General features: G+C 36.2%; 2 protein-coding genes and 2 long non-coding RNA genes across 5 annotated transcripts; 2 read left to right on the top strand and 2 right to left on the bottom strand.

The window, feature by feature from the left end:
• Positions 1–12,371: 12,371 nt before the first annotated feature.
• LOC140856494 (uncharacterized) lies at positions 12,372–24,187 on the bottom strand. Its single transcript, XR_012139747.1, has 3 exons — positions 24,050–24,187; positions 13,628–13,842; positions 12,372–12,668 (listed from the first exon to the last, which is right to left on the bottom strand). It is a non-coding gene; the product is annotated as an uncharacterized lncRNA (long non-coding RNA).
• LOC105041838 (uncharacterized) lies at positions 13,684–24,621 on the top strand. The gene is made up of 3 exons (XR_831430.3): positions 13,684–13,821; positions 22,322–22,557; positions 24,064–24,621. It is a non-coding gene; the product is annotated as an uncharacterized lncRNA (long non-coding RNA).
• Positions 24,622–40,363: 15,742 nt separating this feature from the next.
• Positions 40,364–48,907, top strand: LOC105041836 (O-fucosyltransferase 35). The gene is made up of 9 exons (XM_010918883.4): positions 40,364–41,018; positions 43,718–43,819; positions 43,909–43,981; positions 44,107–44,177; positions 44,264–44,352; positions 44,456–44,588; positions 44,681–44,913; positions 46,994–47,470; positions 48,184–48,907. Exons 1-9 carry the CDS (start codon positions 40,539–40,541, stop codon positions 48,386–48,388), a joined length of 1,863 nt encoding a protein of 620 aa, XP_010917185.2. The 5' UTR covers positions 40,364–40,538; the 3' UTR covers positions 48,389–48,907.
• A 794-nt stretch (positions 48,908–49,701) lies between these two features.
• Positions 49,702–59,162, bottom strand: LOC105041835 (MOB kinase activator-like 1A). Of its 2 annotated transcripts, none has more exons than XM_073253938.1 (7): positions 58,948–59,162; positions 58,586–58,634; positions 55,303–55,411; positions 55,028–55,121; positions 54,737–54,870; positions 54,536–54,636; positions 49,702–50,524 (listed from the first exon to the last, which is right to left on the bottom strand). In XM_073253938.1, the coding sequence occupies exons 1-7, from the start codon at positions 58,971–58,973 to the stop codon at positions 50,450–50,452; spliced, it is 588 nt and encodes a 195-aa protein (XP_073110039.1). In that variant the 5' UTR covers positions 58,974–59,162; the 3' UTR covers positions 49,702–50,449. The 2 variants fall into 2 exon arrangements, with proteins under 2 accessions (XP_073110039.1, XP_010917184.1); XM_010918882.3 differs by having other exon boundaries at positions 49,897–50,524; positions 54,473–54,636; positions 58,948–59,159.
• Between the last annotated feature and the right edge of the window lie 12,927 nt (positions 59,163–72,089).

The following is a 72,089-nucleotide window of genomic DNA, read 5'->3' as shown; positions in this document are numbered from 1 at the left end:
ATGGTGATTAGGTGTGGTTGGAAGACTGCTATTTTTTTTTTTTGGTAAAGGTTGGAAGACTGCTAATTGCGACGCTGGTATCCTACAAGCTTCATAATTTGGCAAATAGGAATGTTAATACTGATCATGGTGTAACATCATGGCCATTATAATGGTCTACGAGGCATCAGTTATGTTACACATATTAATCGTAAGTATTTTAAAAATAGTTATTTATTTGACTTTTTTATTTTATTGAAATGGCCGTTATTCATCATTTTTTTTGCTAAATAAAATAAAATTGTTTTTTTGGAGGTGGCAAGAAAGATAAAATAAATTGTGCTCATGAGGTTTTAAGCAAATAATGGCCATTATAATCATTATAACAGGCAGTGACTTGAATAAGTTTTTTTTTTTTTTTAAACCTTGGTGTTGTTTGACATACTTACTTGTGTAGACAATTTAAACTGTGGTGCCCAATCGATTCTTTGATATTATGTGTGGTGCTTATTTATCGGTGTATGTACATGGTTGGGGATAAGAATTTGGTAATATATTTATTTAGAGGGAACCAGGCTTGATCATGATATGGTTTGATTGGCTGTCTCTAGTGTTTGCACATGGGATGCATGTGAAGTGAGGTAGGAGTGATCGCCCATCCTTTTCGGCTAATAATGGTCATTATTCACTTGACTTAAGAAGTTTTTTATGACTTGTACAAGTTCATAAATGCCTTCCAACCTTTGGTCGATCTGTTTGCAATATTTGTCAAACTAATTGATGTTTTAATTATATATTTATGAAACATAGGATAGTGACCGAGTGATGGATAAAAAATATAGTTTTGATAAAAATAGTTGTTGTGGAGGTTATCCACCTTCCAACCTGACTTTTCCTTCTCATATTATGATTAGGCATTCATCAACGATTCATCAAGACTATTATGAAGAGCCAAAAAATCAAGGCCGAACGATCTTATGCCATTAGTTTCTGTCCGAACTTTGGCTTGGACGACTACTGACTCTAAGATCGAGATCCAACCGACAACAAAAAATGGGGCCCAATAATCTGCATAGGCACTGATACATCTAAGGCAAAACCTCAGGTTTGTACTGACTTTAAGTCACCAGCCTACTCAGCTACATAGGTGATTTTTGAAATCTCCCAACAACTTTCAGAATATGGGCATGATCCGCAATTGATATCCACGACTAACAATCTTGATTTACTGGTTAGTGGACAGATTTTCTATCCTAATGGTCTATCAGATTGAGGTCTAGCAACCTAGGGATTAGGGGTCAAACGGCCTATCGGACTCCGATATAAGAGCCTACGGCTCTATCTCTATATAAAGAGATAGCAAAGAGACTCTTATGGGAGCTAAACTCCAAAGAACGCCCTTGTGCTCTCACTCCCTCATACTTTCTTTTCTCTATTATTCTCAAGCTCCAATTGACTTATCATCAAACTGGAGTCTTGCAGTAATAGATTAGCGCTAAAGAAAGAATCAAGCCCACTAATAGAGAAAAGAGAAGATGATAAGAACAAGAGCACACAACTTTGCTGCCTCTCCCTGTTATGGTGGATCCACAACCATTTGATATTATGGTCCAACAGATATAGATGTTGGTCAACATCGTGCAGTGGCTCTAGCAGGCGATGGAGCAACATCCTCTTCAGAGCCGGCACCTCAGATGGCTCTTTCTTGGCATAGCCACCATCTCGTCTCAAAGCTTGGGATCAGCCCCCCATCGAGCCCTCTACTCTACTCCTGCTTCTGCCTCCCATCGATTACCTTCCCATCGAAGCCTGAGGAAAGAAGACCAACGACGGTGACCTCCTACCTCCTCTGGCGGAGGCTCGATTCTAGGCTATCCTACAGACTGAAAAGCCTCGTTGGGAAGAAGATCTTGAGCGAAAAGTTCATGACATCAAGTACCGCCTCAATAAGATTTAGAATGGGAGTCACCAGAACAATAAGGAGAACAACCGACCAACAGCTAGTGTCATCAATATGATCTCCAGCTTTACAAATGATAGAGGGCAAAAGACCGAGTATAAGAGGACAAGAGAGTGCACAAGGGACATTGTTGATCTTCGAGGAGCTCAGACCACTATAAGAAAATAGTGTAATAGCGACAGCTATTAGTGACGGCAAACAAGTCACCACTAATAATAATATTTATCGAGTAAAAATTTATTAGTGATGACTTTTTTTGTTATTAGCGATGGCATATAAATTTAGTTTTAAATAATTAGTATTAGCGACGGCTTTAGCAATGCAAGTTATTCGTCGCCAATACTTTGCCTTAAAAATCACCCCCATCCCGGACCACTTGGTTTCATTCTCCATTGCCTCCCCCTTCTTCCCTTGTCTTCGGTCCTCCTTCTTCCCCCACCGCATCGCCTGAGCCCCCATCCCCATGCCCTAGCCCCCGCATCATCGTCCCCTCCTTGAATTCGGCATCCTCACATTGGATCAGCTATCCCTAAGCCTGCACCCTCCCCCTTCTTCCCCGCCTCCCCCTTTCTTCCCCCGACACTGTAAGAAACTGGCCATAGCCCCCATCTTGGTGCCTTAGCCTCCCCCCTTCTTCCCCTGCCACCATCCCCATGCCAGATCGGCCTTCCCCTCATCAGATCCACCGTCCTCTATCTCCCCCCTTCTTCTCCAGCTGCACCACTGGAACACCACTCTACTGGACCCATGCCCTAGTGCCTATACCACCTCCTCTTCTTTCCTACGCTGCCTGGTGAGTATTAGTGACGGTGATGGCGATGTCACCATGGCCGTTACCGTCACCGTCACTGTTGCCGTCGCCACACGCCATTCCCTCCTCTTTAAATTTTTGATATTTAAATTTAAATTTATCAAATTTATTTAAATTTATAATATTTAAATTTAATTTATGCATGAAAAGTGCATTGTCGATCATCAACAAGATCCAGACGAGCACTGCTACCATACGAAACCTCACATTCGGTGGTACTCTCGGGAATTGGAACCACTCCGAGGAGCTCTCCAGTGAGGTAGCTCCACTATCTTTGATGATAGGGGTTCGAGGTCAGGCCACTATTGGATCGACTTTGGTCTGCTCATCTACTCTGACAGCTGCGGGAGCAACTCGACGAGTTCTCCAACGACCAATATGCTTTCGATGGAGAATATCTGTCTCTCAGGGATAATCGGCAAGACTCGAGCAGCAATACTGATGAGCTTGCTTTTGATCCATCACAAATGATATGGGCCTGTCCGATTGGATTTAGACTGGGCTCGGATCCCATATTTTCAAAGATTCTAGGGCGTAGGCCCGACCCGAAGCTCAAAAAAAATTTTGGATTGAGCTTAGGCAGGGGTGTGGCCTAGCCCAGCCCGACTCATTTTCAATCCTATTTGCAATGCTACTTGGTACGTTGGAGCCTCCAGGATGGAATTTGCCTAGATGACATGCTGGTGTGCTGGCGCAGCTTAGTCGTTTGGTGCGCCCCAAGTCTGCATGCACGGGACATGTATCTTCGCCGTCCCTATTTGCAATGCTATTTTGTACTTTGAAATCCCATAATTTAAAATTTTGAAAAATATTGCATTGCATAGAACTATAGATCCATCTTTTAATTAATGTACATATTCTACAGCATCTATGCATTTATATATTTTTGTACGGATGAAAGAATTATATACATTAATCAATCAATTATCTAATATGGACAGTTTAGAAAATATAATTAATTCTAAGTGGAAGGTGAAGAAGAGGAAGAAGAGGAAGAAGAAAAAGAAGTGGAAGAAGAGGAGAAAGAGAAAGAATCGAAAGAAGAATCCAAAGGATACTAAACATCTAAAGAGGCCGATAAGTAGTGGAGCTCAAGAAGGAAGGAGTCGATCTCAAGGACAAAGAAGTCAACTTTGGCTCATTAAAGAAGACTGGCACGCAGCAGGAGTCGACCCCAGAGCAGATGGAGTCGACTCTTAAATAATTGGAGTCGACCCTAGGGTAGATGGAGCCATTTTTATTTTTGTGGTGTGCTTGTTTTATTTGCTTTTCATATTTACCTTGCATCATTTCAATTATTATATTACTTGCTATAATTATATAATTAATTCATGAATCTATTTATTTTTATTTTTAAAGATTACATGATGACTACTTCTAGAGGATAGAGCCATGCTAGCCGAGGACAGAGCTCCAGAGGAGAAAACTCTTATGCGGCCAGCTCATATGGTTTTGTGGCACCACACTATGAGATAAACTCTAATACTTTAAAAAAAAATTATTAGGTTATTTTATCTTTTATTATCTAATATAATATTCTTCATGATCTTTTGCTACTCTTAATTTCGGATGATGTAGAGTCACCATTGACCCCATAGTCATACAGAGTAGCGAATAGCTCTCAAACTCGACGTCATGGTAGAAGACCTGCCCAGCTCATGGCACCTCCAACTTGATCAGAGGATAAAGAGCTCGTGCACATTTAGAGCCATTGGTAAGTATTAGATTTTTGAGAAATATATTTAAAAATTTTTAACCATTTTAGAATCAACATTTATTGTTCAAAATCAATTTTGCAGGATATTTAGGGAGCTTGGGGTGTCTCATGTGGTTATCAGGATCATCCGACGATGGATGCTGGGGTCGGTGAATGAGTTCTCCAGTTGGCCGTTGGAGACTTGTGATGCTGCGTGGGAGATATTTGTGGTAAGTCAAAGATGTTTAATTTTTAAATTCACAGTATATTTGTATTCTATTTATTAATACATGCCATCTTTTATTTATAATCATACTATCGATTCGAGACTCCTTAAAATGAGGAGATCGACTGTTAGACCTTTGAGGAGATCGCCATACGTAGGCTTCGAGATGGATTGTACCACCTCAAGCAGTCCGCCATTGAGTTCTTCAGTTTCAAGTGACCATTAGACTGAAAGTCTTTCACGGATCACTAGATACGGGGGGATATATGAAAAGCCCTCTATGATTAGTGGAGCAGCGAGGAGTACTCTGATAGACGGTACAGGACCCAACAGAATTGGATCGTCCAGTAGGATCCAATCAAGCACACCGACGGCTCCATTGGCATACATATTATATTAAAAATTTTAAACTTATATTAATCTCATATTTAGTTGATCATATATTTATTTTTATTAACTTAATTTTATTATTTATTGTAGACACGGTAGCTGGATCATATACCATGGCAGCTGCAGTTGTGGGAGGCTACACACCTGTCTAGGAGGATCAATGATTACTTAAATTTTAGATCCAGATGGATCGTCATAACTTAAAAGATTATTTATTAAATTTTTATATATACTGATATGTATAATAGCACTAATGAATTTTTAAACTGTATAGGTGGATTACGCATAGTACATTGTAGCGCGGCACGATGAGGATCCATCCTCTTAACCCTTTCTTAACCTAGAAGGATAGCTCCAGGCCATCGGAGGGATGAGTAGGAGCCAGATCATAGGGTTCGGATATAGTTTCGATCCTCTAACAGCTCATTGGTCTTCAACGTCCTCCTTTCAGACCTTGACGACCCAGACGTGGGGTGATGCGTATGTCGAGGAGGTTGTGCAAAGGCTTTTTAGCCAGTGACTTCAGAGCATTCAGGACGCCGTCCATGATACGATTGTTAAGATTCTCTGAAATCCACATCTATGTGATCAACTGAGCTCGTTGTCACAGCCATCATAGCAAATAAGTGAAACAGTATTAATAAATTCTTTTACTTATTTTAAATTTTTATATTTAGAAGCTTCACATTGTTAGATTTGAGTCGAAGGAAGGATATCTAAGGGTCAAAAGTCAATCTACCCATCCGATGGATGGGATGGAGGTGTAGATACGTCTGTATCATCGAATGGAATGTATAAAAATAATTCATTCAAGAATCGGAGGAGTATATCGAAATATACCCCTCCGTACCGATTTAGACTTAAGATGGGAGGGAGGGGTACCCAGAGGGTCAAAATTCAATCTAACTATCCAATAGACGAGCTGAGGGTGTCTATAGCTTTGTATTATCGAATAGAATGTATAAAAATAATTTATTCAAAAATTGAAGGAGCATATCGAAGTATATCCCTCTATACCAATTTAGGCTTCAAGTGGGAGGGAGTACCCAGGGGGTCAAAATTCAAGTTAACCATCCGATGAAGTACTAGCTGAGGATGTCTATAGCTCTGTATCATCAAATAAAATATAAAAAAATAATTTATTCAAAAATCAGAGTAGTATATCGAAATATATCCCTCCATGCTGGTTTAGGCTTGAGGCGCATCAATTACTTTAATTTTATAGTTTTAATAAATTTAGTTCTAAAGTTATTAATAATATTTTATTTTTTTTTCATTACAGAATGTTGGAACATCCAACTCTCGTCCATTTATTGCTACAAAGGACATACAGGAGTGGGAGGAGGATCTCCGTTGATTTTTTTTAGTTTTGATGTAATGTATTTGATATTTGAATGGTGTTATTTGTATAAGTTAATTTTGATGTAATATATAATATTAGTTTTTTTATTTATGATGGTGATAGTTAATTGTTAGTTATTATAATATTCGTAAATATATGTTACTTGTTAATTTAATTATAATAGATTTTAGTAAATATAATTACTTGTTAATTAAATTATAACAGGTCTTAATAAATATAATTATTGAATTTTTTTTTTACAAAAAATTTTTGATTAGTGACGGCTGTTGCGATGACAAAGCCATCGCCAAAGGAGACTATTAGCGACAGCTTATTAGAGATGGAGAAAATCATCGTTATTTTTTTTAATTTTTTAATATAAATTTAGAAAAATATTATAAGCGATGGATAGCCATCGCTAATTACCATTGCTACTACTTATTATTAGCAACAGTATTTTTTATCATTGCTAATATGCACCTTCAGTGTCAAGCTTTTTGTCGATGGCTGTTTAGTGATGACTTGTGTCACTAATACCATTAGCGATAGCATGGCTATTATTAGCGACAATATCTGATTGTCACTAATAATTAATTTTCTTATAGTGGACTTCTTATGATGATGCTGTCATTGTATCAATGACAAAAGTCAATTGAAGGCTTCGATGGAATCTCTATTCCTTAGACATGGAATGCCAAAAACTTGAGGATACCTTATCAGTAAATTATGTGTCCATTGATTACATCCACTAAAATTGAGCTTTTATATAGGTTTCTTATTAAAATGATCAAGCAAAAAGTCTAATTAAAGTCAGCCATATCTAACCATAAATAAAATTATTGAAAATAATCAAAAATATCTCAAAAAGACATCCAAAATATAAGCTCGAGACAATCGGTCAAGTCTCACCTCTCAATATGGCCAAATTGGTGCTCCTCATCCTCAGATAAGTCGAATGGAGGTTGATGATGATGATAATGAAATTAACCCTCTGAAGATCTCTCGACATGGCCAAACTAGAGCTCCTCATCCACAGACGAGTCGAGCAGAGGCTGATAATGACGATGATGGGGATAACCCTCAAGAAAGCCCTCGACATGGCTAAACTGGTGTTCTTCATTCTCGAACGAGTTAAGAGAAGGCCAATGTCAACGATGATGAGGCTAACCCTTTAGGAATCTCTCGATATGGCCAAATTGGTGCTCCTCATTCTCCAATGAGTCGAACGGAGGCCGATGACGATGACAACAGGGCTAACCATCTAGGGATCCTTTGACATGGCTATCTGATGCTCCTCATCCATGGATGAGTCGATTGAAGACCAACGACGACGATGACGATGGAGCTAACCCTCCGAAGATCCCTTGATATGGCCAAACTGGTATTCTTCATCTTCGAATAAGTCGAGCAAATGCTGTCGTCAATGACACAAGGCTAACCTTCTAAGGATCCCTTGATATGGCCAAACTGATGCTCTTTATCCTCGGACGAGTCAAGTGGAGGCCGATGATAATTATGGGGCTAAGCCTTCAGGGATCCCTCGACATGGCTATCAATGCTCCTGATCTATGGACGAGTCGAGTAGAGGCCATCATTGCTGACAATGCTGCTAACCCTCTAAGGACCACTCGATATGACCACTTGGTGCTCCTCATACTCGGATGAGTCAAGCAAAGATCGATAATGATGATGATGGGGCTAAGCCTCTGGGGATCACTCGACATGCCCGAACTAGCGCTCTTGATTTTCGGATGAGTCGAGCGAAGGCCGACGATGACGATGATGGGGCTAACCCTCCAGAGACCCCTTGATATGGCCAAACTAACGTTACTTGTTCATGGACAAGTCAAGTGGAGGCTATCGTCAATGATGATGGGGCTAACTCTCTGGAGACCCCTCAACATAGCCAACTAGTGCTCTTTATCCTCAGATGAGTCAAGCAGAGGTTGACGATGACAATAATGGAGCTAACCCTTCGAAGACCCCTTGACATATCCAAATTAGTGCTCCTCATCCTCGGACAAGTCGAGCGGAGGTCGACAATGATGATGATAAGGTTAATCTTTCAGAGATCCCTCAACATCACCAAACTGGTGCTCCTGATCTTCAAATGAGTCCAGTAGAGACCACCGCCATTGATGACGGAGCTGATCCTCTAGAGATCCCTCGATATAGCCAAACCAGTGCTTCTCATCCACGGATGAGTGGAGTGGAGACTGCTGTCGATGATGATGGAGCTAATGCTTCGGTGACCCCTCATGGCCAACTGATGTTCCTCATCTATGAATGAGTTGAGTGGAGGCCATCGCCACTGTCAACGATAGGGCTAACCCTCCGAGGATCACTCATAGCCACCTGATACTCCTCGTCTATGGTTGAGTCGAGCAAAGATCGAGGATGATGATGCAGGGGCTCACCATTTGGGGACCCCTCATGACCACCTGGTGCTTCTCGATGATGGGCGAGTCAAGTAGAGGCCTAGGATGATAATATTAACTTCGCAAGGCTTATTGCTAAGGATCAAACAGATATTTCGATTTTTGATCTACTTCGGATATTTCGACTTCGAATATTCTTTGAATATTTCACTTCTAATCCACTTTGGATATTTGGCTTCTAATCTAGTTTGGATATTTTGACTTTTGATCTACTTCAGATATTTCAATTTTTGACTGACTATTTTCTTTGTTCGAAGCAGTGAAATCACTTCAGACTCGAAAGTAGAGGACAAGTATTATGGAGGTTATCTACCTTTTGACTCAATTTTTTTTTCCTTAGGTTATGATCGAGCACTCACCAATGACTCATCAAGGCTGCTATGGAGAGCCAAGAAGCCAAGGCCGAATGGCCTCATGCTATCAGCTTCTGCCCAAACTTCAGTTCGGATGACTATCGACTTCAAGGTCAAGATCCAATCGATGATAGGAAACGAGGCCCAATGATCTATACGGGCACTGACACATCCAAGACAAAGCCTTAGCTTTACACTGACCTCAAGCCGTCAGTCTACTCAGCCATATGGATGATTCTTGGAATCTCCAAGTAGCTTTTAGAATATGGGCATGATTGTAGCTGACATCCAAGACCAACAATCCTGATTTATGGATTAGTGAGCAAATTCCCTATCCTAACGGTCTGTCAGATTGAGACCTAGCAATTTAGAGATTAGGTGCCAAACAGCCCATCCAAGTCTGGCATAACAGCTTATGGCTTCATCTCTTTATAAATAGGTAACAAAGAGACCTTAGGGGAGCTCAACTCTAGAGAATGTCCTGGTGCTCTCACTCCCTCACACTTTCTTTTCTTTACAGTTCTCAAGCTCCGATTGATTTAAGCATTGGAGGATCCTCGTCGGAGAAACTCCGTCGAGCATGAACTTCTCTTGCAGGTTCTTTCTTGATGTTCTGATTGTCGGACGGCATCCGACCTTAGCCACATCATCATTGAATCGGAGTCTTACAGCAACAGCAGTATACAATAGTTTGTTAGTATCTCTATTCAAGTTTCATTTCAAAAAAAAATTATTGAATTAATTTTAAAACATATTAATGGTGAAATTGCTATCAATCCACGTTTTTCACTCCCTCACAATTATAAAAACCCGATCATGGTTTTTAATCACACCATGTTTACAGACAAAGATGCTCTTATTTTATCAAAATGCATTGCCAAAACAAGTTAAATCCTTTCATAATTCTCTATATATCCACTAGATTTACAACTTTAGAGCAAATTGGTAAGCATGTTTTATGTAGTTTTGTTTCTCTTTCAACGAACATCAAAATCTTACTAAAAACTCCTGTACAGTGATGGCTGCTACGGTAAATTTCCCAACAAATCGCGTGAAGCCCCTGATCATTCTCCAACGAGTGGTGCAAAGGTAGCATTCTTCTAGTTTAATAATGTGTAAAAGAGTATTACATGCACATATTGTGGCCTCAATTACATTAAATACAAATTTGTATTTGTATATTAATAAACCACCACTTATCTTTAACAAAACTCTTATTAATAGACGTGAATGTGGGGACAACGGACACAAAATAATTCTTAAAAGTTGATACATACATACATACATACATATATATATATACATACATACATACATATATATATATATATATACATATATATATATATATACATATATATATATATATATATATATATATATATATATATACAGCTCATTGTATTATATTATACAATATCGTTCACCGCTTTTGTAGGTACAAGGGAGGTCACCAAACTACTTAGCTGGACTAATGCGGAGACATACCACTAGTTTGAACCGGAAAGGATGGGGAAAGTTTCTCCGAGAAACAGTGGTCCTATCATCTTAAATATTTAAGAATATTCACTGTCTCGTTACTGCTCTAAGAAATTAAGGTAAGGCAATAAAGGATGGTACGAAATAAAGAGTAAAAGACATACGAATATAGAATCTTACAATGATTTAGAAGACAAAAAGAGAATGTTGTCCATAGCTATAATTTTAACTTTATACGTGACCTTCTTAACCATTAGATACTAATTTTGAGCCCGTGCGTTGCGCATGGGTTCTCAATGTCAACCACATAATTTGATCATTTTTTTTTCAAAAACTTATTTATGAATAATAACATAATATCTATCCAAATTTTAATATTAATTCATATTCTAACTATATATATATAAGTGGATTTTAATCGTAAAAATACAATAATATCATATTTTTATAATAAAAATTACTGTATATAAGTAGGCTTCAATATAGTCTTTTAAAAACATAATACAAAGAATTTACTGCACCTAAGTAGACTTCAATGCAGTTCTTTAAGAGCATAATGCTATCATTCAATACTTGAAGGATTGTAAGATAGAATAGTCAAGACATGTGGTACATCGAAGATTGATTGTGATTTAGATGACATGTATAGGTGAGAAGTTGCTGCTTACGTGATCAGCTTCAATTGCTATTTGATTTTTTCTTAATTTCTGCTTTCATATATATATATTAGATATAGTCTAATTATTAATTTGCTACCTATATGTTAGCTCGTGCCATTCCATCCACTTTTTGATGGTTGCTACTCTTAGTTGAACTCTCATGAATTATCTCTACTCAACTTCCAATTTTTGGTAATTGTCCACCAACCACTCTATGAGTTATGTTTAATAGTTTGCCTCATGTCGACATTTCCATTCATTTAAATTGCATTAAGTATCTTCTTATATTTTTCTAGACATTTTATCTCTGGTCCATAGTCTTCACCATTTGGTTTAACAATTTTACGTGCGGCTTGTACTCCAATGTTCCTCTTAAAATTTGGCATGTTATCCAACATTTGGCTTCAACAAATAGTCTTCATGCTTAACCTTTGATGACAGACTTTGGCATTCAACCTTGCAGCATCTCCTATTATTACCCAACTTTTGATGTCATCACTTGGCGGTTATCTAATCGGTCTTCAAGCCTCCACTGTAAGTTAAGATATGATGTAAACATATATATTTATCATTTTTTATGGAAGAAGCCAGCACATATCTAGAATTTTGATCATGATTGGATAGCTAGATAATTATTATTTCATACACTCAAAAAAAAAAAATCACAAATTAACAGAAAAAGAGAACCTGAGATATTATTGATGGGGAATAGAGGACACCACCGCGCACATTGTGAGATATATGCGTGTGTAGCTATAATTGTACTTCAAAAGAAAGAGGAAAAAAAAGAGATTCAAGCAAAAATCCTAATGCTCCAGATTTCAAGCTCAAATCGTAATTCTATTTTTGAGAGATCTTCAGAATTGTGGGGTCTAATATTGATTCTCTGAAATCCCAATGCTTGGCTTCGAAACCATTATTTCTCATTTTTGAGAAATTCTTCAAAAATTGTGAGAGTACTCTTCAGGCAAATCTAAAAAAAAAAAAAAAAAAAAAAAAAAAACAACACGTACAATGCATGTACAAGAAACCCATATATGTGCGTGCGTATCGACAATCATCGTTACGCTTGTTAGCAGGTCATTAAACATAACCATACCTTGACACCTAATTTTTATTTCAATCTAATCAAAGCTAAGTTGGTCCAACTTTCGCATGCGCAGCATTAATTAATGCGTCATTCCATTTGGATGCTGTAGAGTAGTTCAATTAGGATTGAATGACCGCCTCTACATTGCTTCTTACAAAGCTCCGTTCCTCCCGTGACTGTGAAATCCTACCAGGCATCGTCCACCTCTGTTAGGTCGTGGATGGTTGACCTCTTAACCTCCACTCCTGAAATATACAGGGGTAATTTGGTATGGGATAATTCATCTAAGATTAAAGAAAATGTAAGTGAAAGTGATGAGATTATTCTGTTTGGTTATACTGTAACGATATTACATAGCAGTGATTTTAAATCGTTCTCACTTCTCAGATTATTTTCCAACCCAGTGATGAGATATCTATCATCGAGATCGAAAATTCAAGATCATTCCTAAACAGTGATTTTGAACTGAAATATAAAGACAAAAATATCCCTTAATCTAGTATAAAAAAATTAATATATCAATATATCGTTAATATATTATATCAATATTATATATATTATATTTGATATTATATATTATATTTATAATATATATTTCATGATAATATATTATTAATCATATTATTTTATATTTTTTTTATTAATAATTTATTATTTATTTATATCATAATATTTTATTTTATTTTTTTTTTCTAATCAAAATAAATATTATATTAATAAATAATATATTTAATAAATATTAATTTATAATAATAATTAATATATTTTTATAGATTAATAATTGATAGGACTAATAAATATATTTTTATAGAATCTATTAATATTAATTTTTATTATAATATATTATTATATATAATTAATAGTTATATTTTTATACAACATATTATAGATAGTTTTGTATTATATAATCAATGATCTTGCATTTTCATAAAATACGAATAGATTATTCGTGGATACTCGAGATTTTTAATCACAGTGACTAGACCATGACTACAAACACTGTGATCTTAGATCACTGATGATTAGATCATAATAAGATTTGGATCATCATGGTGATCTCATTTGATTATCAAATGTTATCGCAAGTTGTATACACGAAAGGATTCCGACTCCTAAGGATCCATGCTCTCCATCACCAAGCTTGAGATTCGTGCACTCTAAGGAAGACTAAAACGGATGGAAAGAGGGGCAATAGCAAGATTACCGTGGGGTGACGACAAGCCGATATATCCCGTCTTCTTTTCACCTGGCCTCTGCTCTGCTCACCGCCCGCAATTCCTCCCTCTTCCCCTCGCGGCGGCCGTCGCCGTTGCGTCTTATCGACGTGCGTTCGGAGCCCGTCGCGCTCCCTCCACCGTCCGATTTTCGTTCCAGGTACCGGTGCGGCCTCTTGAAGCGGTCAGCTCACTTCCCCATGCGCTGCAAAATTTGTTCTGTTAGATTTGGCTAAATCATGTTTATTCGCATTTTATGATTTTATTGTTAAATTTCATGATTCAATGGAGTAGAAGATCGTGTTAGAATTAATAGACTGGTAACTGGTAAAATGACCCTGCGACTTTAATGCTGAATTATAAAAAATGGATAAAGTCAAAATTTGAAATAAAAATGTACCACTGACATATAAAACATTATTGTTACACAAAAGTTTATTAAACAGCAGAAGTACTAATTGTTCTAGTAATTAAAAATGAGCCAGGCTAGAATGCTGTTGCGTATACTTGGTCTTGTATGCTTCCTGGTATACTTCTCAAAATGAAAACTTCATACCATTAATCATAATTTACAGTGTATGAAATATTTGGAGTTCATATATATATATATATATATATATATATATATATATATATATATATATATATATATATATTATGTATTATGTATTATTATGTATGTATGTATGTATGTATGTATTTGATATCTATTGCCTGTGTATCAAGAAATCACAAAATGAACAACAGCAATATAACGGTGCGTGAAGTAGATCATAGACTATATAGTTTACAGATCCAAAATATTAATTTAGATCTAAATATTTTAGGATATGTTGGGGGATGGTACTTCGGCCATACCGAAGACATGGGACAGAAGAGGTCTCAAGGCTATAACACCGACCCCCACCTCAATTGTTGATCTCAATTTTTGGACGAACAAATTTCTCACTTCTACTGCCTGATTTCGTCTATCAACCGGGGCTTCGGCAAACGACCACTAGCCCAGATGTGACACTCGGACATCAGGCATTGAGCCAGGGGGAGCCCCAGCTTTGGCATCTTCCTTGAAAATCTTTGGCTGATGCTTACTCCTAATCGACCCTAGAGCCACTTACTGTTACAACCCATACTCTTGGAAGAGCGATCCTCGCACGATCCCATCGAGTTGTATCCCATGCAGGCCACTTCAGCCATCTAGCATCGGCCACTTGGATTTCAACCGTCAGCCTCGACCTTAGTATTCACATCGAGCTTGCTGTCAGGCCCTGGGGCCTATTCCTCCTAATCCTTAGTTCAGTTGCCACTAGCCAAATCCTCCACGCAATCGTCAGGTCGAATCATGAAAGTCATGATGATCCTGAAAGGCCCCCTTGCGGCCCAGTCACATCATCCATTAAGTAAGGTAGGTGGCCCTTATCAGATGTTTCTTACCTTCAACAGTGGCAGCCCCACGTGCTATGAAGTGACAATACTCACCGACTCAAGAAAGTCAAAAGGCCAGACACAGCGTCGCTTAGAGACATAATGAGGAGCAAAAAGGTCTTTTACGGCCTCTTTTTTCTTCTCAAGGCTCCAACCTCACCTATAAAAGGTAATTTGGGGATCTCAAAAAAAGGATACCCTCCTCTCCTTCTCATAAGCGTGCGCTCTTTCCCATCTATTACGAAAAATCTGACTTGAGCGTTGGAGGTCTCTATCGGAGCCAACTTCGGTGGAGACTTTTCTTGTAGGTCTGACCGCCGTGACGCATCGGACGTCGCCTCGCTCCAGCGCCTCCAGTCCAGGACGGATTCTAGATGCAACAGATTGGTGTGTCAAGTAGAGGCCTTATCCATTTTGGGAAAGAGCGCACAACCCATTGTCGTGCTAACACGAAGAGCATCCTTGAGGCATTCTAACCCAAGAAATGCTTGCCGACAGTAGCTTTGGTCGGAGATTATATTTTGTGTTAGCTATCGGAGACGTCCCCACAACCCTCTTTATCAGTTTTCAGAAGAAATAAAATTGGAAGGCCAAGTGAGGCTCTCGAGGACATTCCATAGGGGTAGAAAATCCTGACGGGACAAGATGGGATGGTATGGCTAGAGCAGATTGGGATGGCCTCTCTTTGACACTCTGTTCATGGCTTCTTCCTTTGATGACAGCACCAAGTGGCCGATCTTTGGTCGGCTAATCCTTCATCAGGCATTCTTTCAGTCTTACAGCCAACTCGCGATTGGCCAACTATTGCTCCCTGAGTGCCATGATCTAAAATCAATGGTCTGCTCAGCGACAGCTGGTGCACGATAGTCCCACCTTTGATGGTCCCACCTCTGATGATACGCTACTGACTCTAGCTACCCCGACGTCAGATAGAAATTTGCACTAATGGGGGGCATGTAATTCAGATCAAAAAAGGAAACAAGCTTTAAAAGACCCGCATAAAATTTTTGAGGTAAGAGGCTCCTAAGCCCTCACCTGTCATCATGCTTTCTTTCCTTCTGGTAGGACCGCAGGCTCTTGAGCGTCCAGATCAAGGCCGATCCGAAGTCAAAATGAGGCCAACTTAAAGCAAAAATCCTCGATCAAATCCGAGGTCATCTCGACCAGTTCTGAGGTGCAACAACAAAAATCTTCGACCATATCCGAGGTCGTCTTGACTAGTTCCAAGGTGCAACAGCAAAAATCCTCAATCAGATCCGAGGTTGCCTCGATCAGTTTCGAAGTGCAATAGCAAAATCCTCGGCAAGAATCGAGGTCACCTCGATCAGTTCCAAGGTGCAACAGCAAAATTTTTGACCAGATTAGAGATCACCTCGACCAGTTTTGAGGTGCAACAGCAAAAACCCTCGACTAGATCCGAGATCACCTTGATCAGTTCCGAGGTGCAACATCAAAAATCCTCGACCAGATCCGAGGTCACCTCGACTAGTTCCGAGGTGCAACAGCAAAAATCTTTGATCAGATCCGAAGTAGCCTCAACCAGTTTCGAGGTGCAACAGCAAAAATCCTCGACCAAATCTGAGAATATCTCGATCAATTCCGAGGTACAATCTGAGGTGCAATAGCAAAAGTCCTTGACCAGATCCGAGGTCGCCTCGATCAGTTTCAAGGTACAACATTAAAGATCCTTGACCAGATTCTAGGTCACCTCGATGAGATCTGAGGTGTGGTGCAGACAAAAGCATCGACAAGATCGAGGTCACCTCGATGAGATCTGAGGTATGGTGCAGACAAAAGCCTCGATAAGATCTGAGGTCACCTCGATGAGATCCGAGGTGCGGTGCAGACAAATGCTTCAACAAGATCTGAGGTCACCTCGACGAAATCCGAGGTGCGAGAGCAAAGATGTCGTCGAGTCCCACTTTCCTGAGGCCTGCGATGTTGAGTGCAGCAAAGCCTCTCGCGAGAGGCCGGATTAGCCGCCTGCATCAGCTAGACCGAGGTAGCTAGGATAGAGGGCAAAGTCCTCAGACTCTTCTAGTTTCATCAAATGAGAGGCTGAGCTGAGGGGACGAACAGGACCAAGCCGAGCTCCCTAAAGGCTGACCTCCTGAAGCCGACCTTCCGGAGGCTGAACTCCCAATAAATCCTTCCCGTGAGTGTAAGAAAATTCTCCTAATGAAGTTCATTTTTCTCACCTATAGAGTTTTGTAGATATGACAGATCCCCTAACAAATCATCCAGAGGAACAACAATGCCGAGCACTCTCCTCCGTGAGGTGCCCCAGAAAAACAAAGGCACGACTTATGGCCCCACTGCAAGCATAAGCTATGGCGCGTGGATTGCAAAATTGGTGCCTGACCTGTGTCTTCAAGAGCAGCATTTTACTCCCTGGGCCTAACCTCAGCTGAGATCAGGGAGTAGGGGGCATATGTTGGGGGGTGGTACTTCGGTCATACCGAAGACATGGGACAGAAGAGGTCCCAAGGCTATAACACCGACCCCCACCTCGACTGCTGATCTCAGTTTTCGGACGAATGAACTTCTCACTTCGGCCACCTGACTTCGTCTATTAATCGAACTTTGGCAGACAACCTTAGCTCGGATGGCTGATGCCTACCTTGATTGAGTTCTTAGTCACCGGTCCAGATATGACACCCGAACATCAGGCATCGAGCCAGGGGAGCCCCAACTTTAGCATTTTTTTCGGAGATCTTTGGCCAATCCTTACTCCTAATCGACCTTGGAGCCACTTACTATTACAACCCATTACTCTAAGAGAGCAACCCTCGCACGATCCGATCAGGCAATATCCCCCGCAGGCCACTTCGGCCATCTGACATTGGCCACTTGGACTTTAGCCATCAGCCTTGACCTTAGTATTCATGTCGAGCTTGTTGTTAGCCCCTGAGGCCGATTCCTCTTGATCCTTGGTTCAGTTGCCACTAGCCGAACCCTCCACGCAACCGTCAGGCCGAACCATGAAAGTCATGATGACCCTGAAAGGCCCCCTCTGTGGCCCAGTCATATCATCCATTAAGTAAGATAGGTGGCCCTTGTCAGGCAGCTCCTGCCTTCAATAGTGGCGGCCCTACGTGCTATGAGGTGACAATACTTATAAAGTCAAAAAAGTCAAAAGGCCAGGTACGACGCTGCTCAGAGACATAATGAGGTGCAAAAAGATCTTTTACAGCCTCCTTCTCAAGGCTCCAACCTCACCTATAAAAGGTAATCCGGGGATCCCAAAAAAAAGGTACGCTTTCTCTCCTTCTCATAAACGCTCGTTCTTTTCCACCTGTTGCTAAAAATCTGACTTGAGAGTCGGAGGGTCTCCACTGGAGCCAACTTCGACGAAGACTTTTCTTGTAGGTCTGGCTGCTGCCAACGCACCGGACGTCGCCTCACTCCAGTGCCTCCAGCCTAGGACGGATTCCAGATGCAATAGGACACATATAGATTTCAGATAAGTCTAGACTAGAGATCAAACAAGAACATGGTATCATACTATTAAAACTGCCCATTTTTCATCGATTGGATGCATGGCCAAAAGATCATAAAAATGTTTGATTTTTTGGGTCTCTAGGCATTTCATACACTATCGATCATGATCAACAATGTGGTTTTTATGTTGAGAAGTTCAACATTGATTTTTATTGGAAAGCATGTGAGACTAAATGCAACCTAGTGCATTCTGGCCTAACTCTTTAAAGATAAGATTTGGAAGTTAAATGAATATCCAGAATGGACAAGCTAATATCATATTTCCAAAAATTCAATATTATATTACAAGTCAAGGTATGATAAAAAATAGTTAATGCTTGTAAATGGTTGAACTTTTAACCAAAAGGACAATAGAAGCAATAAGCTAAGACCATAAATTTGATAAAATTTAAAATAAAAAGATGAAAATATATAAAAAGTAAAATGATTAAAAAACCAAATATGACCCCTCTTCGACTTGATTTAGACTTCATAGTAAGATTTATGAGTCATAAGTAAGATTCTCAATTTCGATAGTAGACCTTGTACCATTACCATGTTGGTATAGTGTTGATATGCTTGGTTTGGGGTCAGTTTAGTGTAGTAATACTTGATACTGGTTTGGTTTGGTACGGTATGGTAAGATAAATGCCCTGTAAGGGGCATATTGGAACTAAGAATAATTTGCCAATCCTTAAGAAAATAATAAAGGAGCTCATAAGTCATTATTGGAATCCCATATTTGCATTCTAGAAAAAGATTACAATAAATAGGAAAACTGACAGTGAAGAGAAAAAACAGCAGGAAAAAAAAACATAGTAGAAAAAAATAGAGATAAAAAGGAGAAAAGGGACGAATCTTTCAACTGAAGGGGAAGAAGAGGAATAACATGAAAAGGGGGAAGAAAGGAAAAGAAGTAGGAAAAAATAAAAAAAATTTGCGGCCTTTGGGTGGTTTAACAGATTTGAGCAGCCTACTAAAGTGTTGTTGGTAGTTGAATGGCTATAGGAAAGCTCTATAAGAGTCTCCAATTGGAGGGCCATATGAAGATGGACAAATGACAGTTGGTGGAGGGTCACTCACTTGCCTTACTATTGACAGTTAGAGAAGGCATTGGGTTGGGAAAGATGATGACAGAAATGAGCAAAGCGGGCATATCTTATGTTATTTTTCACCTATAATTTACTAAAATAAATTTATTAACGATGCAGTGTAAATAAAGTAAAAGAAAGAAGAAAACAAAAAGGAAGTGTATACATCTCTTGGTATAAGAGTGCATACATCTCTTAGTATAAGAGTGCATAGATCCTAGGCTCTCTAGTTGCCAAGTGAACTGTCTAGGTGCCCAGACAATGCTTTTGACAACACTGGTCTTTCATATTAATATTACTTGGTGCAGCTTATGTTAAACAGGGCAACGTCTAAGTAGTTCCTACTGCTCCTTTTCTAAAGTAAAATTCCCCACAATAAATGATATAGGTTACAATTGGACTATTAAAATGCCGGAGAATGGCATTGTTAAAAGAGTAATAGTTTATCTGAACTTTCAGTTATTTGGTAAAGTCTCTGATGTTGTTTTATGATTGTATCAATTTTTAGATTAGTTATGCACTAAATTGAGATTTCAAACCTAAATATAAGCCTTGTATTGCACATGTATTACTTGATCCATTTTGCGTCAAATCTAAAATTTTTATTAAAGGACTTCCAACTAATCTAACTCATATTTATTTCATATTTCTACAGCTTCTAACCAACTAACCCACATGCAACCCATATTGCTAAAGCTTCTAACTCAACCAATTCAAATGTAATCCGTATTTTGTAAAACTAGCTAGAGTGCATGTGCAAATGCATGTGGGCATTAATGGCAATACGATGCTTAAAATGTTGCGACTAAATTCTAAACTAACAAAAATTAAAATAATAGTTTTAGTTTTGTTTAAATGAATATTACTTAACTTTTAACTAATAGCATAAATACTAACTATAAGTAACTAACAAAAGCAAATTTTTACGACACATTTATTTAACCAAGTTGCAATTTTATTATTAGATTGTTTGGAGAGTCTCAGGGTTTATCTAACCTAACTACAATCATGTAACTTTAGCCGTTGTTTTGACTCTTGCTCCAACTTCATCAACTTTTATATTTATATCATACTCTAAGGGCTTAAATTTACTTTTATACTTCAATAATTAAGAGTTGAAATATTTACTTGCTGTATATATTTGATCACAAGTTTGTAATTTATCACAAGTTTGTAATTTATCAAAAGAAATCAAAGAAATGGAAAAATATTTTTTTCATCAATAGTACTCCTAAAAGCAATAGTAGAAGTTTTGGTCTTAGTAGAAATCTTTGATCGTACCCCTTGAAATGACTAAAATTTCCATTATTAAACTAAATAAAAAATTTAAAAGCGATAAAATACAAGATAAGAAAAAATTAGCTGCTTCTCTCTGTGTGCTCCTCATCCCCTCTCTCTCTCCTATTTCTCTAACTCCTATTTATTGATATATATGGCTGAAAGTAAGCCCAACTGAAGATTCTAAATATATTCATCCATTTATTAAGTTAAAGGAAAAAATAATGAAGACTTTGGTTGCAAAGTTTGCTAATCGTCTCTCTTCTCGGCACCTCCTCTCCTTCTCTATCTATCTAAAAACCCAATCCATCCATTTCCCCTCTTTAATTAGCAATATTAAATTTGGCACCTCCCTCCCTCCCTCTCAATCTCTCTCTCTCTCTCTCTCACTCTCATATCATGTCATTACAGTGTGCAGCTCCATGATCCTTCCTCCTTCCATCTAGTGCTGAAACTGGATCGGATATGGATCAGATACCAGCATATCCATATCCATATTTATTTTATCTGACGAATACAAATATGGATATGGATATAATTTGGATGTAAAAATTCATATTTATATTTGTTTTAAATGGATATGGATATAATTCAGATACTGAAAATATGGATATAATTATGGATATAATTTAGATAATTAAATTTTATGACTATAAAATCAAAGATATTATTAAGTAGATGATACATTAAGTTAATGGCATATTTATATGGTTGTATATTTTTCTTAAAAATTAATAAGTGCTATATAAAATTATATAGGATTACACATAGATTCGGATATTTAGATACGGATCGGATAGTTGTATATCCATATCCATTTTTTTTTTGTGGATATGGATACGGATATAGATATTAGTCAGATCTTTAAATTTTTGTCTATATCCAGATGGATTCCGATATGCAAACGAATCCAGACAGATATTATCTATACCACTTTCACCCCTACTTCCATCCCCTCATACAACGTGCTTCATTTGGAACATCTTCATGGGCCAAAATCTGGATTTATCGAGCACTCATCTCATCTGGAAAATCAAACTTTATCCATTTATTCATCTCCTTATAAATTCCTCAGACATAATATATTTGATGGTTTTTGAGGCTTAGGCATATTGTTGATTGGTGCTAGCAATATAGGAAGAAAGCAAGAGAATTGTTTTTATTTAAGATAGAAAACAGGAGACTTGAGGAACATTCTCATAGATGCTTAATCCCACAAAGCAACCACTAGGATCATGATTGAAGAGGAGAACCTTGAAACAACATCTACTTTTAATTTGGAGTTTTAGTTTTGTTCTATGTTTCATCTCACTGATTGGCATGTGATTCAAAATGGTGCTTCCTTTCCCCAGTTTCATCAATTTGATATCTTGAGTTCTTTTTGAGAATTTGGTAAATCCCTTTTTTTTGAAGGATGAGAAAGGGGCCAGAGGACTCACAAGATTGGTCTCTCTCCAACTGCCAGAATTGATATTGATGAGAGTGTGTTTGCCATGACAGTCTTGGTGTTCTAATTCTGGTAAGTGAGCAAAGTTAGATAGTAAGTGGTACAACATCATGAGGAAAACTGCAAAGGGGGCTGAAAGAGAGGTGGCATACATCATGTATGATGATGAATAGAACCAACAAGGTTGTAGAGGCTGACTAAGGTCATATACATCTTTGTTTTGCCATCATTTTATGCTGAATGATTTGTGCCTTATTTGATTTTCACTTGTCTCAAATAATGTTCTCTTCTGGGTTGCTTTATTAAGATTTAAGGTCTCGTATTAGTTGTCTGTGCAACTTTGGTGTGATTTATGCCATTGATTTCTGCATTTGGATAATCTTTTATGGATGTTTCTTGATTTAGTAATAAGGTTAAAATTTTCTTAAGAATTATTGAGATGCACATAGCTTTTTGACTCACTCGGTTTAGATCTATTAGTGTTTCTAATTTTCATCAAGATTTAGAAATTCGGATTTTGATATTACTTGATTCTTTATGAGACTTGAGAAAGATAATAAAGTGGCCAAAAACTATTAGCTCAGTTGTTTGACAACTCTCTTTTAAGAGCTTGCCCTTCAAGAGGTCCATGATTCAAATTCTATGTATTGCTTAAAAAATAAGAAAAAAAGAAAGAACTTTAATAAGGTGGTAGGATGGATGAAGAGGGAAGCATTATCAGACTTCTATTTGATTAAGATGATAATTCTAAGATAAGAACATTGAGGAGGTCTAAAGGTGTGTTTTGAGAATTAATTTTGAAACAATATGAAGGTATTTAGGTTAGGGTGTTCTGAAATAAGAAAGTTTTCACATCATTGTTATCACACCTATGTAGTTTATTGGATACAAACTTCTTTTACAACTTAGTTTTGCTTGAGCCAACATAAGTGAACTAAGCTAAGCTGTCCTGACTAAATCTATTAGGAGTTTGAAATTTTAGACTTAAGCACGGGTTTGTGTGTAGTTAGGTAAGTAGTACACAGGTGATCTTTTTCTTGAGCAAGAAGATTTATCCAATAATAGAGTAGCAACATTGGAGTAAGAAGCAATAATAAAGAACTCTCAAACTCATAACAATGAAGAAGAAAACTAGAAATTTTGTTGAATTCAAGATGCCTTTTACAATGACTAGGCATTTCTATATATAATTATAGGATCCCTAGAACCGACTGACCAATATGTCCCATTCAATTCTTATTGAAAAAGTAAAAGAGTTTTACAAATAAGAAAGAAAAAAAAAAACCCCAGTATTCTAGGATTTGATTTGGTGCATATGTGGAAGGTTGTTGCAAGAATAATCTCCTCTTAATTAGATAGGACTTCTGATTAAACTTGATGTTGGATGCTTCAAAGGATTTTATGGATATCACCCTTATTTGATCATATCTTCAAGATTTATTTCCTTAATCTATGTTTGCTTTCATTCATCAAGATTTGACTGATATTTGGGTGCTCCATTTGTCCTGTCTAAAATTCATACAAGATTGATAAAGAAAGCGAGAGTGATCTTTGGGAATAAAGTTGCAGCCTAGATGCTTCTCCGTCTTTGGCCAATCATTTATTTTCATTTTTATAATACTCACTTGAGAGTGCTGGATATTCTTTTGCCAGTTAAATGCATAACCTCATAATTTTAAGGCCACGATCTTTACCTTCTTGTTGTCAGGATCATCCATAACTTCAAATAATCTCTTGACAGTGGTGATCCAATCGAGGAAGCTGTCTGGATTGAGCCTGCTGTAAAATTCAGGAAGCTTGGCTTTGATGTTGAAGAGCCTATCATGGTCTTGCGCGACTCTTATTAAGCAGGGGGAGATGAACCAGCCCTTGATCTAGACCATGGTGGTGGAAGAGTTGATGAGATGCTTAGAAGGAATATCCGATGGCACATCATCCTCCCGGTTTGATCCTTTAAGGTGGAAATCAAGGCCTACAGCATGATCATGCTCTGCTTGTAGTTGTGCTATATGTTCTTGCAACTGTTGGATCTCCATATCTGACATTTAATGAGATGGAGAAATAACAAAAGACTTGAAGATCAAGATGGGAAAGAGAACAGAAACCCCAACCTGAGCCAAGCATTTGATATTGCAACAACTGTTACAGCAACCTTATTTTGATAAACATGTTATTTCTCTTCAGTATTCCTGTTCATCTACTATTTCTGTTGTGTAGAAAGCTTAGACAAGATTTATTTGTAAAAAAAAAAAAAATCATTTTCCAATTATCGATCTTAATTGTTATTAGCTTGCAGTAAAATAATTATAGGCTTTAATAACTTACAGACACTTCATCAGTGCTCCCACAATCTAATTGATTCGAGTATCACTTCTCTGATTCCATACTTTTTGATTCAAACTACTTATGCATGATCTTTTGTGTGAGATTGCATGTTTGGTACTGCTGTACAGGTGCTTATGAATAAGATTTGTGTCACCCTTTTTGTTGTATAGAGAGATTTGGTACTAGTAAGTAATAACTGTTCTGAAAGATCAATAACCACCTTGAATTCTGGTTCGACTACAGAAATTGTGATGGCCCGACCCGAGTAAGAATCCCAGCCCAGAATCAGCCAAAGCCCAAACGAAAAAAAAAAAAGAAAACAGAGGAGAAGACTCCCGAAGAGAGTCTTCTTCCTCCTCTCACCGGCTCCCAATCGGAGTCGGAAAAGAGCTCCCTTCGGCTCTATTTAAGGAGGAGATCCCTCCTCTCTCCCTTCCACCAAAGACCTGGGATCCAGTCGGCGGCAATCGCCGGAAAATCCTCACGGAGACCCATCCCAGTGCCCGTCCAATTGCTTGCCGGAAAAGCCTCGCCGGCGTCGGAGGTAAGCCTCCTCCCCTTCCTCTCTTCTCCCCTTTTCTTCCCATGCCTGTGTGCACGCTCGCCGGCGACCGGAGTCGCCGGATTTTGTTGCGGAAGAAACCTTTATTTTTGTCGTTTTTTTTTTATTTTCGATGCCGGTGGTCACCGCCGACCACCGGTTTGGCCCTCCTTTTGTCGTTGGGTCGCCCCCCTCCTGCCGACGGCCGCCCCACACCGGTTGCACCGCCAGCCAGCCAGCTAATAGGGGATTGTGAGATTCCTTGTTTCGGCCCAAAGGAACCCACGGGAAGAAGGAAGGAAAAGAAAAAGAAAAAGAAAAGAAGAAGAAGGAAAAGAAAAGAAAAAGAAAAGTAAAAGAAGGAAAAGAAAAGAAAAAAAGAAAAAGAAAAGAAAAAAGGAAAAAGAAAAAAAAAGAAAAAGAAGAAAAAAATAATAATAATATAATAATCATAAATAGGATTTTCTCCTCTCTCTTCCGTGAAGAAAAAAAAGAAGAAAGAAAAGAAGAAAAAAAATAAAATAAATAAATTAATAAATAATGATATAAATAATAAAATATGAGAAAGAGAGTTTCTCTCTCTTTCCTCTCTTCTTTCAGCTTGAACTAGTATTTTCTCTCTCTAAAATTTAGAATTTCTCTCTCTACTTTTTCTCTCTAGAATTCTCTCTCCAGATTATTTCTTTCTCTTAAGATTTTTAGAATTTTGAGAAGAATGATGATGAATTTAAATGATCCTCGTGATGGATTTTTGATCTGTGATCGTCGGACGGTACACAGACATCCACTTTGATCAGATCAGGTATTTTTAGATTTTATTTCTCATGATTTTATTGAATTATTCACATGATAATTTCAGCATGATTTGATCCGATCGATTGGATTTGTTGAATCATATTGTCTGAAGAATTCAAGATGAGTTTTCTCTCACTAGAATTTTCTCTCTCCAAAATATTCTCTCTCTTAATTGATTCTCTCTCTAAAAAGATTAATGAATGAAAAAATTTCTTTTAATAGTCCTGATCTGATTCTAATGAAGAATCTTGATCCATGATTGTCGGGCAGTGTACTAGTACTTACCTTGATCAGATCTGATATTTATCAATTTAATTATCCATGATCCCGATTTAATCATGATTTGATTATGTTGATTTCACCACTCGAGATATTGGATCAATCGTAATGTTGGATTGTGTCATCTGATCAATTCGAATTATACCTCATGAATTCTCTCTCCTCTTGATTTTATGAAATCGATGAAGAAATTTCGGTCCTATCACTTCGAATCTGATTTGATCTGATAGTCAAACTTTGGATCGTTTAGGTCATAATTAGATTTTGATTAGATAAAATAGATGATCGGACCCAATCTAAACCATTGAAATATGGTATTCGTATTCTTTCTAATTATTGAAATTGATTCTGTATAGGATTGTGGATGTTTGATCATGGGATATTGCGATATGATCTACGAACAGAATTTTTGAAAAAAAATTTATAGAATTATGTAGATTTATTGGAATGCATTCGAGGTAAGTAGTATTTACTTTTATTGAATTTATCTGATAAATTATAAATTCTGAATTAAATAAATTCATGGCATGTTTGTGATTGAAAATATTTATTGAAAATAATTATTGAAATTATTTATGATCGAAGTTATTTGTAGAAATTATTTATGATTGAAGTTATTTGTTAAAAAATTATTATGATGATGTATGATCATAAAGAATGATATGATTGATTTGACTCGAATATCATTTATTTATATTATTTTTGAAAATAATATATGAATTGGAAGATGATATGAATTTGACAATCTGACTATGTAAAGGACCTCGTCAATGGGGCATATACGTTGGTAATTGATTATCCTGAGGGTTTATGTCGCCAGCGAGACCAGCGACATGTCGTCAGAGAGACCAGCGACAAACCGCCAGCGAGACCAGCGGTTCCAAAGGACTTGGCTGCCAGATGATTCGCAGCCTACCGCAAGCAGATATGCGGTATTATGACCCTGCCACAGGAAAAATGTGGTTATAGTCATGGTTGGTAAGAACTTAAGAAATTGATGAATTTAAGATGATAAGCATAATTTGAAATTATGATGAATTGAAATTTTATATATGATTGATAGTATGATTATGATTTCATGAATTTACATATTGATTTTGTTGTTATCAGTAAACCGATATGTACAGTATTATTGCCTGATTTATTCAGTTAAAGGTATACACTGCTTACTGGGCTATTTAGCTCATGATGAGTTTTATATTTTTCTTTACAGATTCAGAAAATTAGCATGATGCGGGATTTCGGTTGGAAGAGCGATTAGAGATGGAGTTAGCTCATTTGATTTAGGATTTTCTCATAATTGATTCAAGACTTTTATTTTAAGTGTTGACTTTGTCAACAATTATTTTTCTTTTGGACACTGAGTTTTGATTTGTTATTTGAATTAAGATTTGATTGTTAAAAATTGAAAAATTATTTAACTTTATGTGTAAGATATCATGATGAAATGCCTTGCATGCTTATGGGAAAAGTTTTCTATGAGTATGCGACGGTTGCCATGACCCTCGATTCACAATCTTGGATCGGGGGTGTGACAATTAAAGTGGTATCAGAGCGTTAGTAGATGAACTAAGATGTGTATAGAAGGAGTGTTAGTGGATAGACACTAAGGACATTATGGTGTAGGTCTTTGATGATTGTAGTGGGAGAAATCTTTATGAATTTTTGGTTAAATATTGAGATTATGTATGAAAGGATCACAAGAGATTATGACATATAAAATTTGAAATATGATGGATGATCTATTGATCATGATATGATTAGTTAGATTTTGATTGAAAGTAATTACAAAAGGATTGACATAAAATTTTATTGTGCATTGTGGTTATTAATTTGATCATTGGTTATTCAAGTGAATCGTAAGTTCAAATTCGATGCGAGAATAATACTATGATATTACTTTTAGTTGAGAAGTTGACTATTATTGGCAAGATAAATATTTGATGATAAAATATTGTTCCAGGATGGACTAAGAAAAATCTTTTATGATGCTTAATTGAAATATTTATCAAAATTGAACTTGGTATGTGGATTATATATAAAGTGACATATTAGGATGAATGCATATTTGAGGATATTGCAAAGAAACCTATGTCTTATTGATGAAATTGATTTTGAGATCATAGGATATTCATCGTACTGGAATCTTTAATCATCATCCTTAAATCTAAATAATGGATCTTATTATGTCTCTTGGAGACTACATGATGTGTATGAAATTTTAATTTAAAGATTTCGTATCTAAGTTGATCAAGAGATTTTCTGATATTATTGTTGAGGTTGTTAATAAAAAATTGATATCTTTAGATTAAGATAAAAGATCTGATTTATATTTATTTCAGATTAAGGGATCCATGTGAATTTACAATTTAGAAATTTTAGATTTAAGAATTGATATGGAGTTCCTTTGCTTTTGTTAACGAGGTCCCTAATTGAATTTACTATTAAATAGAGATTTGATTTTTTTTTGAAGCTTGTATGATTGTTATGAAAAGATATTTGATAGATATTGAAGATCCTGATGATAGAAATTTAAAAAAAAAATAATGATTTGAAATTCTTATATATTCAGATTATGTCCAAATTTGGTGGAGCATCGAAGGATTTTTTTTATTGATTTGACTTATAAAAATTTTTGGTTTGAAAATTATCTAATTGAATTGATATGAGAATTAAGATTTGATTCATATTGATTATAGTAAATATATATGATGGTTTAAATGTGATATTGGACTCAAGGGTTAATCAAGATTATTGTACACCAGTAAAAGTATGAATGAGAATCGAAAGTTAATCTTTGACTTCAATTAAAATTTAAAATTTTAAATCTTTTCTATTGACAAGATAAAGAAATAATTTGATCAAACTTTTTTTGGTGAACCTAAGAAATTTTGATTGTTAGATCAGAGTGCACAGCGGAAGCATGGTAATCTGGATTACTTTGAGTAAGTCAGGAATGTTGATCCTTTGAGTTAAAGAATTATGATAGATGATATGGATTGATATAAGAAATTTATTGATATTAGAAAGAATAATATTTTAAAAATTTTGAATTATTTTAGATATCCTAATGTGATTTTAAAAGTAGTGCTTCCACCTACTATGCTAAAAAAAAAATATTTAGCATCTTAATTCTAGAATGAGTGGACCCTTGATTTTTGATTTTAGATTTAGAATATTTAGAGATAAATTTTCTCTATCCTATAATTAAATTTTATAATTCTCTATTTATTAGAAAAAAATTTGAGATTGTTTATCGAATAATGATTTCGATCTTAGATTATTATACTCAAATATTTATCTCCAGGGTATAATAAAATTTGAAGTTTGAACTCTTTTGATCATTATTATTCCTCTGACTGATTGGAAAAGTTTAAGGTTATCTATTGATATTGACGATTATTCTACAAAAGATGGATTGGAGTTATTTATAATTTAATTTGATAATGAATCGATTAATTAAGAGTTGTTAATTTTTAGATAAAGAAAATTAATATACTTACTTAGAATAGAGACATTGATTTTGATTATTAGAAAAATATAGTTTTGATTTAGATCAATTTTTGAGTTATTGATTTTTATTATGAAATGATAAAATTTGCTTCAAGAATTAGAATATTTAAGAGTTTGAGGGTTTGAGTAAAAAAATTTCGATGACTAGAAATAGTGATATTAATTCTAATCAACATTAGTGATATTGATCTTTATGAAATGACTTAATGATGAAGTTGCATCGAGAATTAAATATCAAAAGTTCGAGAATGAGATTGAAATGATAAATCTTCAACCTTTGAAAGTACGAATAAGAGAAAATATTTTTGAATTTTGATTGATTGATATGTCATCATATGATTCACATAAGTATGTTTTTCCTATCTTATGATGGGTTGAAATTAAGATGGATAATATTTTTTTTAAAAAAAATGAATGATGATGATGAATGAAGTTCTTATGCAAGAATAGAGACATTTACCTTCTTCTATTTACAAGAGATAGATTTGATTTTAATTTAAGTCATGAGATATTGAACATTAATTTTTACAGGAAATGAGATCATAATTTTAAAATCTTGAAATATTAAAAAAATCTTTGAGATGTTGGTCCTGATAAATAAGAAAATGAATGGTTCCATTTCAGATCGATATTTGATGTACCGATTTTTTCCTTATGAAATGATTTAAGAATGAATTCATATCAAGAATTAGAATATTAAAATATTTGTGGATGAGATTCAAGTAAGAAACTATGAAGACTCAAGCAAGAAAAATTTCGAGGACGAAATTTCTTTTAGAGGGGAAGAATGTGATGGCCCGGCCCGAGTAAGAATCCCAGCCCAGAATCAGCCAAAGCCTAAACGAAAAAGAAAACAGAGGAGAAGACTCCCAAAGGGAGTCTTCTTCCTCCTCTCGCCGGCTCCCAATCGAAGTCGGAAAAGAGCTCCCTCCGGCTCTATTTAAGGAGGAGATCCCTCCTCTCTCCCTTCCACCAAAGACCTGGGATCCAGTCGGCGGCAATCACCGAAATATCCTCACGGAGATCCGTCCCTGTGCCCGTCTAATTGCTCATCGGAAAAGCCTCGCCGGCGTCGGAGGTAAGCCTCCTCCTCTTCCTCTCTTCTCTTCTTTCCTTCCCATGCCTGTGTGCACGCTCGCCGGCGACCGGAGTCGCTAGATTTTGTTACGGAAGAAACCTTTATTTTTGTCGTTTTTCTTTGATTTCCAACATCGGTGGTCATTGCCGACCACCGATTTGGCCCTCTTCTTGTCGTTGGGTCGCCCCCCTCCTGCCGACGGCTGCCCCACGCCGGTTGCACCGCCGGCCGGCCAGCCAACAGGGGATTGTGAGATCCCCTATTTCGGCCCAAAGGAACCAACGGGAAGAAGGAAGGAAAAGAAAAAGAAAAAGAAAAGAAGAAGAAGGAAAAGAAAAGAAAAAGAAGGAAAAGAAAAGAAAAAAAAGAAAAAAAGAAAAAAAAGAAAAAGAAGAAGAAAAATAATATAATAATTATAAATAGGATTTTCTCCTCTCTCTTCCGTGAAGAAAAAAAAAAGAAGAAAGAAAAGAAGAAAGAAAAATAAAATAAATTAATAAATAAATAATAATATAAATAATAAAATATGAGAAAAAGAGTTTCTCTCTCTTCTTTCAGCTTGAACTAGTATTTTCTCTCTCTAAAATTTAGATTTTCTCTCTACTTTCTCTCTCTAAAATCTTCTCTCTAGATTATTTCTCTCTCCTAAGATTTTTAGAATTTTAAGAAGAATGATGATGAATTTAAATGATCCTCGTGATGGATTTTTGATCTGTGATCGTCGGACGGTACACCGATATCCACTTTGATCAAATCAGGTATTTTTAGATTTTATTTCTCATGATTTTATTGAATTGTTCACATGATAATTTTAGCATTATTTGATCCGATCGATCGGATTTGTTGAATCATATTGTCTGAAGAATTCAAGATGAGTTTTCTCTCTCTAAAATTTTCTCTCTCTAAAATATTCTCTCTCTTGATTGATTCTCTCTCTAAAAAGGTTAGTGAATGAAGAAATTTTTTTTAATAGTCCTGATCTGATTCTAATGAAGAATCCTGATCCATGATTGTCGGGCAGTGTACTGGTACTTACCTTGATCAGATCTGATATTTATCAATTTAATTATCCATGATCTCGATTTAATCGTGATTTAATTATGTTGATTTCACCACTCGAGATATTGGACCAATCGTAATGTTGGATTGTGTCATCTGATCAATTCGAATTGTACCTCATGAATTCTCTCTCCTCTGATTTTCTTTCTCTACTTGATTTTATGAAATCGATGAAGAAACCTCGGTCCTATCACTTTGAATCCGATTTGATCTGATAGTCAAACTTTGGATCGTTTAGGTCCTAATTAGATTTTGATTAGATAAAATTAGATGATCGGACCCAATCTAAACCATTGAAATATGGTATTCGTATTCTTTCTAATTATTGAAATTGATTCTGTATAGGATTGTGGATGTTTGATCATGGGATATCGCGATATGATCTACGAACAGAATTTTTGAAAGAAAATTTATAGAATTATGTAGATTTATTGGAATGCGTTCGAGGTAAGTAGTGTTTACTTTTATTGAATTTATCTGATAAATTATAAATTCTGAATTAAATAAATTCATGGCATGCTTGTGATTGAAAATATTTATTGAAAATAATTATTGAAATTATTTATGATTGAAGTTATTTGTAGAAATTATTTATGATTGAAGTTATTTGTTGAAAAATTATTATGATGATGTATGATCATAAAGAATGATATGATTGATTTGACTCGAATATTATTTATTTATATTATTTTTGAAAATAATATATGAATTGGAAGATGATATGAATTTGACAATCTGACTATGTAAAGGACCCCGCCAATGGGGGCATATACGTTAGCAATTGATTGTCCTGAGGATTTATGTCGCGGACAGCGATGTCGCCAGCGAGACCGGCGACAAACCGCCAGCGAGACCAGCAGTTCCAAAGGACTTGGCTGCCAGATGATTCCAGCCTATCGCAAGCAGATACGCGGTATTATGACCCTGCCATAGGAAAAATGGTCATAGTCATGGTTGGTAAGAAGAACTTAAGAAATTGATGAATTTAAGATGATAAGCATAATTTGAAATTATGATGAATTGAAATTTTATATATGATTGATAGTATGATTATGATTTCATGAATTTATATATTAATTTTGTTGTTATCAGTAAACCGATATGTACAGTATTATTGTCTGATTTATTCAGTTAAAGGTATACACTGCTTACTGGGTTATTTAGCTCATGATGAGTTTTATATTTTTCTTTACAGATTCAAAAAATTAGCATGATGCGGGATTTCGGTTGGGAGAGCGATTAGAGATGGAGTTAGCTCATTTGATTTAGGATTTTCTCAGAATTGATTCAAGACTTTTATTTTAAGTGTTGACTTTATCAACAATTATTTTTCTTTTGGACACTGAGTTTTGATTTGTTATTTGAACTAAGGTTTGATTGTTAAAAATTGAAAAATTATTTAACTTTATGTGTCAGATATCATGATGAAATGCCTTGCATGCTTATGGGAAAAGTTTTCTATGAGTATGCGGTGGTTGCCATGATCCTCGATTCACAATCTCGGATCGGAGATGTGATAGAAATTGTGTCAGGTCTTTGCATTAACTGAATTATTCTTATTGTTAGGCCTCTCCTTTTCGAGCAAGCAACAATTGGGAGGACACAGAAAAAAGAGTTCATGAAAAAGGTTGAACAAGGAAGAAAAGTAGAACACATGCAACTGAAGTCCTCGAAACAATCCCATTCTAAGTAGTGTTTCTTCGATTACAGCGTGGATTCTATCCTTTTTTTAGTTGATCAACTTTTTTTTCTCTTTTAACCGCTCTACTGATTTTCGAGTCTTCTTCAACCAGTGCTATCTCATCTGTGTTTATGTACCTCCACACCCTTATGACCATTCCCTGTGGAGATATTCTGCAGTGATATGAACAGGTAGCTGCAAGTAAGGCACTCATTTGGTGTTTCAATCTCTTGGATACAGACAGTGTTACGAAGTTGTCATGTTCTCGTGGGGATCTTCTCATTGTCGATTTGGAACAGCCACCTGTGAGCAACCTAAGAATCTTGAACAGTTGTTCTTATTGTTCTTTTTCTCAATGCCTGTACTAATTGACATGAGAAGTGCAAGGCTTCAATAGAACTTGTCGAACATGTTAATAGTAAGGAGCTTGGCCATAGAAAGCTCCTAACAGAAGCCTCAAGTCCTGGCTGACTTGGTCCAAACAATCAGTGGGCTAGTTCACTGAATGCAGGAATCTCATACTTCTCGCCAAACCTCTTGATTTGGATACAACCATCAATTTGGTGTCTGGACATTTGCATCAATCACACTCATGATTAGCTCTTCATTGTGGATCATGGCCCATTTGTCATTAGGTGTAATTGGCTCCATCTGTTAGGCATATTTTCCTACAGACAAAGCTGTCAACAGGTTTCCTTTGGATACCATGGGCCACCATTTGCTTGACTTCACTGATTCCCCATCTCTTCTTTTTCTTTTTTGGGAGCTATGATATAGCTTTCATGGACCATTCACAAAAGCCAAAATAACAACTGTCTTCTGAAGCAACTATGGCCCCTTGCTGGTCTTGATGGAGACTGGAAGGGTGTTTCTTTAATTTATGTGAGGCTTTTCCTTCATTTTTTGGTGATGATAGGCACTTGGGCTTGCATTAGTGCTCATGCATGTAAACTTGTTCCAATTGGTGACTCTTGGTTGTCTAATTGATGGATCTTTCTAGTGGATGGTGTCCCACAAGCCAGAATTTATTTTATGTATGCTTTAAAAAATTGGTGGGTGACTGGAACGTCAAGCATTTATCTTTCAATTTACATTGCTACAATTTTCTAACTACTAAATGCATCCATAACTCCCAAGTCATCTCTTTCTCAACTACTCACTTGCAAAAATAACCTCTCAGTGGTGGAGCCATCTCGTCTTGTTGGATGACTTCTTTTTATTTTAGCAGTGACAGGAACAACCGGTACCATACCATATACTTGGAACTGGCTCTACCGACTTGGGTCACTCTTGATTCCTGGCAGAGCTCAATGGTTCAGCAAAAGTGGATATAGAGAACTTATGACTATGAATTTTATGATCTAACTTCTACACTGATGTATTGCTAATCCAAGTGCAAGTATATTCTAACATGGAATATACCTCCTCTGCTCTTTCTTGTTACTGCCAGGTGGTCACCTTTATGACGCTAAGGGAGGTAGCTTTCTGATTATTAGAACTAATAGGGAAATGCTTTCTTTAAAAAAAAGAAAAAAGAAAAAAAAGGGATTAGAATCACAGTTGGTCAAAAACATGTTCTAATGTGTATGACTAGCGTGACCAAGTTTGCTTCTGAACCTCTCAAGGTTAAAAGCACCTCGAGTAATAAAGTATTGGTACAACAAACATTGGTAAGGGAGAAGAATGTTTCAAGTCCGAAGCAGAACAATAGTTTTATTATATGGTCTTTCCTTCTAACTACTTTGATAATATCATATGTTTAACCAGTCTAACATCAATGCGATCATGCGCATGTATTGACTTTTTCCTGTTCTTTTTTGCATATGAAAATTGAAGGGCATGGTCTAACACATAACACATGCAAGCATGTAGATGTCACCTTCCATTTTTCAGATATTAACTCTCACCATCATGCATGTGCTGTGGAAAAGTGTTTCCAACTACCAAGTCTTATTTGCGACCATGTCAAACTTGGATGTTGGCAAATGTTTGCAACATAAGCTTGGTTTTGGTGTTTCCAAAGATTATAGGTTCATAAATGGAGGGTCACACTTTGCACCAAGCATTGTTTAAAAAATATAGAGCAATCTCATCTCAGGTTCATGCATCGATCGAAGAGGGTTGGTTCTCCAACAATGATATATTGCATGATAGAAAGCTTAATTAGCATGGTGTGCAGATTGTGTCTTTCTTGTGAAAAAAAGTGATGAATTTTCTTTTGCAATGCTAACCATTGGATCTCATTTTGCACAGGTCTCAATGCACACAAATATTTCTTCAAACTTGCGTACATACATTTCAAAGTAGCTATTGTGCCATCCAACGATTGCATCATAAAAGGAGGTGAATCATTCTTCCACACAAAAGATTCATCCCAAATCCAATAGCATGTTTAATTCACAAAAAAATAGGGGGAAGATAGACAACATATATCATAATCAACATTTTAACCCTGTCCTACTATTGGGAGCTTAGCTACAAATGATTTTTTTCTTAAATATAAACTTACTTTGATAAATTATAAGTGACTGTCAAACTTATATCAATTTGTTGAAAATAACACTAAAAGAATGATAGATCCAAAATACTGTCATTTGGCCTATCCAAAAGTATCATCATGAAAGGATAAGAACAACAATCTCTCTCTCTCTCTCTGCTTTATTAAACTTTTCCTCTCCTCCTTCCTCCTCTTCTTCTTCTTCTTCTTCTTTTTTTTTTTTTTTTTTTTGAGGCCCCTCCTATTATATTATTTCCGTAACAAAATAATGGTGACTTTGCGACCATTCTTTTGAAAAGTAAAAAGCAATGACTGGTGTCAATGAGAGTAAACCAACTGCAAATGTAACTAACTATATTTTCAAATATAATAAAATATGTTACTTACAATCATTAACAGCCAAGTTTTTTTTTTTTTTTCTGGTCATGGGTTTTAAACAAAGTTAAAGAGAGCGAGAGAGAGGGGGGGAGAGAGACAGAGAGGGGGAGAGAACGCGTCCCTCCGCCGCGTAACGAGAACCAGTCGGTGCTACTTCATAACAAAATGACAATTTTACCCTTATCTTTGAACCCTAAATGATTTCTTTCTTCAAATACATTGTAATGCTTACAAAAAAAAAAAAAAGAAAAGAAAAAAACTGATATATATAATTTTAACAACTGCTTTTCTTGAAACATTGCTTTTATAAAATCGCAACAGTTATTACAACTTACAACATTTTTACAGGCCCTCCTTGATATTATACACATAAATTTTCAGTTTAGCAGTCATTATTGTATGAGAATGATTATTATTATTTAATACTTTTCTTGTTAGACTGACTTAAATTATACATTTAAAATTAGTTGTTCCATAAAAAATATATTTTAAATTAAAATTCAATTCCATCCACCAAAAAAGTACACCATTCTGTATACTTCAAGAATATAATATCAACCTTATTTTTGAAAAGTCTGTATTATTTTCACTATAATGGTTAATAAAGGCTTTTCTAATAATAAAAATTTTATTTTGAAATAACTAGTCATAGGCTTGTTAAGGCAAAGCAGACGTGTGCCAGTTGAACGGCAAGTGGTAAGTCCGTGATTGTCTCAAACTTGTAGGGAGAGTTTTGTCCTCTCGCAGGTCAAACTTGGCAGGCGTCGGACATCCTCTTTATTTTAATTTTAACAAAATACACGCTGGAGATCTCTCTTTCCAGCTCTCTCTCCATATTGCCACGGGCACGAGCCAGAATAGTTAATCCAAAAGATGGAGGCAAAATGACCTTTGCGTTCCCACAAATTACGGGCATGTCCATGTGCCCCTTTTACGCACCCCCGAGAGGGGCTTGAGCTGTATACGTGCTTTATGAGACAAGGGCACATGCAGGGCCTACCCTAAACATGCATTTGTGTAAGCTTAATGATAAGGGCACATCACTCTAGCTAGGGCTAGGAGTAGAGATCCGGGATTTAACTAGAGAAGACTAGTCTCCCATATTAAGGAGGGCTTATAAGGTCCATCCCCTTGCAAGTACCCTGCAAACTACTAGCTAAGGAAGATTAGACATCTCCAATTCAAGCATACATAGGATGAAGAGGATCTGAAATATAGATCTAATACTGGTTTTTGTCAAGGTGGATGTGATTATAGATGAGTGTAGTGTGCTTACTAATGGTTGTTAGACATGCTGATTTCGTATGAAGGAATGTTAGCATGTAGTGTTTATAGGTTGATTTGGAACAAAAATGCAACATTGTGTCCGATGGTGTTAGGATTGTTGTTTTTGGATAAAGATCGTGAAATGCTTTGCATTAATATGTAATAAGTACATTCCAACTTATTTTGTTGATATTGAGAAGATAATAAAAGAATAAGGGCTTCTAAAGATCATGCAATATAATTGCACTTTAAAGTAAATATTTTTTATTTGTCTATCTTTTGGTCCATGTTCAATGTGGATAATGGTAACCTTTTTGCCTTTAGCAATGTTTTCAGAATCTTCTACTTAGTTACTTGCACATAGATTTTGATTTGCATGCCACAGTGAATAGCCCAAGAGCCCATCTAGTTGAGATTAAGGCCGGCAAATGAGCAAGATGTTCTTGAGCTAATTAGGATTCTATACAAAATTTGGTTCTCTTGGTTAATAAACTATGGAACTAAAATCAGACCATGCTCATTTGAGCTCTCACGAATTAGCTTGAAATATTAATATAATAATAATAGTAATATGATTATTTAATAATCATTCATTATTATTGGTATTGATTATGTAAAGTAGAAATTTATTGTCTATTTTTTCTGTATAAATATAAATAGATTTTTACTAGATTAAATAAAAGATTAGATAGCTTCGATATTTACATAAACAATAAAAATGGTTGAGGCAAGCTAAGAAGTTAAGAAGATTGATAGCAACATGAAAAGAGATGTTGTAGGCATTCCTTAATATAAACTTTTGTATGTGTTTTTTTTCTAATGTTTCATTATTTTTTTTTGATCATGATAGGAGTTTATAATTTTTTTTAATATTAATAAGAAATAACTCAATAATATGATTTGGAAACTTGATAGAGTTACTGGTCAAAGTTTATTGTAAACATACTAATTTTTGGCATAGCTTGAAAGTCTTCCTTGAGTATGCCTATAATTTAGCACAACATTGTAGAAAAGGGATCACCCTGTCGTTTCTTCCGATTCTTTTTGTTTTAAAATTTTATAATTTTTTTTAATAAAATTTTTTTTAGAAATTTATTTTTTTTTATTTTTAAACTAAATAAGTATATAATTTTTTCTAGCGCCTCCTACCATACAAGAAGAAATGATCACTTTTCACATATCAGATTTGCACAATAATAAATAACTTCGGTAGAATTTGATACATGCCCAACATCCATCATAAATGCAATGTTATTTCTACTAAGTGAGCTAAAAAGAAACAACATAAATTTCATCACGAGTAGATATAGACTAAAGTGTTTCAATTTTTTTTTTCTAAAATTTTAGAATGATGCATGAGAATGTTACGATTTTGTCCACTACTGTTGTACTTTTTTATTTACTTATCTATTTTAAGGCCAGGGGACAGTCCCACCCATAAATACTTGGGCTGGCGACTGGAACCCGAGATTTTCACTCAATGAAAATTGTCACTCATATTTGACATGAAATCTCAAAAATTAACAACACTTAAAAGCTTGAATCGTAGAAGCCCCATATGTAAGTAGGGTATGACTGCTGACATAACACTAGGGTAATATTATGCATAACTTCAATATGTGATAAAAATAATATATTTGGTTGCCAGTCGATTTAGAAGCACTAGTGACTTCATAATTTGGAGAGGAGTGGAAAATTTTGTTAGCATTTTGACTTAAGATGGATTTAAGTGGCAATTTGGTTGGTGTGTTAAGTTCTTATAGCGAAGGTCAGGAGATGCATTCTTTAGACTCAATCAAGCACTAGTCGCAATGCATGTCACCCATCAGAGCCATTACTTTTGCCATGTCATACTCGGACAAGTTAAGGTTGAGACATCCATGAAAGACTTGACTTGGTTTAGGGTAGACCATGGTCAATAAGTCTTTTTAATTGACCACTGCTTACATCAAATAAAAAGAACCATTATTCTTAGGTGAAAGAGTCGTGTTTGGGAGTTTAATTTAAACTTGAAAACTATTTGATTTTATAATACGGATGAGTTTGATTAGCACATTGTATTCCATTTTGGCAGGATTCATAGTATATACTTACCAAAATATATAAAAGAGAGAAAACAGGAAGAGCTTGTAACAAGTAATAGGTTATGTTGTGGAATGGATTCATAGTTCATGATCCGAATGAACAAACGTAGAAATAAAGGATCAAGATGTGACCCCACATGATAATGCTTGGACCAATTTCCTATTCACAATAATTACCATGCCACTAATACATATATCTCCTTTGGCTTGATTTATTTTGGAATTCAAGAAGTCACATTTTTTGGGACTTGCCATCTATCACTTAGATGTGTTGACAAATATGTGATGCACAAAGATTTCTAAAGAGATATTTTATACCGACAACATGTATCTAATAAAGTATATACTATAGATTGCGTTGGTAATAATAGAAATAGGAATGCGACGCATCAAATTCTTGCACCAAGTAACGAATGAATCCAGACATCCAATGGGATTAATATGGAATTGCCGGAGGGCCATTCCAATCATGATATTGGATCAAAATGGCAACCGCGTAATTATCAGCTCCCTTCTGGCCATTTCTGACCCCCGCAACCCCCAGCATCTTCCTAAAACCTTCCCTCCTGTTGGCAGTGGCGAGCTTGGCGAGCTCCATTAATGGCGAATTCTATTCCTCCCCTCCTTAAAGAACCAAACTGAAATCCTAACCCTAGATCCCTCTCTCTCTCTATCTCTCTCTTTGTGATGGGATATCAACAGCACCACCACGGCGGCAATAACAACTCCAGCGGCGATGGCGTCTCCCACCACCAGCGAGTCAACAGCCCGCGGTATGCCGGGTCGATGACGCGGAGGGCGCACTCCTTCAAGCGAGGCGGGAACGGGGAGATCGAACTTCAGATCAACTCACCGAGGTCGCCAGGCGAGAACCCCGGGAGCCCCGCCGGGGAGGGGGCGGAGCTGCCGGCGGCGGTGGAGAGGTGGCAGGGTGGCGGCCACCTGCACCACAATCAGAACGTCCGTTTGGGCGTGCCACTGCTGGGGAAGGGGCTATTCAAGAAGCACCCTGGCGGTGCGGCGGAGCTAGGGTTCCGGGAGAGCAGGAGGATCAAGAACCTACTGTTCTTTGCGTTCTGTAGCGCGTGCTTTCTGCTTGGGATTGTGAAGATCTGCGCTGGTGGTTGGCTTGGGCTTCCAGGGATCAAAAAAAGCGGGCGTTATCAGGTCAGGCCTCATTCTTAGAAGCAATCTACTGTTTTCAGTTATTGTTCACACGGTGATGCTCATAATTTTGGATTGGGCGGAAGATTAGCTTTTGATTGTTCGACGAGATTCCACTTCTTTTTCTCCTAATAATGAAATTTTGGGCGCAAATTCTTGGTTTTGTTCTACTTTTCTTCTTTGTATCACGTTTTTCATTTTTATTTTCCCCTGTTTCACAAGTGAAAATGGGAAAACTTGATCCTGCTTTTGTTGTCATTTAATATTTAGAAGGTTTTATGAACTGGGTAGTGAGATAACTTATCTAGCTATTTGTTTAATATTTTCAATATTAAACATTTAATGTTGGATAATTTCACTATTTTCTTGTAATTTTTTAGCCATCTACATGACTGGCAAAATGAATTCATATTATATTATCTCAACGTTATTGGAGGTCAAGCCACTGGCTTCATCGTCGGAAATTGGGATAGGCACTGCTCTAAGAAAGCTCTTCAAGATCTGGGCCTTGATCAGTGCAGGTGATATATTTTGTTGCTTGGAACAAAAAGGCAGCAAATCTGAACAGTATGATTGTTTGACTTTTTTGGTTGTGGTATCTTCTTAAAACATTAGATCATGTGTTCTTAATGTATGGTATGTTCACTGTCAAGTGACTGTCAAGTGACTGGACCAAAATAGAAACTACCATCATGAAAAATTGAAAATCATGTGGACTAAAAATTAGATGGCTGGCTTTGGCGCAACAGTAAGGTTGCTCTGTTGTGGCCTGGGTATTATGGGCCCGAAACATGGAAATAGCCTATCATCGTGCGAGGATAAGGTTTCATGTATCTGACCCTGTGGGAACATTTGCATCGAGACACCCTTTTACATGGACCTTGAAAACATGGCACTTCTTTGAAATTTGTGAATTCCATTTTGAAACTTATGATTTCAAGGTAAATATGATTTTGTAAGTCAAAGTTTTAATGGAAGGCCCGGACAAGAAGATATTGATGCACTCTGACAGTTCCAAGGGATTCCGATTCTCTTTCTACATCTTGATCAAAGCTGAGGGATGGTATATTGAATTTTTCTCTTGGAATTTGAGGAATCAAAACTGATATTTTTAAGTGAAATATAAAATAATGTTTGATGTTGTGTTGGTCAATTAACTTTCTTTGTTCAAGAAAAAAGAAAATGGAAGCATAGTTTGGTTGTAATAACATGAATAATGAGCATGGAAGGCTTGAGGTCAGATGTCTGATCAGAATCTAGTTTTTTCTTTTTCTCGAGAATAATAACTTATTTTGGTTGGTACAAAAACCTAAATCTTAGGTGCCTTTTTTGGGTTGAGTGAAATCAATGTTTTAGAAGACCTAGGTGATAAATAGGTGGCTAGGGCCTGCCTAGCACTTCTAAGTGGATGCCTATACAGACAAGTGCCCAACTGTCAACAAATGCATGCAAAAAAGAAAAGAATACTAAGAGAGATATAAAAATAGTTATAATCTAGAAAATGAAACATATCATATCAAATGAGATGTATCAAGTCAATGCAAAGTACCAACTTGGCAACAACGGGTGATAATTCATAACCAATCTGATCCTCCATACTCAAAAATGATGCAAAATTAGGGAGCATATATATTTCAAGTTCAATGCCATGTCCATATCCGCTGGGTATCAAATATTGATACTCATAGGATACGTTTAGGATACATATATGATATTTGTAATAAGTATCCTCTTTTTCATCATAAAAAAACACTTCTGTTAATTTTCAGATACACTCAAGATAGTTATTGACCTCAGAGAATCAGGCAGAGGGATTTTTCTTAATTTTTTTATTTCTTTTTTACGAATGTTAACCTTTTAATAATGAATGGTTTATTTTGGAGGTTATGGTGTTAACATATTATTGTATGGACTATGGAATATAGGTTGGGGTATTTGAATTTGAATGATGAATGCATGATGAGTTTGTGGAAGTTAATGCTATTGCACAAAGTATGGACAATACTGTTTCATAGCTCCATATGTTTTGGAGATACTATTTGATTTTTATTGATAAAAATACATGTACTTTCATTTCTGTATCCTAGTCATGCCATATCCTATGTTTTAAGATTCTCTATATTAGCATATCCATACATGGTATTCATGTCCATGCTTCATAGATGCAATACATTAAGGTAAGAGCCTTTGGCAGCTGCCTCAGTGGCCATATTTTAAAGATTGAATGAAATTGCTAAGTGGATACTTTGGCAAGAAAAGGTAACCTACAAACCTTCAAAGCCCATGCCTTGTCTTGTAGCCTAAAAGCTTGAGTTGTTTGATGACAAAAGTGATATTATAAATTTATAATGTTACCTATCAACTTCTTCTAGCCATTGGTCTGCTTTAGTGGAAAAGCCTAAGTTGTTTGATGACAGAACTAGTACTATGATGCTTTTTATCAGCTTCTTCCAATTGTTGTCATTGAAGCATGTTGAATTTGCTGAAGTTCTTGTCTGACATTGTTGCTTCTTGACATCTCATTTCTTCTGTATTTGCAAATTTTATCCCACTTCTCTTTGTCAACACTTCTTTTTTTCAGATTTATGCCCTTCTTTGTGTGTAGCTTGGAGAACATTTAAATGTTTATATTGAATAGAATAATTAGTAGATATAATCTGCTAAAAATGCTCTCATTTATAATCTAGCCTTATGTTTGCTAGGATCAATCTAGCAGTCAATCTACTGGTCATAGAAGTGATGGTGAGAGAACGCTTATGACCGTATCATCAAGCAAGGGTGGAAGTCGAAATATTGTAGTTGAGGCAAGTCATTATTTTTCATCGATTATAATTCCTGAAAAACCTTCAAGTCTTTGATTGATTTGGTAACAAAAAATAATGCTTTCACACAGTACTCAAGCATTTGGGCCAAGCCAAACAGTGAAAATTTTACACAGTGCATTGACCATTCAGGTCGTCCCAAAAGTAAGCTACCCAATTGGATCTCTTACATTTCTCATGTTTTCTGCTGAACACTAAGATTCTTTACTTGTTTATGTTTTACCTGTTCATTCTTTTATCAACATGATACATTCCTCCTGGTTTTGCAGAGTTGGATGCCAAGACAAATGGTTACATCCTCATCAATGCAAATGGGGGTTTGAATCAGATGAGATTCGGGGTCTGCTTACTGTTTTCCAGCTTCCACTAGTTTTCTGTTGAGATTTTATGGCACAAGACCCTAATGAATTATATTTTGGAATGCAGATCTGCGATATGGTAGCTGTGGCTAAGATTATGAAGGCAACTCTTGTTCTTCCTTCACTTGACCATAACTCCTATTGGGCAGATGACAGGTATTTTGGAAAGAAAAATTGCAATTGTGTCAGTCATTTTTATATATTGCAGAGATTCTTGTTAAATGAAAGACTTTTAAAGTATTCCTGCCTGGTATCGCAGTGGCTTCAAGGATCTCTTTGATTGGAGGCATTTCATAAAGACCTTGAAGGATGATATTCATATACTTGAAACATTGCCTGCTGCTTATGCAGAAATGGAACCTTTAGTGAAGACTCCAATATCTTGGTCTAAGGTTAAGATCGAATATCAAGCAGAACATGAATTATCGATTTCTTGATTATTTGAACTGGACTCTCCCTGACTAATTCAGTTGTTCTGCTGCAGGCTAATTATTATAAAGCAGATATTCTCCCACTTCTGAAACAACACAAAGTTATATACTTTACTCATACAGATTCCCGACTTGCAAACAATGGGCTTCCTGGTTCTATCCAGAAACTGAGGTGCCGTGCAAATTACAGAGCATTAAAATATTCATCAGCAATTGAAGAACTAGGGGCGACATTAATTTCAAGGATGCGTGAAGGTGGAAGTCCGTATCTTGCTCTCCACTTAAGGCAAGTTTTAATGTAGTTTCGTGCACTCTGCAATTTTTTTGTGCTCAAATCCCTAAGTTTTCATTTTGTCCCCATGTTGCTTACCCTTTAAGCCGGGCTTTTCTGCAGTGCAAGCTTTCGTTCTTCCTAATATTCAGTTAGATACTTTGAATTAGCAAGTCTTCTATTGATGCAATTTGTTCGCAATGCCTTTATTGCACAGATTAGTTTGTTAAGTTCTAAACTTATTCATAATTATAGATTCAATACTCTGCAAAACTATCTCACCAGTCATCCTTTGGCACCAACAAATCTTTCTATGTCAACCCCCACTGTCCCACTCCCCCCTCCAAAAAAATAACAAAATTATAATACTTGACCTGTTTACGTTAGTTCATTCTGAAATGCATACCCTGATCCTTCATTCCTCACTTTTAACCTTTTGCTTGAAGGTTCTCAGCTTTTTCAAAGGTGTTTCTTTGCCCATTGCCCTCTAACATCTCAAGAGCACATAGGGACCATTTTCCAGAATTTCTTGTGGTTGAACCTGTTTTTCAAACTTGAAAATTCTTTCACGATTTCCTTCTAGGATGTGATATTGCACAATTTTTCGCACATATTCCTTATTTAGGCATTAATGTTTATAGAAATTAGTGACCATTCCTTATAAGCATTAGCTGAGGTTGAAAAGTTTCTGACCAATGCTCGTCAGCCATAATTTTGTTCTCCAATTCTGTTCTCTATGAGACCTACTCATCTATCGCTTCACTTCACTTTCTACAGTGACCTGACCTCACCTATCTATATCTTTCACTTTGTATCCTTTCCCTTGTGTATGTTACAGTCTCCTGGGATATTCTAGGTCAGCTCTTACATTTTGGCGCTCATTGTTTTACTTTATTTTTGCTCTCAGGGCCCTGAACTTTTAAGATATCTTTTTGATATTTATTTATTTACTTTGCTTCATCCCTTCTGCTGCAGCTTAACTTTTCCAGCTAAGTTATTGTTTTAAAATTGTAGTTTGCATTTAAACTAAGATCTTCAGCTCCAACAGTGACTAATTTTTTTTTCTCCAATGAAGATAGACTTCAATTGTCCTCTAGCCCTTAATTCCATATCTGCTATGATTTATTTGGATCCAAGATGTTATCTACCACAAGTATATATTAGTCATCACTTATGAAAAACAGCAGATATTTAGCAATTGTAGCATCTTGCTCTGTTATGTTCTCAAGGAAATATTGTTTTAATCATTTGAAATAGTTAGTAGCTAAAATGATACATTGATTTGGTCCTTGGAAACCTGTAGTAGTAAATCATAACCATCAAGCTGGGTCCCAAATTTTTGGGTTCAACGTTATAAAACTTTTCTTTGCTAATGTTTCCTATTAAGGGTTACATCATTGTCAAAAGTGAGCTTTTCATAATCGTTTCTCGCAAGTTCTATCCCTGTTATCTTGTTAAGTCTTTTTCCCCTCTTTCTTGACCCTTCAAAACAAAATCAATCCCTTGTTGAGTAGCTTGCTTAGATAATTATTGCAGATGCTGCCATCTTCTTTGTTTCAGTATTGGTTTGTCCCAAATTGCTACAATCCTTGCACTTAGTTTAATGTAATCACTCTTATCCTGGTTCTACCATTCCCGATCTACCGCTTATCCATGCTCATCATACGTGCTTGTGTGGCAAAATGTTCTTCAACAATAAGGTCATGTTTAAGCAACCAATGTTCGGTGGAACAGATTATTCCCAGGACGTTTTCTTCATTATCATGTGGTACAACTTATAGTTTACATAATTTCATGCTATAAATTTATTGTTAAATGTTTACATGACAGCGCCATATCATTTACGTAACGTGCTGCTTCAGGGTATTTATTATTTTATATTTTTCTTGTTTGTTGACAATTTCTGACCTTTAAGTCCTGTGGTGCCATCACTACAGAAACATGATAAGCCTGGATGCCAGTAGTTTTCATGGTTAGAATTCATTTAGGAATCAAACAATCTTCTTGGAAAAGGTCGATAGTTTAATCTTCTTTTTGGTTTTTGGTACATAATCATATTCTTTTGTTCTGATAAGTGTTTTTTCACCTTTTGCAGGTATGAGAAGGACATGTTGGCATTTACAGGTTGTAGTCATAATTTGACAACTGAAGAAGAGGAGGAGCTTCGTCAAATGCGTTATGAAGTAAGCCACTGGAAAGAGAAGGAGATCAATGGAACTGAGAGAAGGAAGCTGGGTGGTTGCCCTCTGACACCCAGAGAAACTTCTCTTCTTCTTAAAGGACTAGGGTTCCCATTGAACACAAGAATATACCTGGTGGCTGGTGAAGCTTATGGAAATGGTAGCATGAAGTATCTGTTAGATGATTTTCCGAACATTTACTCCCATTCAACTCTTTCTACTGAAGAGGAACTTGGACCCTTCAGAAATCACCAAAACATGCTTGCTGGTTTGGACTATGTTGTTGCTCTTCAGAGTGATGTTTTTGTTTACACTTACGATGGAAATATGGCAAAGGCTGTTCAGGGCCACAGGCGCTTCGAGAACTTCAGAAAAACCATCAACCCAGATAGGTAATTCATCAACTTATCCCCCTCTTTTCACTTTGTGAAATTGAAAATGCATAGGTGAGAAAAAAGTTGTTCTGCAATGTCATTATGCTTCATTTGTTTGGCATATTATTGAAATACCTGGTGTAGATATGATATTGAAGTGTGATGGTCATGTTTGATTTTGGGAATTGTGTTTTCGTCAATTCTCACCTTTGGAATTGCACCCCTCTCTGGAGTATCGTGAATTTCTATTTTTAAATTGTCATGATAAATTTTTGATGATGCCTGATATATACCTCAGTTCACACCTTTAACTGAGGTAATTATTACCGATTGATGGAATTGAACAGTAACACTTAAATAGTTACACAAATTCTTCCACACTCGGATAGAATCGCTTCTATCATAAAAATGAGTCATGTGTCTTATAACAAACTTTACATTACCATATGCTGGAACCCTTATTGGATCGATCTTTTTGTAGAGCTGTTGTGTTCTTGATGTGCATGTTTAACATCTTTAAAAAGGTTGCTACAATTACAAAGGTCCTTCTATTACTTAATTACTGAAATTTGTCAGTTCCTCTGGTTGAACTTTTTAATGGACTGATAATTGTAGAATTCTTCAATCATATCGATCCAATAGTTTCCTCTGTATTTCCATCTGCTTGTTACCCCCGTTTATTTGTTGATAAAAATAGGCTGCATTATCTGAAAGCTGTGCTCTTTATGCAGGTTGAATTTTGTGAAACTGATTGATGACTTTGATGAAGGAAAGATCTCTTGGAAGAAATTCAGCTCTAAAGTGAAGAAACTGCACAAAGATCGAATTGGAGCTCCATATTTGAGGGAGCCTGGAGAAATTCCGAAGCTGGAAGAGAGCTTCTATGCGAACCCTCTGCCCGGTTGTATATGCGAAAAACAGCAGAGCAGCAGATAAAAGAATAATTTTTATACATTTTATCGTTTCATTGATGTACATTGGTGCATCAAACACTTCGGGGAGGAAAAAATTCTCATAACTACTGCTGGGGCTACTATCAGATGAAAGCCAAACTTACATTCACTACTTGGTAGAAACTACAATTATTGATCCAGCATATACTGTTTCTGGTAAAGGCGCAAGATTGGAGTTTTGTAGAGCCTGTACAGTGACAAAATCATATAGGGTTACTTTGGGCTGGTCAGCTACAGGATCACAAGTATCAAAAATTTGCATGGATACGACAGAATGCAACATTGTGGAGCATGCGGCAATTCTCTTTCCGGATTTTGCTATTCTTCTCACCCTGCTTCATTCTAATTGTGATGTTGTGCACTATGATTTCTTTCCTTTACCCTTTTTTATTATTTTCTTTATGTAAAACGAAACAGATCTGGCATCAAGTCACTGCCTGAAAAAATTCATTCATATGACACAGCCAATAATAATTCATTGCAGAAAATTTTTCTTTGCTGATTTTACCACCTATAGAAGGTTGGACTGTCAGTTTGCGATATGTATCCCCACATTGCTTGATTATTTTGCCATTGTAAAGCATTACGATAATTTTGAAATTGATACACAAATATGTAGTTGATTCATGCAATGTGATGTTATTCTTTCCCTTTATCCTTCCCAATCATTTCTTCCCTTGGCAAATGCATCTCATGGTTTAATTAGTTATATCATTAAAACAAGGAATTGCTAATTCCAGATAGTTGATTATTATGATTTTTCTTTCTTTCTTTCTTCTTCTTCTTCTACTTTTTTTTTTTTTGATATAACTGAAGGAACTTTTACACTTCGTGGATGGCGAGGGTTAAGGACAGATGAACAAATTCTTTGCATTGGTTTGCCTGGCAACTGTTTCTTCTTATGAGTTTGAGAAAAGAAAAAACATGAAAACTAGGGAATGTGATAATCTGTTTGAACTATGAAGGATTATGTCTGTTTGGTGGCATCCAATAAAATTGGAAATATGAAGGACTGTATGTTCTTTATTGTCCAATTTTTTTGAAGTTGAAAAGCATTTTGGAACAAAAGCTGTCATTGTGCTCAACAGTAAAAATCTGTTGCAATGCTCTTGCCCTCCTAGATCTTAGGCATGCGTCTATTCGCATTTTGACTTGATATCCAATTGGTGGTAGCGTCATTAACAAGATCCGTGTCTGAGGCTGAGCTATCTTCATGATGTTAGAACAAAAGCCGGTTCATTTTCAGATCAAGTAAGATAGACAAACCTCTGTTTTCATGTCTCTGGCTTTCCAGCCATCAAATGAGAAACAAGTTCCATTTTTCCTAGCGGCATGATCAAAGGCACTGAGCAACAGCCAATAACTGTATTAATTACCCCATTGGTATCCCCTCCCCCCTTTATTTGCTAATTGTTTTACTTTCTTTACTCCCGTACTCCGTTGTTGTATTATCTCTTCTTCAGAAGATTCATCTTAGCATGGATGCAAGTATGGCCATAGTTCCCCAATCCAGCCAAGCCAAATAATTCTGGTGAGCCAATTGGTCACTGGCAATAGTCTCAGGAAGCTCATCATCTGAGCCCCACAAAAAAAATACACGTCAGGTATATCAAATGTCAACTGTCAAATGTTTGCATAGGAATTTCTCTGTGGCTTCAGAATCTGCTGTTAACATTGCTCCTGAAACACAACCCATCAGCCTATGATAGCCGCAGAAGTACAAAACATAGGAGCAGGTGAGATGATTTAGAATAACAGTTAGAAGATAATGTCCAAAGTAGAGTTCCCCTATCAGGAACGTTGGCACAATCACTCGTCCATATCGAGGCAGTGCTCTAGTGCATTAGAGCACAACAACAAGAAAACAACCAATGAAACATTTTTAAGGTCTTGTTTCAATCAATCAAAAAGATCAAAGAGGTTGCTTTTATTTTCTATGTTTTTTCTTCACAATCATCACCTGTGAACATTAATGGTTAAAGAGAGCAACCAGGATCCTGGTTGGTTATTTTTGTCCATTACTTTTCAGGGTTGTCATTATTTTTCAAAGTGCAACAATGATAGATTCAATTAAATCACGAAGAGGTGCAAGTTCGCCCTCATCGATCAGACGGAATTCCTGCAAAACAAATGAATCAAGAACATGCAGTTATAAGAATGAAGCATCCAGTTATATATTTAAGTATATAATGTCACAAATTAAGAACACATGATAAAGCCAAAGAAGGGTATAGCAGAAGTGTCTATATCGTCATCTGATAGGTTTAGCATTTGCTTTTCACAAAAAAAAAGAGAGACAGGCTTAGCATTTAGGTTCAGTAAGGAGATGTGGCATGACAATCAGCCGTTCTGGATTGATGGCCGTATGTAATAATTGTTGAAGAGTATTATGTAATAACCATCATATTCTAAAGGTATCATTTGCACAACCATGATCTCAAATCTGGTATGAGCATAAGAACCCAGAAATAAATTAGCACAGTAATTAAGCCACATAACATTCAGCAGCTAGAAACCCAAAATATAGAACATCAGTTAGCAATTGCTCAAACTCCAGTTGGAATTCATACACATTAAAGTTGGAAGCTTTACATTAGTACTTTTTGCTAGCAGTGTGTGGCTTTCATGGTCCCTATAGTACATGCATTCAAAAGGATCTGGAGCTATAAATGAATCACAAAAGTACAGGGACAAGTTCTTAGCTCCAAGTACATGCTTGTTGATTAAGTATGTGAAACTTCACCACCTTAAAGTTTGCTTCAAACCAAATGTAGACCAGCAGCTAGAAGAAACATTTTTGGGTACAGACTAGTGACTACATCTAGATTAAGCACAGAAAACCAACACTGGCCTCTTTCATAACATATCTCTTATCATAAGCTGTATTTCCAAAGATAAGTTTTTCTCTTGCTCACAAGTAATAACTGTGTCTTTATTTTGGTATGTCAGCTGAGAAAAAGATTGCCCATAAACAGTGCATTGATTGCAGAAAGAGCTTAGTACCTACCAACTGGAATGAAGGTTTTCCACTTTCACTAAGTTCTGCAAGCTTAATTCTACATCACAATTTAAGTAAGTTGGCCTCTATGCCTTGTAATACTTTTACATCAGTTCCTCAAACATGAGGGTACATGAAGTAGTTTCCCTGTATCAGGTACAAAATGTGCCTGATACTTCAGCTTGAACAACCTTAAGAAGTACAATCATGTTGCTTTGGCTGCATTCATTTGTTTTCAGAAAGAATGCTGCCACATTTTCCCAAAAACTACCGTTATTGACTTGGGATGAAAATGGCAACTTTGTCCTTGGCAGTCATAAAAATCCATGAGTTGCAGCCATTTCAGGGGGGGTTTGGTGGATACAAAGCAGTTTTTCAAAGAAAAGCTAAGGATCACAAGCTTTCCTTGCAATACTAACCAATCTGTTCACTAAACTTAAATAGGTTCTTCTCCAACGAAAGGAGAAAAAAGGTGACTAATTCTGCTTAAGTCCTGATGTCATTGCAAACTCTTTTCTAATCATAAATAAAGAAATATGCACAAGAATCTGATTGTGAAATAGATGCATTTTATTCCTTTAGTAATTATCTCACAAATGGTAATGCCAAAATGAAGAGATGCAGATTCCAATTTTCAGTAAGCAAAATTCGATCTCAACCAATATCAGCTGATTAATTTTCTAGAGATGGTCTATATAAGAAATGTGGCATAATGATTGTTGCTCCTTTTTTCAAGCATACAGCGATAATGTACCACCACCAAGGTTTGAACCTTAGTTTGGATTCTCTCTGGTTTGCCTCATGTATTAAACCGGCGCTGTCCCATCAAAGGCCATCATGCAATACATGGATGGCCCTGATGGCAAGACTGGATCTATTTGGTCCAATCATAAACTAGAGAGGATCCCAACTTTTTGAATTCTAGTCCTCCCTCAAAGTCAAGCCCTTAAGGACTCGTTTGGTTCGCAGGAAGAACTTTTCTTCTCAGGAAGTAACTTCTCAGGAAGTTACTTTTGGGAATAGGATTTTGATATGTTTGGTTGACCATGAGAAGGTGATTTATTATAAAGTAGCTTATGTTTAGATGAGCACCTATTTTTCTGAAAAAAACTATGTAAAATACCTATTATACCCTTAGTAGATATAAAACAATACATTTTTACTCATAAACTTTATATAAATATTAATATTATATTTATATTATATAATATAATATAATATAACATTAATAATATAACATTAGATCATAATAATTTATTATGTTAATATAATACTAATATATTAATATTATATTATTATAATAAATATTTAATATAATAAATTTATTAATATAGATATAAATATAATATATATTAATATAAATATTATATTAATATTAATAAAAATATTATATTAATATAAATATTAAAATAATATTAAAATATAATAAATATTAATATTATATTTATATAAATATTAGATTATATTAATATAATATTATATTATTATTCAGTATTCCATTCTAATCATGCATTGATATTCTACTAAATTTTAGCTATAGATCTTAAAAGGGTATTTTAGAAAAGAAAAAAGTACTACCACTTTCCATATCACGGAAAGTGCCAAAATCCACCTCTCCGTTAGATTTCTACTTTCCACGAAATATAGGAAATGACTTCCCATGGAAAGTGCTTTTTCCACTCTCTCTCCTCTTAAAACTCCAAACAAACAAGAGGCTCTTTTTCCACTTCTCAAGAAGTGTCTCTTCTCCTTTCCACTTCCCATCAACCAAACGAGTCCTAAAAGAGGGGTGCTAACCAGCTGAGCTAACAACTATTGGCTAGAAAGATCATTAAAAAGGCCATGCCCATTTATGGTCCCAACAATTCAGGCTTTGGGAGGGGTATACTGAGGATAGATCTAACATTTGACTTTTCTTTTCTTTTTTACCCCCACAAAGTGGCTGCCCCAAGACTTGAATCATGCTTGTCAACCCAAGCCTTTTACCATTGCACCAAATAATAGCCCCTAATTAACCAGAAGATCATTGCCATTCCTGAAAATTGTCTTGCAAATGATATTGTGATGGACACTTCATTGCAAATTCTAATCTACATTTCCCACCACAAGAAGAAACTCACCTTGATAGAAAAAAAGAATATTTACGATATAAGGTATGAAAGGACATCAGTTGAGATATCAAAAAATGTCATGAATCTTACATTTTGAGAAAAGGCATTCCAATGCTTAAGGCTCCCACCATTACACGTCTGGAGAGGGTTAGATGTACACAGCTTTATCCCCATGTACGGATAGATAGTTTCTTTGTTTGGAACCCATTATACCGAGCTCGCCCTGATGGGTCTTACATTTTTTCTAAGCTGTTATGCAATAGATGGATCTTACATTTCTAATTATTGCAAACCATATTATTACATAAAAGGTTGAAAAAATGTAACGAGAAGATCATTTAGAATCTCATCGCATTCTGGACTTGAAAATCAATGATTTACTAGCTAGCGGCCAAATCTTTGATGGAGTCCACAAATATTGGATTTTGGCATCTCACTATAAGAATCTGCTTTAGAGGAGAAAGCATGCAATTTTGTTGAATTTTTGTACACGTCAAAACCACATGGAGACACCTATTCTTCATTTTCCAAAAATTGAAAAAAGAAAACCTGTATAATGCAAATCACTTCCATACACTTCCTTTGCATGGACCAAAATTGACATCCGTCAAGCAACCAAGAATTTTTATACAGGGAACATATACTTAGAAAACAGCAATATCAACTAATAACCAAACATACATGGAATCATTATGAAATGAAGTTACAGAGATAACTGATTTTTATCTTCAGTAACAATTTATTCTTGATAAGGACTCAGGATAATATTAATTATAGTTCTAGTCCACGATGCGGGCCATAAATCATCTAAGATATGGCAGATAAATTGCAACAAAGATCTTCAGGAGGAGCCAGTTCTGTCATGTAAATCAAGGCAAGAGGAAAAAGTGGCAAGCTACATCGTCTACCAAATACCAGAATAAAATATCGCTTGCTTAAATCAAGGACAGATATTTACCCATGTAAAAAAAATGAAGTGCTTGAAGCAAGTATTGAGATGAGCTTCTTCCTTCAGACTCACAATTTTTTGAAAATGGGAGTGATAAATATGAGCATACACCCGAAACAGACGCTTGAATATCGTTTTGACAACATCATGAAAATTTGGAGGAAATGGCACCCCTGAAGTAGATATCAGTAAGCTAGAGCTGATAAAAATTCAAAAGGCACAAAGCATTATATCTCTTGAGCATTATATCCATCTCAGGAACATATACAATACCAAGTTTTTGTGGAAATATGTTTTCGTCGTCAAGCTGCAATTCAATCCAGTCCATCAAATAATCTACATATTTTGGTGCAGAAACCTCGATAGGCTTTTTAATTTGAACCCCATCAGCCCACCTATACTCAAACCTGTAGAATTTCATCCCCCATTAGAGCATATCCTAGAGAAAACAGTGCTTCATTCAAGTATTTTTACTGACATAAAAAAGATTAGAACTTGCACTAGTATGCTTTTATTAAAATAAATCCTAAGAGGATTGGCTAGTGATGACAGAAGAATAAATACTTTGGTCCTGCTGACATTGTTGGGCAGCTGGTTGGTGTGCAAAATTCTATGAGAGTGCCATACAAAATATTGACCTGATTGAAGAAGTCAACAGCTGCAGAGGAAAAAAAAATGAAGCATGGAAAACAACAAATGTTAAGATCCAGTAACCCAGGGGAAAAGTTTTTCAGGTGGAAAAAATGACATGAAGCAAGCATAGACATATGATAATGTCCTAGTCTATATATCACCACCATAGTAGTTCTACATGGAAATACTCAGAGTTAGGGCTATACTATTGACAGCAAGCCATTCATTAAGGTCCTCCCCAGGTGGTAATCGTACAGCCTCCCTTAGGTTCCCACTACCTAATGTGGCATCAATGTGTCTTTTCAGCTGTGCCCCCTGTTTGATAATAACCAAAAATGAGTATAAGAAATCATGCTTGGCAAATTTTGTGGATTTCAATGACCTAGAGTTGAGTGTACTGTTCACTAGAACAAACTAAAATTCTGCATATATGCTTATGCTGCAAAGTAAAAAGCTCACAGACAAATAAATATATGCAGCAGCAAGAAAAATTATTACAAGAACAAGGGGAGACAGATCTTATTTCAGATGTGTTAGTGTTTAACATTGTGTCAATAGAAAGGGTTTTTTTAATTGACCATCAAACTGAAATATAACATCCCATTTTGGGACACAGCTTACTTTACAAAACAGTATAGCTATGATCCTGGTGAATTTGGAAGTGTCTGGATGGTGAAGAACGGATTGCAACTGAAATAAATTGCTTCAAGACATGACTAGCAAAAGTAGTAGACAACCAAACCAAAGAACCAAAAGTAAGGTTTAAAGACTGGAAATATACCCATCACAGTATTTCATTGCAATAGTGCAGTACTGGGATGCTACCCCTCCCAAATTTTGAGACAGTCCTATATCTGGGTACCAGGAAATTTCTTCTCTCTCTTTTTTAATTCTAAAGTTTTTTTTTTTTTTTTTAATTATCTTAAATGGATTCATGGTGGTTTTTTAACATGTTCAAGTTGTTCTTGCGACAACGATGAGGTGCATGGTGCTGGTATTGGTATTGACATCCATGGGTTCAATAACATTTGAAAAAATATCAATAGATATCTGCAGGGCATCACTTCCTCTCCACCCCTCTCTTTCTCTCCACCCCTCTCTTTCTTTCCTCTTTTCTTGGTCTCTACCTGCAGTATGTCTGTGACTAAGAAAAGGAAAGAAAGTTTGGGCCCCCATTACTCTCTTTTCTTAGAATTATTGACCTGGTAGGTTGCAAGTTTACCGGCCTAACCAAGCCATGAAACAGCTAGTTTGGGCTGAGATGGGTGGGATGTCCCAATCCAATAAAGGACTGGTGACTCATAGGGTGTCTTGGTTCCATTCCCCATTGGAATGGTACTGTACCCATAGTACTGTCCTGTTTCATCAGGACAATAAACCTTGCCCAAAATGCTATTGAGGCCAAATTTATTGTGATAGAAAAAGTTATCAGATTCAGTCAATGCTTTGTAATGATGTGCGGTATAAGATGCTCTACAATGTGACACACAGGAAAGAAAATACTTACAGGGACATAGACGAAAATACTTACAGAGACAACAGCAATAAAGTTTGACCAAGGACAGATATAGAAAGGTGTCAATATTTAATGAAAATGTTTCAAATTTAGTGTATGTATCTTATAAAATAAAACCGAGAGAGGAGAGTGGAGAGTCTATAAGGGTGTCCGAACTTTGCTCCATTGAATGAAAATTTTCACTTTTCAAATGACAACTTACTAGCCTGTTCGAGTAATTTGTTAGAGGGATCATATCAAGTATCATGAATAAAAGAATGCGAGATCCAGAATTATAAATGTAATGAAAATGAAAAAATTTGGAATAATTAGGAGCAAATGGTCAAAAAGGTGTACATATACAAGATAACGGAGGGGAATGGCTTTCAGTATTCGAGATCCAAAAGCAGAAAGTAAGGAATCTGGCGAGAAATAAATGATTCAAACCATGAGCAGCAAAATACAGCTGACTTTATTGCAATGCAATATAACATTAGAAAACTGGCAAATAAGCATCACATTTTTGGGAGGGGTATAGAAAAATAGTAACATCAATGGACAGCGAATACGTATTGCGTGTATTAAATGTATTGGAATGTATCGAGTAAGAGAGGAAGGAAAAATACATAAAATAGAAGCTTTGGAGGGAGCAATTTAAAAAGAAGTCTATGAAAGCTAATGTGTAGCTCACATGTTCTTAACCTCAATATAAATCATGCTATGTTTCATCTAAGCTTAAGGATATTTTAAGCTTTAATATTCAAGGTTAGCTGAACCATGCCGAACCGGCCAGCTCAGATGTAACAAACCAATCCAGTTGGTTATTGGAGCTGGTATTGAATTCTTGGCCGAAATAACTTTGGACTAAAGAAGGTCACGTAGTAGCACCTTAGATCAATTGGTTAGTAGGAAGATAATTTTTGGCCACTCAAGCGACCAAGGAGAAATCTTCCAAGATTTCCCTACACTCCGAAAGACTCTAGATCAATAAAGCAACATATGAATGTTCTCCTCTTGAGCCCAACTAATATAAGCCAAAGAACAAAACTAAAAAACAAGCCAAAATATAAAAAAAGTCACAAGTTATAAGTTCATGCCTCTGGGTGGTGCTAGGGTGTGTTCATTTGCTGAATATAGCAGTTAGTATCTCATAATGGAAATTTGAGGGTACTGATCTAACTTAAAAGAAATTTAAAAAAAAACAAGAAATAAAGGAATCATAAAAACGTTCCAGGTATTTGTTGACAGAGTAAAAAATCAGAAAAATAGGGAAGTAACATACGAAAAGGTTTTTTCTAACTGTATCTAAAACAAGGGTTATAATGCTGATGGCATGTGTTGTACTAAGGCTAGTTACAAAACAATACATACACCGAGATACGCTTGGCATAGTCCATGAGGAATTGTTAACATTTTGAAATTGGTTATAAACATATCAATACCACAAATTGATTCATTCGGTAATGGTTAATGCATAAGATCTTTTATCAGTTAGGTACAGGTACAGACCAGTCGAACCATATCGGTCCTTTCCAATGCTTGTTTACATGCATGAATTGGCAGAAAAAAGAAATAGTAACAAGAATACAGACCAATGACAGAATGGCCATAGTTAATTGGTGACTAAAGTTGAGTAGGTCTTCTGATTAAGACACTATGGACATTGACTAACAACTAAATTAATAATGCAAGGGGTAATCCATCAAGCCATTGATCCTCCACTTAAACACAATTACACAAATAGACAAACAACCTACAATCCAACTTTGTTGATAAGAATTTTCATATAATACAAGAAAAAGAGTAGAATCCTGCCATGATCATCCATAAAGAATATTAAATGCCAATATATAGCTCCGCCCTCATCACATAATTATCTATGAAAGAAGCATTCTAAAAGGACTGGAATATTGATAATTCATAAAATTATGGTCTTGATTACAATCTCTAAACTTGAAAGTCTGAAACCATAGTTATCCAAAAAAATTCCTTACCTTGTTTCCAGATGGAGCATTCTTTTTGGGCCGAAATGTCTTCTGGTTCCTGTTCACACAAGCCAATAAATTAATCCATAAACTCTTTACGGAGGAATCAAAATAATGGCATAAAAATCCAAAAACATAAACAAAACCACCGCCTTTTATTCACAGATAAGAAACTTAGCTTCTCGATCTGTTATAGATTTACAAAGGCTTCAATTCATCAAATCTCCTAACACAAGCGCCAAAATTTGCAGAAGAAATCTAAAAGAACTGGGGGAAAAAACCCAGAGCACACCATGCACGAGCCATCCATGACTGAAATCTCTAAAAGATTACAAAGAAAGAAAAGAAATAAAAAAGATGGTGAATTGAACCTGTTTCCGAGGCCGAAAAGACTCATTTTTGAAAGAAGATAACTGCCAATACTATACAGAATTTTTTCTGTTTCTCCTTCTCCTACTCTTCCACATCAAACATTGGGGGATTCTTTGTCCTTTTGATCCATGCTTCGATCTTTATGGAATTGTTGCTGACGAGAGAGAAGGGGAGAGAAAGGAGGAGAGGGTTACGAGACAGTCTGGCAATAGAGCGAAAGCTTTTAGCCATCCAACGTCTTGCCAACTCCTGTTTGCCAGCGTGGCAACTACTTACTATAATAACGCATGGGAAGTCAGTTTGAGCCGTTCTTGTGGGCCATGGATGAGTTGGCGGTCTAAATATTAATCGGCTTGCCATGTGAGTTACATAAACAAATGCCGTAACAGCAAAATCTATCATTACCATGATAGCAACATCCTCTAAAAAAACAAATCTCTGCACCTTGGAATGTCGTTTAAAAAAAAAAAAAAAAAGATCTCCAATAACAAGCTGCATCTGATGGGGATGGTAGGTTGTTCTTCCTGAATGAGATGATCATTCGTGTAACACATGATGGTTTTACTGATATGAATCCAGTTCAGTACTGCATGGGATATAATGCAGTGTGTGGTATGATATGGAGCTCATGCAATTATGGATTATTATGTGATGCTACGATGCGGCTGTGATTGCTTGACTGAATCATCTCATAATAATTTAGCACAGGAGATGATTCAGTCTCAATCCTGATCACAGAATGGCCAAAATAAAGGTTGACAGGGCCCTACCATATATTGAAATGCCATGTTGGAGCTTAGGTTGAAGCAACAAAGGATGCTGCTAAATTATTTTGGGTACCAATCTTGCCCTGGAGGAGGCCATAAGGACTGCAGTATTGAACTCCAAGCAGGTCGGATTATTGCTTGCAATCTTGTAGAACCAGCAAGGTGGGCATAAAGCCACCAGTCTATTGTTGAGATAATCCTGCCATAAAGCCTTGGCCTTCAAAATAACTCGTCCGGCAAACACCTTTGAGTTTTGGCCGTATAAAATTTTTTCTATCATCAAATGTGGATCAGCGGTAGAAAATCAGTGGCCATATCACGATCCGGGATCTCACTTTAGAAAACTAGTCGGAAAAAATATTTAGATTCTTTGACTTGATATAATTAGGGGTGTGCAAGTAAATCGATCAAACCATAAAATCAATTCGAAATGTTAATTTTGATTCAATTTGGATCGGTTTTTTTTGTAGGTCCGGTTATGTTTCAATTTAAAAATTTCAAAACCGAAAAAATCAGTTTAATTTTATTTTAAATTTTAAAAAATCTGATTTAAACCGAATTGAATCAATGGTATATATAGATTATATATAAACCATCATCGACTCACTTATACTTTGCCCTGCCCCAAACCTCAAATGATTGTGCTCTCATCTCTTCTCGTTGCGTCTTGGCATCTCTACTCCAGCCTCCTCTCTCCTCCTGCTTCGACTCCTGGCTTCTTCTTCCGTATTTTCTAGAAGGTATGATTATAGTTTGAGACCTGATGATTATATCATGCATTAATAATCAGTTTCCATACTCCGATGGAAGCAGCCTTAATCACAAGCATTTTCTATCCTCCCACTTGGATTCGATGTTGGATGGGTTTCTTTGGATTCTGTTAATTTGTTTAGTATGTTGGATGATGCTGAAAATATGATCTCTGTCAAGTTATTATTATACCGTTGTTTATATTGAAGTTGATCGATTCTGATTATTTGGTCTTAGACATTGTAAAAAGTGCAAAGCTGAGATAATTCTTTGCCAATCCTTATTACGTGCTACAAATTGTCTAAGTTTTTTTAAAGTATCCTTTAAATGTAGTCACATATTCCCATTCCCTGCTTTCTGATTTAGTGTTATTAATTCAAATCTCATTCTATTCAACACTCTACCAATTAATAATTGATGAACCAGTTATGCTCCATCCAGTACCAATCTAGTACACTCACATCAAATTTTGTGCATTCATCTAATTTTATTAAATCAATTTGATTTGAAAATTGACCGCAAACCGATTTGTATCGAATTGTATACAACCCTAAGTATATTTATCAAAGATCTATCTAATGTGTAGTCAGTGTAGGACTAAATAGAGTAGTCTAGACAAATTCCTCAAAGATAAAATCTCGAGATATCTCCTTCCCATACAATATGGCCAGTTCGTCCAACCAATATTGCTCGAATACCTCCACATGAGATCATTCGGATCCGGACAAATCTATCTTTAATGCAGTTCAATTAAACTATCAAATTGACATGACCTATAGCTCCCCTACATGCCCCTAAGGTGTTCATAAGCCATCCGTCTGGTCCCATGAAAAGGAGAACTTCACCGGCGAAGTACCTTATAAAGCCTGCCAAACGAAGCTTGCATGTCCACACTCGCGGGGCATGGGAATCACGGTCTCAGCTGAAAGCTGACATAACGGACTCATAGCATCAGGTGCAGTAACTTTGGAGTTCGTACTCCATCCACAGAGAATACTATTGGATGTGTGTTTTTAGGGCCCAGATGCTCTACTGTACACCGCAAGGTACACCATGCACACCATATGGTACATCATGCTCATCGTGCGATGGACGGTGCGCACGATTCACCGCACGGTATGATGCATCGCAGGTCTTATGCTCTTCCTTCTAACTAACCGGGTGTTCTTATTGCGGGCAAGAGGGAACGCATGGTATAGCAGCAGCATTTGATTGGTTCGGCGAATGGAAAGTTGGAAGCGAGATAATCTTTCTTCAGGAAGCCGTATTACTCCTATTAATCATGTTCTCGATGCTATTCCTAGTTATTGGCTTTCTGCTTCCATTTCTAATCCTGTTTTGCAGAAGAATGCTGAGGGTTGTCCAGGTATTCACCATGTCATTTGGGATGTTATTAGGCTTCCTTGGGAGGCCAGGATTACCCTTGTATTGCCAAGAATGATAGACCGAGGGATGTCTCTCCCTGTCAAGAATGGACTTTCATACCAAGTCCTGGCAATGGGGAGAATGCGGATACTCCATTCTATCCCTAGGCATCTCTAATTTCCACCGCCCAAAGCCCACTTTTTTACAATTTGCATGTAGATATGGATTATGTGAAACTATCCAATTTTATGGAGGGAGTATGGGATACTGTGACTCTGCTGCAGGTACTTGGAACCGAAAAGACCTATTATGGATATTTTTTTTATCTCGTTTCGGAGCTCCTGCCCAGTGGATTTGGATTCCAGATATGCATGGATTGGCTATTAGTATGTTTTCCTCACTTCTTGTTCCAAATGACAGATTTTTAACTCTCTTTATCTTCCTTTGTTTCTCTAGTTTCCAACCAAACCAGAGACTCTCTCCTCTCCTAACCACACGGAATTTTTACTCTCTCTTCTCTTTTCATTTTTTCCCAATCCAGATAAGGTGTTAGGGATGGGAAAAAAAAAAAAAAAGAGTTTTCCTTTGTGGTTGGATCAAGAACACGACCAAGAGCAAATGGATTCTAAGGTAAACGGTCTAAAATCCCACTACAAGAATTTTGCTTTTTCATGATGAAAATTAAGTCACAAATTGTATTACCTCCGTCATTAAAGATTTTCGATGATAAAAAATATCTCGCCACTAAATAGTTGGTAAAGACACCGTGGCTAAAAGTTTTAGTGATGTCACATAATTTCAGCAGAATAAACTACTACATTTAATGATGAAATATAAACGGTTATTAAAGATAAATATTAATGACGATTGTATTTATGGCAAAAAATAAAAAAGATCATTAATGAACTAAAAAATGATAACTTAATGAGGAATTAATGATCAAAAATCAGTTTTAATGAGAATTTAATATCATTATTGAAATCTTTTTGGGATAAATTTTTATTGGTTGCAACAAGGTCATACAATTAGCCATGAAATGAAAATTGTTATTAAAGACACACATCTATAACAATTTTTTTTTTGTGATAAAAGACAAATTTTTTTGTAATCCATCAAAATAAAATATTTTTTTATTTCAAATTAGAGTTGTATCTATTCATTTTGATTGGATTCGAATAGAGATCTTATAAATCTAAGATATATATATTTTTATTATTTGAGTTAAGTCCATCTAAGTACTAGGATTATACAGCCAAGGAACAATTATCAGATATACTGTAGACTTCAAAAGAGTCTAGACAAATAAGGATGCAATTAAGATTGCATGGATAAACAATCTATTCTGAGATTTGCATACAAGCAACCAAAATGTTTGAACTAAATTTGCTAAAGCTGTCATCTAATTTAAGAAACTTTTGAAAGGATCCTACTCAAAGATGTGTGAACCAGCTAGTGCACAACCTATCATGCTCATTAGTGCACCTTTTATATTTTGATGGTAGATACTGCATAACTTTCTTATATGAAGCTTGACTTAGATCTCTGGTTGCGACACAACATCATGACCATAATTGAACCAGTCAATCAAATTGGACCTATACAAATCTTTTTCAAGCTTATATGTCCCTAGTTTTAGAGACATGGACTCTGTATAAACCCCACTGCATGTTTATAATATTGTTTAAGTACCCCACTTGATAATGGAGCATTAAACACCTTGACCTTTCATATTATTGATTATGGAACACAAACTTGGTGCTAGAAATGGGGCCTGACTTGGGTCAGGATAGCATGAACCACGTTTGACTTAGTTGAGATGGACACAGCTCACCAGTTCAAATAGAAACTTTTTGGTAGCTCAGTCAGAATATAATGTATGTGTAACCCAAGGCCCTCAAATAGTTGAGAGAGAAAGAGAGAGGACAAGTGGGTAATGATTGGTGGTGGCAGTAGCTAGTGGGTAAGAAGGCAACTTAGTGGCAAACAGATGGTTGACTCTGAAGAGTACCTCTGGGAAAGGAAGGCATTTACACAAGTGAGAGAGGGTTGAAGTGGAGAAAAAGAAGATGGGAACAGATGGGCTTATGAGCAATGACAGAGGTTACATTAAATTTGAGAATCTTTTCTATACGAAAGTATTGTTATATATACTCATGTTTTGATTAGTTAAATGACCTTCCCTGTTTTTCTGTAACTTACAACGAATGAAGAATAAATATGCTGATAAAAAAATTTTTTCTATCAAAATTTATGTAATTGGTCTGAGAGTGCTCTAACACAAGACAAACTTTCAGCCTAATTTAAATCAGAAGGCCCTTGTTTTCTTAAGAGTCCTAAATCAAAATTAGATCTGAAATAACATAGCCAAATGCTAGCTTTCGGCTGTGCATTCTCCATCTAATATTATGATCAACAAGATTTATCGTTGGACCACCATTAAGTTCATAGCTTTATAAACTATATTACGATTAGGCTTACAAATTCATGAATCTCCCTTTGTAGCTTCCAACTATGAAATTATAAAAATTTATTATAAAATATATAATAAGGAATATGATATAACGGAATATAAACAAAAGCAATAGAATAAAATACCAATAGAATAAAATAAAAGAATAAATATAAATAGATAAATAAAAAAGGAAAGGAAAACAAAGGATTTTATCGATCTTTACTTTGTGTATCATGTCACCTAAAAATTTTTCAGTTTTAAACTAGAATGGGGAGAGATGGGCAAGTGGACTAAAGCGATGGATTGCTCATACCATAGTATGTCATACCACACCGAACCAAGCAGTATGGAGCATACCGTACCAAATCCGATGGTAAAAGGCATCCCATATCATACCGGTTCGGTACCGGTATATGTATGGGGGGTGTGCTGACACTCGGTGTACTGAACCGGCCCCTATATCGAACATATCAGCATAGTGAAAGAGTGGCATCGATATGGGGTTTAGTATCGAGATAGCATACCTTGACTCATATGTTGCACGAGTTATCATATCAGGGGTTCGATCCCTCTATCTCCACTTCTTTTGATTAATTGGAACTTTCAAATTCAATTTGGGTGGAACATTTTCACCCCATGAATCTTAGTTGGATTAGCTTGTATTATGACATTTACTACAGCTAGCTTCTAATTAGGTAATGGCAATAATGCATATATCATTGTGTTGCTTGATGTTTTAGAACCCAATGTCTTGCATGCTAAGTTTTACTTGTGTCGAAGTGGGACCCATAGTATTACAACATGTGGCAACTTCCTAATCCAACTCTTAAGTGGTCTATAGAAAACATTTGAACAAACTTGATGAAAGTATGTGGTTGGGAACTCACATGAGGCATCTCATCCATCATAAAACTAATGAAAACTGACCGCCTACAACATTCTTGCAAAGATTTGGTATAATGAAACTTAAGAAAATCTGGTCAAAGGAAGTATTGGACATCAAAATATTAATTGATCAAGATCTATAACCCATGTTCATGATCTAATCACTCTCTTTGAGTGCCCAATTAATATAGCAGTATTATATAGAATGGTTAAGATATATATTAGAGATTTTTTGCTTTGGGACTTTCATTGAGTTTATTTCAGACTTTATTATTTAAAGAGTCGTGCATTCACTTATCTCTTAAGATGAATTGGCGATCGCTTGGATAAGCTTGACTTTTCTTATTTATACAAATAAGACAACTTGGAATCTCCGAGATAAAGGTTCAATTGAAATCCAAAAGCCCGAGGTACTCAGATGAAAGTCCAAAACATCTTGATAATGATACTTTTTTTAAATTTTAGATTATCCAAACAACAATAAAAAGATATTCTCCACCCCACAATTCGAGTCTCTTATGAAAATGCTATCTTACTAACTTTCTCTCTATAATAGAGAAGCCTTACTTGCCATTGGAGAAAAAGAAGAAAAGCCCTCCATGTTGAAACATTATTGGAACTCTCAAGGTAGAGACCCTTCTTTTCTATCTTGCCATCACCTTGTTTTGTTCCTCTCCTCTTATGGCTACGGGCATTATTATTTAATCAGTGTAATTACCTTTCATGATAGCATGGCATTATTATTGTAATCCATGTGATGATTCTATAGTGATTTTTGGAAGATCACACAACTAATCCATGATCTCTAAGGGAAAATTCTGTTGAAGTTTTGATAAATACCCAAGAAAATGTGAGCATTAAAGTATTGAGCAAAGAACCTTATTTAATAATTAGGTCAAATGAAAGTTTGAAGTCCCGTGGGATGGAGGTGTCTTAGTTTCTCCATGGAATGGGATGCCTCATTATCCTGTCATGTCTTGTCATGATAGCAATCCCAATCATGCATCTCAGTACCCTTCTTTCCTTTTCTTTCTTTTTTCTTTTTTTTTTATTTTTCTTTCTTTCTTCTATCTTTCTTTCCTTTTTCTTTGCTTTCTTTTTTGTCGCTTTTCTTTGTTTCTTTCATTTTTTTTCCTTTTCATCATCTTCCCTTTCCTTCTTTCTTCCTTCTGCTTTTCTCCCCGCATGGATGGATTTTGGAGTCCCAAATCCATCCTAGTCTTATTTTCTTACAAGAACGGATGGGTTGGCCGGAATGCCCTCCATCCTGCCAAGACGTAAAACCTTAGATCAAATCAATAAAGTAAAGAACGCATATAAATCTATAAAGAAGATTTGTAGGAACTAATGACAAGCATATTTCAATGACCATAAGTCTTGATTCATTCATCAAATCACCTTGCTATCAAAAGTATGTTAAAGAATATAAAAGGACATATTATCAATCCAAATTTGAGACCAATCTAATAATCCAATTGGCTTTTGCAATGTTCAGATTCTGCATCCTTGTATATAGATTTAGGATCAGTTTGTTAGCATCTGTAACTTTATGAGTTCATAGAGGTTTCCTCAAATACCTAATAAAAGATCTATTTAAACTAGTTAAACAAGACCAGTTAAACACTCTACACTTAAATTTTTGTGCCAATCGAACGGTCAAATTCATCATGGTATTCCTTAGCTTCTTAACCAATAGATGTAATGGGTAGACAAACCTACAACTCTCCAATACTTTGATGAGTTCCAAAACTCATTTGAGTCATTACAATGATCTTTCTGGACCTCATGGAGTTCAATTAGTAACTCATTCATGTTTAATTTTTAGGCTGATCTAACTGTTAGTCATTTCGAAAATTCCCAGCATTACCTTAGTATCTTAGGGTCTCTTTAGCTCTCCATTTCACGTGCACATGCACATGCATTTCATGGTCCAAGGGCTATCAGATCAAATAAATGCACTAAGATTGAGTTAAATGAAGTTTTCCGAGAGCCTAGTTAGAGTTGATTCATTATGATTCATAGCCTAAAATGACAACCTAAGATGAACATAGGTTCCAAGTAAGATGTATGAATCCAACAACCGGTTCACATCTAGACCCAATAATAATCTGAACCAATTGGGTTCGATTTAGGCACTTCTATAGCCCGATCTACTATTAGATCATCATAAATTAATGAAAATCTCAAAGTTGTTGTTTGTTTTATCATAATGGATCATACATTGCTTTGCTACAAATGGATGAATAATCAACTCAAATAAACATGTCTTTCTGTTACATAGTACGGCCGGATGATGACAAGCTGTATTACAATGGCTTTCTAGAAATGATTAGCTGTTGGATCAGAATGAAGAGTAAATATGAGTAGGTTTGCTGATTGAACTCCATGTTGTCCAGATGGATCATTAGTTTAATAACTCAAGTGAGTTTTCGAACACATCAAATTATTAGAGTTGAAGGTTACATCCACTAATCAGGAATCCAAGGGATGCCATGATGAATTAACCATTGAATCAATATAAAAATTTAAGTGTAAGAGAGCTTAACTGTCTTCTTTAACTATTTTAAATAAATCTTTAATTAGGTTTGAGAGGCCATCTTCTATGCACTCAAAGTTACAGACATTGAGAAACTGGTCCCGAATCCAGATTCGTGGACCTACAATCTAAAATTTGCAAAGGCCAATCAGTCTGAAATTTGAGTGATGATATGTTTTTCCAATGTTCTATAACTCTTTATGATATTAAGGCAATCGGATCAATGGATCAAAAGTTATTATCATTGAAATAAGCCCTTGTCATACTTCCTACAAATCTAACATAGATCTATACACATTATTTGCTTTATTGATTTGATCCAATCATTAAATCGAGGTTCTCTGCTTGGAAACTTGATGGTCACATGTCCGTAGGTATTCATCGAAACTTCAATAGAATATCTCCTCACAGATAATGGAAAAGTTGTATGATTCTCATAAAATCAACATAGAGTAATCACATGGATTACAAAAAAATTATATGCAGCCATGAAAGGTAATCACATGAATTATAATATTAATGGCCATAGCAATGACATGAGAGAAGGAAAGGAGTATGATATCAAGGTAGAAAAGAGAGGTCTCCAACTCAAGAGCTTAGCAATGTTTTGACAGGGAATGTTTCTTCACTTTTTCAATGGCAACAAACACTTCTCTAGTTATAGAAAGAAAGTGAGCGACGACATAGCCTTTTCGTGTGGGACTTGAATTCTAGCATGGACCAATATCCTTCTATTGCTTCCCAGATAATATGAAATGAAAATGTTTCTAGGTCATATCAAGATCTATTGGATTTCAAGATGAGAACCTTGGGCTTTCAGATTTCAATTGAACTTTTATCCCAAAGATTCCGAATCATTAAGTCTTCAACAAACTCAATAAAAAACCTAAAGCAGAAAACCTCTAATAAAGATTTTGGTTGTTCCATCCATTACTCACTATACTGACTGGATGCTCGGAAAGCGCGACTAGATGATGAACATGGCATTTTATATTTTGATCTAAATTCTGATGTTCCCTACTTCCTTTGACAAGATTCACTAAATCTTAATGACACATGCACCCATGCATGTGAAGGCTACAAGCTGTTCTATACTCGAGAAGAACATGATGCAAGTTCTCAACCACATTTTCCACCAACATTTGCCCGTTGAGTTCGCATGGATGGTAGACCACTTAAGAATTGGATTAGGTCATTGCCGCTAGTTGCAGTATTGCAAGTCCCACTTGGACAGTCAGGTAAAACTTAGCCGTGCGAGATGTAGGATTCCAAAACATTAGACTATGCCATGTGATGCGCATTCTGCCATCACCTAAATAGAAGCCGGTCTAGTAAATGTCACAGCACTGGTTAATCCAATAAAGATTCATTCTCTGAAAATGTCACACCCAATAGAGGCTGCCTAAGAAAATATCTAATAGTTGGAGCACCAATAGTGCATTGTCAGGTTACCTTGATGCAAGGGAACCCATCCATCAGAATGCAACTGCACCAACTATAGGATCATGGGAGTCAAATTATTGGGTGCTTGGGTTCATTATAACTTGAAGTGCATCAAAGCGAACAACACCAAAGGTCACTTGAAGTTCTACTAGTGGATGTACATGCTGTCACGCCCCAAATTCGAGACATAACATGGCCATGCTATCAAGGGATGGAGCCCACGATAACACGAAGCCAATCCATCATAATCATCTAAAATCCGTCAAATAAAAAGATTCAATTCAATTATTCATCAAATAATCGAACCAATATTAGTTTAGAGCATCTAAATCCAAAAGCAAGTACCAACCCAAATTTCAACATTTATAAATAACTACAAATCTGTGATTATAAAATAAACTATGCCAAATTTTAAGCTTGCTATGCAGATCTTCAAGTTTGGATTCTTTTTGTCGATCCTAACCTTATTCCTCTGTTCAAACAAAAGAAAACAAAAAGAATATGAGCTACACTAGCCCAGTAAGTAGAACTTGCGCTTCTTTATCGGATCAAGTATAAGTTTTTCATGATAATGTAATATTTAGAAAATAACAGATAATACAAAATAAAGCATTTCATAAAGCATATACCAAAACAAGTTATAAACTCATCATGCATGCATAAATCATGTATATTTCACAATCATAAATCGTAAATCATTTTCATCATGTATTCATATCATGTTTCAAAATATTGCTCACAGATATTCATGCTAAGGTCATTATTATATCCGTGACAGGGCCATGTTTCTTAATCGACAGAGTTCTTAATTATGTGCCAACTTTATACCCGCTGGTAGGACAATGTTTCGTGTGGATGCTAGCTCCAGATGTCGACCTTCTCGAAGGGATTCATTCATAGCCATCTGAGAGCTTTTGAAATCTTTATATCTTTTTCTTAAAACATACATATACATAGATGGAAAATAATAAAATCTCATGCTTTATAATCATGCAACTTTTTATAAAATACATTCATGCAATCAATGCTCATAATAAAACATGCTTTTTCATATCACATATGCCGATCCTTATTTTATGAAAAATATGACTTCATCAATAAGAGATTATATGCATGAAAATTATGGAGATTTAAAAATAAATAAGGAGCATAAGATCTACTTACCTCGTTCATCTTAGATTTTCAGGCTTCGTTAGAAAAATCAGCTAATCCTATTTAAAATATCAAATCATCGTCAATTTTTATTCTATGAATATAATAAAATTAAATCATAAGGAAAGAAACTGTTGACCGGATGTGTCGGACCATCCAGATACCAGGGCAATTCAGGATCTCTAATCTGAGGGTCAGATTCAAGTGACTTGATCAAAAAATTGTGAAGCACAGATTAGATCAAGATCAATCAATAGAGTTCATTAATAATGAATTTGAAAGATACTTGATATGATCAAATGAGGTTGACATACAGCACGGATATCAAAGCAATTTTGGATCATCTTGTTAGAGTCAATATGAACCCCTAAAAGATGAAGGCATGACTTGGTACAGGATTCATAGACCTTCTTAGAGAGAGAAAGTCAATCATGAGAGAGAAATAGAGAGAAAGTGGAGAGAGAATCTTCGTATCTTTCAAAAATGACAATCATGATTGAGATCATCAGAGGTTATATCAGGGTGACTTAATATGTATTAACCATGATCGATGTTATTAATTTCGAATAAGGATCGAATCGGGATCCAATCTACTATACGAATTTCGGAGCAGTTTCAGATTATTATATTTTCATCTCAAGTTTATCCTAGGGTCTGTGATACAATCAGAGAGAGAGAATGACCCTAGAGAGACAAAATCTATAAAAAGAGATAAAAAAGTCTAGAGAGAAAAATAGAGAGAGAATCTAGAGAGAGAAAATAGAGAGAGAATCTAGAGAGAGGAGAGAGTCTTATTATTTTATATAATTTTTTTTATTTTTTTTTCTTCTTCTTTTTCTTTTCCTTTTTTTCTTTTCCTTCTTCTTTTCTTTTTCTTTTTCTTCCTTCTTCTTTTTCTTTTCTTTTTCTTTTTCCTTCTTCTTCTTTTTCTTTTCTTCTTCCCACGGTTGTCTTGGACTGAAACAGGGGACCATGTGGTCCCCTCCTTTGCTCAGTCGACCAAGGGCCGCAGCCATCATGGCGATGGCCGGCGACAAAGGCCGACGATCCCATGGCCCGGAGGGACCAAACCGGTGGTCAGCGGTGACCACCAACGTCGAAAAATTGAAGAAAAATGGGTAAAAATAGAGGTTTCTTCCGCAACAAAATTCGACGACTCCGGTCACCGATGAGCATGCACACCGGCATGGGAAGGAAAGGGAGAAGAGAGGAAGGAGGAGGAGACTCACCTTCGACGCCGGTGAGGCTTTCCGACGAGAAATTGGACGGACACAGGTCGGGTCTCCACGGTGGTTTTCCGACGATTGCCGCGACTAAGTCTCGGGTCTTTGGTGAGAGGGAGAGAGGAGGGTTCTCCACCTTAAATAGAGCCGGAGGGGGCTCTTTCCGTCTCCGATTGGGAGCCGGTGAGAGGAGGAAGAAGACTCCCTTCGGGAGTCTTCTCCTCTATTTTCTTTTATTTTTTTTTTTTGTGTTTGGCTTTGTGGGCTGGTTTTGGACCCAATTGGGTTGGGTGATCACATTCTACCCTCCTTAAAAAAATTTCGTCCTCGAAATTTAACATATCTTCATTTTCAAATAAGTGTGGATATCTCGTCTTCATATCATCTTCAAGCTCCCATGTAGCCTCTCTCTCTTCATGATTACTCCAGTGAATTTTCACATATGGAATGATATGCCGTCTTAGAATTTGCTCTTTTCGAGCAATAATTTGGAGGAAAATTCTTCATAGGTTAAGTCTTCATGAACTTGCAATGGCTCATACTTTATCACGTTATTTGGATCAGGTAT

This window comes from Elaeis guineensis, chromosome 3 (assembly GCF_000442705.2).
Source record: "Elaeis guineensis isolate ETL-2024a chromosome 3, EG11, whole genome shotgun sequence".
NCBI lineage: Eukaryota > Viridiplantae > Streptophyta > Magnoliopsida > Arecales > Arecaceae > Elaeis > Elaeis guineensis.
This window is presented reverse-complemented; position numbering and strand designations above follow the sequence as displayed.

Excerpts from the sequence above, each read along its gene's own strand:
- LOC105041836 (XM_010918883.4), top strand. The coding sequence starts at position 40,539 with ATGGGATATCAACAGCACCACCACGGCGGCAATAACAACTCCAGCGGC. Across the intron at positions 41,019-43,717 it reads AAAAAAGCGGGCGTTATCAG|GATCAATCTAGCAGTCAATC; the intron begins GTCAGGCCTCAT and ends TATGTTTGCTAG. Across the intron at positions 43,820-43,908 it reads GTCGAAATATTGTAGTTGAG|TACTCAAGCATTTGGGCCAA; the intron begins GCAAGTCATTAT and ends GCTTTCACACAG.
- LOC105041835 (XM_010918882.3), bottom strand. The coding sequence starts at position 58,973 with ATGAGTCTTTTCGGCCTCGGAAACAG. Across the intron at positions 55,122-55,302 it reads TGAATGGCTTGCTGTCAATA|CTGTTGACTTCTTCAATCAG; the intron begins GTATAGCCCTAA and ends TTTCCTCTGCAG. Across the intron at positions 50,525-54,472 it reads ACTTCATTTTTTTTACATGG|GAATTCCGTCTGATCGATGA; the intron begins GTAAATATCTGT and ends TTTGTTTTGCAG.